This window comes from Artibeus jamaicensis, unplaced genomic scaffold, assembly GCF_021234435.1.
Source record: "Artibeus jamaicensis isolate MK-2021 breed Jamaican fruit bat unplaced genomic scaffold, CSHL_Jam_final contig_490, whole genome shotgun sequence".
Classification (NCBI taxonomy): Eukaryota; Metazoa; Chordata; class Mammalia; order Chiroptera; family Phyllostomidae; genus Artibeus; species Artibeus jamaicensis.
Window position 1 is genome coordinate 13,499,217 of NW_026521861.1, and position 69,940 is coordinate 13,569,156.

Below are 69,940 nucleotides of genomic sequence, written 5' to 3' on the forward strand. Positions count from 1 at the left end.
ATGCATTTCATAAAGCACTTGTCTAAAACATACAAATAACTCTTAACACTCCACGAGAAAAAAAACCCAGTTAAAACATTGGCAAAAGAACTAAACAGACTTCACCAAAAAGGGCAAATGAGGGGGGACCCCTAAATCCCCAGAATTATTTTCTGGAGAGCAGGCCCCTTGTGATACAGGCTTCCCCTACTAGGTGAGTGTTCTAGCAACCCATCTGTATCAGTGTACCAGCTGGTGTTGTTGTAAGAGGCTATGTTCAGCTTCAGTGAATTTTTTTTGAAGATTCTCTACCCATTTGCCCATTGCATGATGGGTGATTTCTAAGCACACCTGTGCATATTGTGCTGAGTGTTCAGCAGTTTTAGCCAAAAATGGTGTGACCCCTGTGCCCCACACTCCCTATTCACCTAATCTTGCTCTGAGTGACTGTTTTCTTTTTGCCTCCCTGGATCAAAAAAGTCATCAAAGGGAAAAATTTTGCTGATGTGGAAGAGATGAAACAAAAAATGGCAGAAGCACTAAAAGGCATCAAAATCGATGAGTTCAAAAACTGTTTGGAGCAGTGGGAAAAAGTCTCGATAGGCGTATTGCATCAAATGAAGAGTACTTTGAAGGTGACTGAAGTTTAACTGTGTAAGAATAAATACACAACTTTTTATAAATAAATTCTGGGTTTTTGGGGGGTCCCTCCTCATACAGATGGCAAGACAGCTTATGAGGCTATGCCTCACATATATGCCTTCACAGAAATGCAAATTAAGACAACGAGATACCCCTACAGCCCTATTGTAATGGCCAGAACCCAATCACTGAAAACACCAAATGCTAATGAGGATGTGGAGCAGGGGAAACTCTGACTCATCTGCTGGTGGGAATGCAAAGCGGTGCAGCCACTTTGCGAGACCGTCTGGCAGTTTCCTACAAAACTAATTATAGTCCCACCATATGATCTGGCAACCGCATGCCTCGGTATTTACCCAAATGAACTGAAAACTTCTGCCTACACAAAAACTTACACACAGATATTTATAGCGCCTGTTCACAGGTGCCGGAACTCCGGAGCTACCAGGATGTCCTCCGGTGAATGAATGAACAAACACGCTGCGGTACATCCAGACAATGGAATATCACCTGGTGCTGAAAAGAAACGAGCTCTCAAGCCCCAAAAAGACATGGAAGAAACCTAGATGCATATTAGGAAGTGAAAAAAGCCAATCTGAAAAAGGCTACGTACTGTGGGATGTCACCATATGACGTTTTAAGGAGGCAAAACTATGTAGAGAGGGAAAAGATCAGTGGTTGCCAGGGGGTGGGGGGAGGGAGGGGTAAGTAGGCAGAGCACAGAGGATTTTTAGGGCAATAAAACTCTTTTTTATGATACCACAGTGGCAAGTACATGTCATTATACATTTGTCTAAACCCACAGAATGCACGACACCAAGATTAAACTCATGTCTACCAGCTGCTCTGGGCAATCATGACCTGCCAATAACGCAGTCCCATCAGCTGTAACAAAGGTGCTGCTGGGGGGGGGGGTGTTGATAATCAGGGCAGGTTGGGGGCAAGGGGTATATGGGAATTCCCTGTACTTTCTACTCAGTTTTGCAGTGAACCCCAAACTGCTGTAAAGAATAAAGTTGAATAATAAAAATAGAAAACTACATTCCAATATCTTTTGTAGATGCATAAATGTAAATGCATGAATCCTCAACAAAACGTTCGTAAACAGAGTCAGGTATGTATTAGCAGACATTCAGGATGTCAGATGGTTTAATGAAATGAGCTCAGGCTGCAGTGCTACGTATACGGTGCTCAGTTTCAATTGTCAGCTTCCTGCTCGGGGAATCGCTCACTGAGCCTCAGTGTACTGATCTGTAATATAGGAAGAATCCACACAATTTAGGATTAGTTTTGTGTTTAGTAGATGAAATGCATTTCACAATGTTCTTTAGATGTTGTTTTGCCATATTTGCTTCAGGTTTTTTTCTTATAGAGAAATAAAATGTTATAGATACAGGTAAACATCTAGTTCCATATCCCATTCTCTCTCTCTCTCTATCCCTCTCCAGGGAACATTATCCTGAAGGTGTTAGTGTATATATACCTAGTAAATGTTTTAATAGTATTACTATCAATACACATGTTAAAAATTATGGAGCGTGATTTGCAAATAAACATAAATGGTGTTATGCAGTATCTCAGTATTCATTGACATGCTCCATTCTTTAAACACATGCATGTGTATGTATGGACACACAGACACACACACACACACACACATGCTTTTAACAGCTGGACACGTAGTGGAGATGTGCTTTTAGAAATGTGGACCCTTGCTTTGAAAGGAGGTCCTTAAACAATGCCCATTAACATGACATCCTACTAGAATATACACACACGAGAGCTCATGATCGTGCCCACGGCACCTAGGCCAGTGCCTGGCACAAAGTAGGTGCTCAGCGAGTACCAGGAGTGTGAATGACAGACCTCTTTAGTCCCTTCACCTGCTCCCCGAGATGGGTATTGACCTTCCCATTGGAGCAGAAGCTCAGAGACATCAAAGCATTGCCTCCAGTCTGAGTTAGGAAGTGGCAAACACAGGATGCAAAGCCATGCACTCGGCCTCCGGAGCTCGAAAGCCTCTTGCCTGTCTCTACACTGCACAGCTGAGTCTAGTCATGACCTTGGGGTTCCAGGAGATAGCCATCTCCTCCAGGCAGGGCTGTGGCCCATCCTACCCAACCAACGCTGCACCCTCTGCAGAAGGTTGGGTGAAGGCTCCTGTCCCAAGGAAGAGGGTGCCTAGCAGAAGTTATGGAAGAGACATCCAGGTGAATTTGCAGGACCGAGGGAAGAGGGGATAGAGCCTGCTGTATGTAAATATGCCAAGAGAACCCCATCACAGGGCCTGACACAGAGGTGGGTGGGGAGGTGGGTGGGGAGGGGGAAGTGAGAGACTCTGACAGAAGACCCCTTGTCTCGGCAAAGAGGTACTTAGAAAGCAGGCCTATGGCTCAAGTTGGATTCTTTTTGGTATTGTCATTTGGAGGGACACCAGCATTAGAGAATGAAGCATTCAATCACTTAGTGAGTGTTTGCTCAGTACCGCACACGCAGACTCACACCCTGACACACGACAAACACACCTTCATATACTCGCCCCCAGGGGCCACCCACAGCCTCCTCCCCCTCTCTTACTCATCGCCTTCGACACACGTGGTTTGACTTTATTTTCCCCATTTTGGTACATATTTGCTGAATGAAGGAAGAGAATGGAGTGTGTTTTGAGAGCATTTCCCAGATGTCTTGGCGCTGTGCAGCTGGCTAGGCTTCCTCTCCAACCCCTGGAACAGCATCTCTGAACTAAAAGCCGGTATCAGAGACTACACATCTGTGTCCCCGCTCTGCCCCCCAAATGTGTACGTTGAAGCCCTCACCCCTGCTGGGACAGCACTTGGAGACGGAGCCTTTGGGAGGGAATAGGGTTAAATTAGGTCACGAGGACGGGGCTCTCCTGCTGGAATTCGTGGCCTTGAAAGAAGACCACAGAAAGGAACTGAGGAAAGGCCGTGAGGGCCCAGCAACAAGTCAGCCCGTTACCAGCCAGGAAGTGGGCTCTGACCTGGAACTGAACGGGCTGCTGCCTTGATCTTGGACTTCTCAGGCTCCAGAACTGTGAGAAATAAACGTCTGTTGTGTCAGCTGCCCCGTCTCCAGTATTCTCTTCTGACAGCCTGAGCCAGTCACGACAGCCAAGATCCTTCAACAACAGCTCTCAGGACCTGTACCTCTCTCCCCTGCTGATCACCACTCTGGCTTCTCCTCCTTGGCTCACTTTCTCCAGCCACCCTGGGCTCCTTGGTCTCACCCGAGTGCACAGAGAGCTTCTGTCCATTCTGCCAGGTATATAGGCTTTTCCCTCCACAGTAAAGTCGTTTATGTCCCTCAAGCCTTTATTCAAAAGCCACCTTCTCAATGAGGTTGACCCTGAACACTCTTTAAAATTTAAACTCACTTCCCCCACCCAGAATTTTTCATTCCCCTTACATAGTGTACTTTAAAATTTTTTTCCCCATGCACTTATCACTCCAACACTTGGTATTCTTTATATATTAGGTTTATGGTTGATCGTCTGTTATCCCCTGCAAGAATGTAAGCTCCAGAAGAACAGAGGTATTTGTCTTTTTTGTTTGCTGGTGACTCCCAAGTGCCCAGAGCTATGCCTGGCACACAGTTCCCGCTCCATAAATATTTTTTGATTGAGGAATGACCCTCTTCACCCCTGGTGAAATAGCCTGCCTGCAGAGGAGACCATGCCATACCAGCATCACCCAGCAGATGGCAGCCGATGAACGCCAGAGACAGTTGGGAGCCTATCCTTTGAACTCAAGGTTCCTCCCAATTAAGTCTAAGATAACCCAGGAGAAAAAAAATCAAGTTCATCTTCACTCTTACTGCAGACAGACTTGTATTTGTGAGAAAGAGCTTGTATGTAGGAGGTGAGCTGCTGGGCTGATAAAGCCTTTATCTGGTACAGTAGGCTGTTTACCCACACAGTTCAGGAGGGAGAAAATGAAAACAGCTGTTACGAAGAACTGAGGTCAGAGCCTTCCCACGGTGGGGAAAGGGGGTGAAGCAGGCCCATGGCCGTGGACCTGCCTCACTCCTGCAAATGATGGAGAAGTGACATTTGACCACTATCTCTTCGGGGAAGAAGTAACACTAAGAACTAACATATCACCTGGGGGTGGAAGTTTCCCGTCTTCCTCTGAACACGCCAGAAGATGCTCTGTTACAAGAACCTTGAGTCCCCTGCTGCAAAACCGTCCTCTGGGCCCCTGCCAAACCACCTTCTTCTCAGGCGCTTCTGTTACCCGTGCAATCAGGATATTGAGTTGCAGCTGTAACCAACCCTTCAAAGCCAAGTCCAGGGAACCTGCATTAGATCAAATCTGGCATTTGAGTGTGTCAGGTTAGGGGGATGCTCCAAGGCAGATACTGCTTGAGAATCTGAGTCTACTGACCCAGAACTACCCAAGCCAGCTGGTGCACCTGGGTACTGCTCCGGTGACAACGAGAGCTAGCCTATCGGGCGCTTCCTGTGTGCTGGGCATGTGCTGAGTGAATCACCTGCGTTATCTCATTAATACCCAGAGCAACTAACTGAAGTCCCCACTGTTCTTGTCCCCATCTCACGGATCACTCAGGGAGGTGGCAATTGCCTAAGGACTCTGGAAGTTTCTCTCAAGCCACCTCTAACCACTGGGAGGGAGAAAGATGCTGAGTGCACCTTGGATCCTGATGAACCTCAGAGAACACTTAATCCAATGCTTTCTCCTCACAGATGGAGAAGCTGAGGCCCGGAGATGGGAAGAGACTGGCCCAAGTTCACACAGAGAGCTGGAGAGCCCACCCAAGCACTACGCACTCAGAATCATCCTGCCCCTTGACATTCCTGGTCAGTGTTGGGAAGTCATTCTACCCCTGAGTCACACACAGGCTTTTGTTTTGCCTTCCCAGATTCCAAATTGGCTTCGGTCCTTGCTGGCCCTACCTGCTTCTGCGTAAGACCTTGTCAAACACAACAATACATCTCTTGTTTTTGGAGTTTCACCAAACAGGACACCCTCCAGCTGCGATCACTGGCCTCTCATGATGTGAATTTGGGCTTCTGCAGCGCTTTAGCTGGTGGCCTTGGTCAAGCCACTCAACCTCTGAGCTGGTTTGTTCCTTGGTAAAATGGGGATAACAATACTCGTGGAAGGGTGTATTATAATCCAGGTCTGTGCTATCCAACACAAATAGAATGGAGCCACAAACGCAAGCCATATGTGTAATTTTAAATTTTCTAGTAGTCACACTGAAACAAAGTAAACAGGTGAGCCAGAGCACCTGCCCTGCCCACACCATTATCAGTTCCATAGTTTGTTTCACTAACCAGCATTTTCAAAATGTTACATTTTAATGTCGAATTAATATGCAACTATTCATGAACTACTTCATGTTTGGGTTTCATACACATCTTCATACTCTGGTGTGTATTTTGTACCTACAACACATCTCAGGTTGGAGGAGCCACGTTCCAGAGGCTCGATAACCACGTGCAGCCAAGTGGTTACCATCCTGCGAAGCGTGTTCTAGGCCTCGGTAAACATTCTGAGCACGTGGCTCTGGGAGTTAAGGGCCTGTGCATTGACACCTTGTCCGGGTGTGCTGTCTCCACTGTAGCCTGCAGACAATCTGTTGGGACCTGACAGGTCTGGGGGGTTTGAGTTTGGACTTGGCAGTGGGAGCTGATCTGTCCCGGGCCCTTCCTGCTCTGAGTTGGTGCCTTTGTAAACCTTTCCTCTTCACATCCATTTCCTCCAGCATTGCAATTTGGACATTTGAGTGCTAAGCAACTATATGTGTCCATTTGTCTTTGGTGTAGCAGGAGTGTTTATAACAGCCATGCAACACACTGAGATCCAAGTAGGGTGAAGACAGAGATGGGGCAAGGGGGAGATGACAGGAGAGCTGGAGGCACTGTGTCCTCCCTGCCCTGTGGGGTCCTGGGGCCCAGGGGTCTGGTCACCATGGCACCTGGGTGCTATCCCAGCTTTCCAGTAAGCTAATTATATAAATTCAAAACACAGCATTAATGTAACTTTATGCCACTAGAGAACAAACTATGACATATTTTGTTAAGTGAGAGAAGCAAAGAGCAGGACACTGGGAGCCAATGAGGACCATGAACAAATCCATGGCCTGTTCGGAAGGGTACAGAAATGGCTGGTACGGGCTGATTCGGGAGGGGAACTGGAGACAGGGGTACTGGAGAGGCTGCATGTTCATGACCAAGCCCCTTATAATGTTCTCATGGTACCAGGAGTGTGTATTACCGCTTTTCTTCTGTTCTGAGCACCCAGGACTTTTTCAATTAAAACTAACTCATTAAAGTATCCCACCCCCATTAACTATAAAGGAATACGCAGTCATTGAAGATAATTCCAAACCTTGAAGGAAGAGCATGATGATGCTGTCATTTCATTGTTGGGTGTTGGGGACCCAAGGTCCATACCTGGGGAGACGATTTGCCCTGAAATTAATTTTCCATGGATAACCACTTAAGCATCTGTTGGGATTTAATTGGGTGAGAGGAAAAGACCAAAGGCACTACTAATCCATGTGAACACACATGCGTGCAATAAACAAACACACCACACACACGCACCCTCAGCAACCAAACCACTTCGTGCCCACATACCAGCCACCAAGGGCTTTCACTCAACACTTTGCAGCCATATCCCAATGCCCCAAGTGTTTCACACCCACAAACACATGCACCCCAAGACCCAAAGCTCTTTGCACACACATGCATCCAACACCAGTGTACACACACACGTGCACATACCATAACTTTTCATTCCCTTATCAACCAAAGAGCTTTGCACACACACACCACCCACACCATGACAAAAGCACTTCACACACCCCCAAAAGTTTCACTCCCCCACCCGAAGTGCTTCCTATACTCTCCCACAGACCCCACCAAGCTCCCCCACCCACAAAAGAAACCCCCAAAGCACTTGGGTTGCTTTGCCTCAGTAGCGGATACTTGAACATGCGTCTTCCATTCCAGATTAATGAGCAGAGGAAGACTGAAGGGGGCGAGAATGGCGGGAGAGAGCAATTACACCCAAATCTTTTCTCTGTTGATTAGGGATTCCTTCTCCAGCCTGCTTTGGCTCCAGCTAAATCTTTTTCTAATGAGATGTGGCTTATCCAGATCAGAGCGCTGAGAAAAAAGTTGCAATTAACTTTAAGAAGAAAAGGAGTGAGAAAGAGAAGAAGGGGGTGGGGCAGGGAAACTGGGAGTGGGGGGCAGGGAAAGGGGCCGAGGCTGGCAGCCAGGAAGGCTGGGTGCGTGCTGGAGGGCAAAACAGCATCTGCCCCTCTTGCAGCCGAGGTCGCTGCTCCTGGGATTCCGGAGCGCAGGGACTCAGACCTCCAGCAGCTTGCCAGGCTCATGTGAAGAGTTCGGAGTGGTGGGTCTCCTGGGCTCTGGGACCTTCCCCACTCTGCACACCTGACACCTGGCGGGGGCGGGGGGAGCAGGACCCTCCCGGCTGTGTCTTTTACACCAGAGCTTTTCTGCTGCCTTACTCCAACCAAGAGGTGGCGCCCATGAGCACCTGCCAGGGACTTCCATGACCCCCAGGAGTCCAGTCAGCACTCAGTGTTTTCTCAGGACTGCTGGGCTGGGCTCCCCTTGGGCGGCTGAAGAGAAGGGCCTGGAGTGAGCCTGGTGGAGGCGCTGGTAGCCGCCTCATGGTTCCCACCTGCACTCGAGGTCCCAGGTGATTTTCGCATGAGCCAGTTAGAAGGGTGAAGAGGGTCTGCGATCGAAGGAAATGTTTCATATTGAAATAGTCAAAATGCCTGAAGTTTCTAGAAGCAACATAGCTGTACCCTCATTTGCTTCTCTATCAATATACTCAAGCTTGAATAAGCGTAAGAAATATGAGAAAAAGAAAGCCGGGGGTAGCATTGGTTCCCCAGGGGCTCTGCCAACCCTGATGCTCTGAGATCTGGCAAAAGGCAGTCTCCTGACATCCGCATTGGAGGAATGACACCTGTGCCCTGGCTGCCCCGCTCTGCTTTGTGTCCCCACAGGACACTTACTCATCCCTGCCAGTTCTTACCCACGTGGAGACCAGTTTTTACCCTGGATGGCAATAACTACCCGGCAATGCCTGAGGGCAGCCTTTACACGTCTGGAGGCTTCTGACCCAGAGCTTGTGGTGGGGTCTCAGATAATAAGTTGACATCTGCCTGCCAGCCCAGCTGGGGAGCCCAGGCGTGGATCAGATGAAATGAGGGGACAGGCGGGGTGGGTGGGAGGGTATGGGCAGGGCACAGTCTCCTTTCCCTCTGGTCGTATGCAGCTATGCACGCTCAGGGGATCCAGGCAGACCCTCCAAAACTTCCTTCCTCTTCTCTTGTCTGCAGCACTTCCCTTCCCCCTGCCATGGACCTCCCTGTGCAAACTGGGGAGGATTTTTATTGCGCTGCTGGAGCCTCCGTGGGGAAAAGTGAGTCCGGGGCCTCTGGATCTCGCCCCACCAGACGAGCCTGCTTGGTTCCCAAAGAAGGGCCACTGCGTGCTGATGGCCACCCAGAAACACGGTCCCCACAGGGGATGTTTGGTGACCCCCTTACCAAATAAACTCTGGAGATGACACCAGCCAGGGGACGGAGGAGCTAAGCCCATTTTTTTTTCTTTGTCTAAGTTTCAGGGAGGTCAGCCTAGTCCCCAACCTCAAGGCCCAGGAATTTCCTTAGCACCTGGTTCCCGGGTCCCCGGTCAGCCCTCCTCCCTGCCTCTGCCCTGGGCCGTGTTAGCCGCTACGGACAACCCCGGCTTCCTCCCATCTTTCTCCCCCTCTCTGGCTGTCACCCATCTAGCAAACATACTAGCTGGGGTGCTAAGTTAGAAATTCTTCTTAAACATATAGTAAGGTCAGATGAAGGGGGGGAAAAAAACAGAAAACAAAACACCAAACCCCTGAAACAGAAATTGGACACAGGAGGGCAGATGTAGACTGAACAGGAAGTGCTGGCCTTAGGCTAAATGAAACAGCTGTCACCATTGTTCTGGACTAAAAACTGCCTTTGCAAACTCCACGCGGGCCGGGCTCAGAAAGCAGATGTTAATAATTACAGCACATGAAACGAAGGGCACAGGATTAGGCAAGTGACGAAAAAGAAATGGTACCAGTAGATTTATAACTCGCTCAGGCAAATCTGTTTGGGCTGGTGGGGGTGGGCAGGGTGGCCTCACTGCAAGAAACTCCCCTCCCCAAATGCCCTTCCTAGTTTGGCATTTCGGCTTCCAGGGGTGTCTTAGAATTGGGGAATTGTATAGATTGCTCAAGGGTGGTGGATGGTGGAGGCCTTTCCTTGCTGCATTTCTGGGGGACCTCAGGCCCACAGAGCCACAGCCCATTGCTGTTGCCTAAAGGAAAAAGATAAATCCTCAGTCCCAGCACATGTACCAGAAGGGGGTCTCCAGGCAGGCGAATCCTGGGGTTGGGTGACTTGCTGGCAAACAGAGGCTCACAGATGCCAAGCTGGGTGGCCTTTTTTCTAAGAGCTCTGGCTTGACCAAAGGGCTCACATTTAAAATCCAGGAACTCAAGTTCTTGGTGACTGAAACTGATTCACACTTTGAGGTCGGCCAGCCCCCAGCACCTTGGACGAGGCAAGGGAGAGCTAGGAGAGTGTCGGGGCGGTCGAAGAAGGTGAGCAAAGCCAGGTTTCTTGGGCTCAGGACAGACGTGGAAGAGGCAGAGAGTCTTCACATGTCCTCCAGAGCTTCCTTGCTGCTCTTCCATGGGAGCCCAGAGTTGCGAAAAGCAAAAGCAAACAACACACGCTTACTGGCATCCAGGCCGAGCCCTCCCATCCCACCGCCCCCTGGAAAGGACGTCTCCAGGAAAGGTTAGAAAGAAGGTAAGCCATGTGTTTGCCATCTTTACGCCTGATATGGAAACCATATGCTTAAATACACTCGCAAACATACTTAATATAACACTCTTTTATTAAATGTGGTTTTATAAACGCTCTCCCCAGCCAGGGCACCTTCGCTGTGCTGGAGGCTGGAACTCAGCAAAATAATCTTCCCGCTGTTACATCTATTGATACACATTTTTTGAAAATGAGCCTCGGACCCTTGGAAAATAGACTGGTTCTGATTATTATTGCAAGCGGGAAGGGGCACACGAGGGCATCTTTTTTCCTCTGATAAATTAAAAGAACTGTAACGGGTGCTTTCTGCAACCTGTAAAAGGGCAGAGACATCTGTGATTCATTTAGCAGCTCCTTACAGAAGATTTATTTGATTAATTCGGTCAGAAGAGAGAGAATATGGATTTTCCCCTGCTCCGAAAGGCACATACGCACTCACACATGCACACACGCACCCACCCATGGGCAGACATCTCAGGAATGAAAAATGACGAATCGTGTTATTGGAACTGGCCAACCTGGGGCCTGGTGGGGAGGGAGCTGGCTCTGGCCCTGCTGATGGAAGGGCTGGTTTCAGAAGGGATTTCATCTCCGTGGGCTGATGTCACCCAGGAGGGATCCCGGAGAGCAAGACGATGGGCACAGGGTCGCTTTTATGACACTTGGAGTTCTGGGGCCAGGCCCTGTGCGGAGCGCTCTGCCATCATTACCCCACGGCGAGGTCACAGCGACCCCTCTTGGAGGGGACACGATTGTCATCTCTGCTCTACAGATGAGGAGACCTCCCCACACCCAGCAGAACTCTGCTCAAAATTCTTTTCACTTTTTTCAGATGGTGTTTGGCTTTCTCAGTCCCCCACGCCTAAACCAAGTGGACAGAGGCCACATCTTGCATTTGCCTCATCGTGGGCGACCTCGGAAGGGGGTCTCCATGTGGACTGCGCTCCGTGCCCTGAGGGTTTCGGGGCAATGTTGACAGAAGGAGATGCTCCTTGGGGCTGATTTCTGCTCTCAAGGAGAGCTGCCTGCCCTGGCCTTGGCCACCTCTGATTTGAATGGCTCGGTGCTACACGCAGTTGTTTGCGGGCTGCTGTCTGTTCCTGGTGGGTGGGGAAGAGCCCTAGAAGCAGGTCCTTGGAGAAAGCACAGAAAACAGCGGTCAAGAGGAATCATAAAATCATACGGGATCTGAACCAAAGAGGACTTTGGACATCCGTGTCAAGAGTGGCAGATATATGTCAAGGACACGAGCCACTTCTGTCCTTCGCTCGTTGCAGACATTGCTGATGGGTCCCGGCTCACTCTCTTCCACTCACCCTCCAGATGCTTCTCAAATCAGCTCCCCAGGCAGCCTCTACCAACAGATGAGAATTAGGACATGAGTTGAAAGCTGTGTGCCGTCCCCTCCATGAATGACCCCACTCGTGGCAGGAGAAACTGGCAGAGAGAGGGGCGGTCAGCTGCAAAGCCAGGAGGAAGCCAGCTTTGAGCGGCCGTTCTGTCTCTCTCCCTGGGACTCTTTGCGTCCACACCACGGGGACTGGTGGAAGCCACGGTTCAGCGGGTCACGAACCTCTGCGTTGGGCTGAGTCTCTGCTCTCACCCCCGTCCTCCATCCCCCTAGCATGTCACTGAATCTGCTCTGTGGACAAGAGGACAGGCATCCCCTGGAAAGCTGCAGAAGATTGCAATCTTTTTGTCACTTTAAAATAATTCACCCCTACACTGGGACAGAATGGGGCAGCCTGAACCCACAACAGTTGATAATCCAAGGCCTACAGTTCTAGAAAGAGGTGGAAGGTTTCACTTTGGAAATAGTAGGATCGGCAGACGCTCCTCCCTCCAGCCTTTTCTGCCAATGTCTCCCTGACTGGACCACGGGAAACGCGTAGAACCAGGACTCGGTAGTGTGGGGGTACCAAGCGCTTGTCCCAGTGGCTGTGGGCTGTCCCCTCGTCCTCCGACATTTCCACTAGGTGCTTTCTCTATGGGATAAATAACAGGTTTTGTGGAAGGAAGGGGGGGTCTCCATGTGCAGAAGCCCCTCCAGGGCCTCTTTCCTGGTGGTCCTTCCTAGGGCCTGACCTTAAATGTTTCCCAGCCTGGTGTGGCCCAAGGGGGCTTTGGGGGCTCACTACCTAGTTCTGCTGAATGTCTGTTGGGCAGCAACAAGCTCTGCCGTATAAGAAGCTGAACCAAGGACCAGGGCCAGTTCCGAGAACCGGAGAGTGAGCCCGAGACACCGCGTGTGCGCAGGAAGGCAGTCACGGTGCGCCAAGTCCCGACTCTGGTCACCACCACGTTTAGCGAGGCTGCCTGTCGGTCTTCAGGGGACTTGCTGAGGAATTGATAGGGTTTGGGTGTGACTTGCATCTCAGCTATTGGGTTGCTCCTGGGCGTTTTGGTGATTTCTGAGGTGGCTTGAAAATGCTTTGTTTGAACATACCTCCTACAATCTTGTTTACGTGACAAATTACAAAGTCACAGTGAAGAAAAGTCTGCTAACTGAATCATACTCTAGGCCAGCACGGCCTCTTGGAAAGATCACAAATATTGAATTAGTGAGGTCCCAAATAAGGAGGATTTTACAGGCCCAAATGACACCCTTCGAAGGGGTTTGTTGACCAAACATCTCTGTGGAAGTGGCTTCCGGAGTGTTCCTGACCCAGGGGATGACTGAAGGGCCTGGGGAAGGAACCCAGTGTGGGTGGCAATGGGGTGGGTCACAAGGACGGGAGGCTCTCGGCACAGCATTTTGGATTCCGCTTAGGGACAAATGAGCGGGCTAAAGTATGCTTGACTTGCCTCTGAAGACCCTGATAAAAGGAGGAATCCTGAGCCCCTGGGACTTAGAGGCAAACTCAGTGGCCAAGCAAGTGTTCACTAGCTGAGTGACCTTGGGCAAGTTTCCTTCCATGTTACGAAATAGAGGTCATACTCACAGGTACCTCATAAGGCAGGTGTGAGGATCCGCTGAGATAAGGTCCTTAAAACAGTGACTGCTTTCAGGAAGACGTTGTCTCCCACACTGATGAGTGGGAACATAAAAGGGGGTATGTCCCTGCAAGGGAATAATACTCACCCCTACAAAGACATGCGGTACTGAGGGGAGGTGGGTAGAGGCAGGTGGAGGAGGATGGGGGGGATAAAGGGTGGTGGGCGGAGACTTGACTGGGGGTGGCGCACACACCATGCAGTGCACAGATGATGTGTTGTGGAATTGTGCACCCGAAACCTGCACAATTTTGTTAACCAGCGTCACCCCAATCAATTCAATAAAAAGAGATAAAAAAAATGCTGTGCCAGTACGACTACCATGTGGATGGGCCTGGAAAGACCGTGCTAAGTGCAAGAAGCCAGACACAGCAGGCCACGCATTGTCTTGTTCCATTTATATGAAAAGTCTAGAATAAGCATATTCTACAGAGATGGAAAGTGGATGAATAACTGCTTAGGGCTGGTGGGCGGACAGAGGGGTAAAGAGGTGTGAGTTAAAAGGCTTTCTTTCTGAGGTGATGACAATGGTCTAAACTTGATGTGGCCAAGACTGTGAACGTATAGAGAACCATTGAATTGTATGATGAATTGTACGGAATGTGAATGATACCTCAGAGAAACTGCTAAAAAAGGAGAATGTCTTATGTTTTTAAGTGAGCGTGGTTGTAACAGAGGATGACGGAGTCTGTGACAACTGCACAGTCCTTGTCCCACCTAGAAAAATTCAAATGAAACACCAGACCATGCCTGGGGGCCGGACGCACCTGTCTCCCCGCCTCCTAGAAGAGATGGGAGCTGCCGCCTCCAAGGTCGGTAGAAACAACGGGGTCGTTCACACACGGCACTTAGCCCAGAACCTGGCACATCTCGGGCAAGCACTCAGGAGGCTGCAGTGGACATTGGGATGCTATGCAGGCCAGACAGTGACAAAGGTCCACATCTCACCTTCACACATTCCCTGTCTTCTCTTCTTCCATGTTAATAAATCATGCCCTTTGCTCATTTTCCCCTTAGACCGTCTTTTGTCTTGTCGATTTGTAGGTACCTTTACCTATGAGCTCCCTGGCCCAGCTCCTTCTGCCACTGGGACAGCTTGGCTTTGCGGGGATCTAGCAGGACCCTCCTCCTTCCCGTTTCCGCCCAGAAGAGTGCAGGCCTCCCCAGGATGAGTGGCTTCTGTCAGGGTGGCTGCCAGCCACGCAGTACCTCTGTGCAGAACAGAATGAGGGGCCTCTTTGCCAAGACATGTGAGCCCTGTCTGTTGGAAAAGTGTTTTAATATACTGATTTTATTAGAATAGACACTTTATTGCAATCCAGAGAAATGAAATAAATATACAAATCTATGATGTCCAGGATGTGATTGGCACTCCTTCAGTGAGGGTGCCAAGTGTATGGGGGGACTCGGTGGGAGGGACTGGGCTCCAGTCCTGGCCTCTCTGCCCCCATCTTGCTGGGTGACCTCAGACGTATCATAATTATCTTTCTTGGCCTTCATAGTATCTGCTCTGTCTTCCTTTGGAATCAGGCTTAAAGGAGGTCCCGCTCTCTGGAAACCACTGAAGCGTGAAAAGGCCTCTCCAGAGGCCCGGCTCCTGCCACGGAAGCACTCGCTCCGTGTCCTTTGCAGGCTGGCGGCTCTGTGCCCCTGCAGCCAGCCGTCAGGAGTGCTCTGTGCCTGGGCTGCAGCTGCCTGCAGGGGCGGAACCCTGAGGGGCACATCCAGTCTTTCATGGGTAATGCTCACCTCCTGCCACCTGAACCTGCTTTCGCAGTCACCCGGACATTCTGTGCCCAACATGTCTCTGTCCTGCAGACACCCAGTGGCACTCCGGAAGTTGTCCTGTTCTGGCCCCTACATGGCCTCCGTGTTGACCCTGACCTGTGGGAGTCTGCCATGGCCAGCAGTGGTGAGAGCCGCCTGGCACAAGGACCTCTAGCAAGAGAGGGGGCCCAGTCCAGGGATTCCAGGGCTCCAGGCTTGGCCAAGATCGTTCTGTGGATTCCTGAGCATGTCTGCAACTTCTAAGGGTCTGATGCAATGGTGCAGTGACTCCCAGCCAGGTCATGTGGGCTGGCTGACGCGTTCCTCTGCAGCGATCTGGGATGACGTCAGCTGGACATGGTGACGTTGCTTCTCTGGATTCTCTGGTGGTCAGAAGCTGCCCGAATGGCAGGACTCCACCTAGAACTGACTCTTTAAAATAGGAGAGCAAATTAGTACATAATAACTGCCCTTGCTCAGAAGACAGATAACTTTCCAAGTGTCGAACTACAGGGAGGGGCAGGTGTTCTCGGAGGGAGGAAAGCCCTTGCTTCACTCGATAAATACCTTTGTGTAGCACCTGTGCACCGGACCGTGCGCTTGGGGTGGGGACGGCAACACACAAGAAGACAAGGTCGCTCTTCCCAAGGAGCTGACGTGCTGCTTACTAAGACAGTAAATAGGGAAACAAAAATGACCTTCTTTAGGTACTTAATACATGGTGGTTATTAATTTACATGCCAACAATAGGGTGTTGGTTTAATATATTTTAATAGGCCCACACCTTGGACTATTATGCAGCCAATTTATCCATGGTTTTTGGAGACTATTTGGCACAGGAAGGTGCTCACGGTTCATTCATTCACACAGCAAACAGTAGCTGAGCACCTACTATGTGCCAGGCTCTATCCTGGCCTCTGGAAACCTAGCAGGGAGCTGCAGAGGCAAGCTCAGACCAGCTCCCTGCTCTTCTGGAACTTCTATCCTATTCAGGGAGACAGTTAAAAAGGAGGTGGAAAAATACCCAAACAGGACAAGGTCAGGTGGAGACAACAAACAGGGGACATGGTCAGAGATGTCTGGGAGAGGGGAGGGGGCTGCAGTAGCCTGAGTGGTCAGGGAGGGCCTCTTGGAGGAGGTGACCCAGAACTAAGAACTAACCAAGAGGGGACCAGTAGGTGGAGATAAAGAAACTTTGTGGAAACTTCAGGACTAAAGTAACCTTTCCTTAGTGCCCCAATGGGGACACTGAGGCGATACGGCTTGTTTTGGAAGTTGGTGGCAAAGCTAGTACAGAAGCCCAGACTTGGGTTCCCTGGACAGTGCTGTCCCCTGCAGGTGCCACTCTGGCTCTCAGTAAGTGTCCCTGCTGAGTGTTTTCATGGACCTAGGGCCCTGCAAAAGAGGTGCCTCTCCATTGGGCAGATCTTAAGGATTTCTGGAAGCCCTACAAGGTGCGTGGTGCTAAGCCCAGGACCACGAAGAACATAACAGACTGAGCCCTAAGTTATCCGTGAGGAGAAGGAATGTAGAACCACCAGAGAGCTGATTGGACACAGTGTCCCCAGACGCTGCATGTAGGAGGAACTGGAGGGCCCCTGGGGGAGAGGTCACTGCTGAGGAGCTGGGAGACTGAATCTCCTGTATTGATAGAGAACTTCTCAGCCCCTGGCTCCTGGCAGGGGAACCCAGGAGGAGGCGATCTTCTGTCTCACACCCCAGCCTGGGGGGGTGCCCAGACCTTCAAAGAAGCCCTGGTTTCGCATGGATGCAGCCACAGGAATGATACGAGACAAGCCTCACCCCTGCTCATTTCTGTTCCTTGTTGCTCTGCCCCCCACCCCCACCCCGCTGCCTTTGATCTCAGTCCCACTGAGCTTGGCCTGGTTTGAGGTCTCCTGCTGAGATGCCCCAGGCTGGGCCTCTCTCTCTCTCTCTCTCTCTCTCTCTCTCTCTATCATAGCCAGGATCTGGCCTCCTGCCTGCTGGGCTGAGGCAGCAGGATCCCTCAGGACCCAGCGGGAGGTAACAAAGGAACAAGGTAACTCTGGGCCAGGCCTGGGAAGGTTTTGCAGGCCGAGGGCAGCGAGGCAGGTGCATTCTGATGGGCGAGGAGAGCTGTCTCATCCCCGGCCTTCGGAGTGGCGGTGAGATCTAAGAGGGGCAGTTGTAGGTAGTGATCAGGTGTGCAGGCTCTGGGCGGGACCTGTCACATTGCATTCTAAGCCATTTTCTCCCGGGGTAGCCAGGGCCAAGTTCTGTAACCACTGTGTGCCTCGGTTTGCTCCTCTGTGAAATGGAGTTAAAAGATTAGCCACTTCCTGGGGTCGTTATGAAGATTAAATGCGGAAATATATGTGAAAGTGCCCGGCTCATTGTACTCATGCCAAACTGTCGCTGCCATGGATGCACAGGTCTCAGCCGACCTGGGGAGGAAGCAGCTGGTGCTTTGGAAGCAAGGCCACGACGGCTCTTGGAGCCTCGCTCCCTCCTCCTGCGCGGAGCAGTGTAACTCCCATTCACCCACAGCCCTGTTCTCCTTTCTCCCCTAGCTCCTGGCCCGGTTTGCACCTAAGGACCCCGAGGGACTGCCCCCCCAGCCTTCCTCCACCCAGCGTCTTCCTCCCCTGACTCCTCCTGCTCAGAGCTGTCCAGTGGATCTTCCAGCTCTGCTCGAAGCCCTCCCCGTGACTGCAGAGGAAATATCAACCTCTTCACCTTTACGTTTAAGCCCCTTGGCAGTCTGACCTTTTCTTCACTTTCAGCCTCAGGCAGGTCCGGGGAGTTTAAGCCTGAGTTTCAATCTGGGCTCCGCAGCCTCTGAGCTGTGAAACCTTGGGGAATGCATAGAACCTCTAGGCAACCTGGGTTTTCTTATCTGTGAAATGGAAATAATTATACCCGTCTTATCGACCTCACAAGGGTGTGTTTGAAGATCCCGTGCGAGAGAGGTGTTTGCTGTTTGTAGCTGGAGAATGACTCACTGTTTTTGGGCCACACAGTGGCTTCCTTTCTCTGGGCTTTTGTTCTCGTCACTCCCTCTGCCCAGAGTGCCTCGTCACCTTCATTGTCCGAATGGGCACATCATTCAGAGCCCGGGGCAAACGCCTTGTCCTCTGGGAAGCTGCTCTCCTTACCCCGCCCGAATGGTCCCTTCCTCTCGTGTTTCCTACATCACAGTGCTCACACCACTCTCAAACACCCGTGGTGGCCCCGCTGAACACTTGGCTTCATGTCCCTGCCTTATCTTCTTAGGCTGTGAGCCCCCTTGGCAGGACTGTACTCAGATCAGCTCTGGTTTTCCTATAGCACCTCCTACCACACCCACACATACATACACACAATAGGTGCCTGATGGGCACTTACTAAAAGGAGAGGCAACAGTATAATGAATGAATGAATGAGGGTAGAGTGATGGTTCACTGAAGCCAAAGAGAAGGGCCCCACCCGGGGCCTGTTACTCGGCCCTAGGCCCTAGATGACGCTGCCATTTCCCACACGTGGCCCACATTTTCACAAATATAAGGGACCCAGAATTGGCCCATGGGAAGGACTTAGGGGCAGAAATCTGATTGGAGGTTGGGGCGGGGGCTTGTCAGAAAGCCGCGTTCTGCAAAGCACACAGGAGCATGCGTGCACACGTGTGTATATCCCCCTCGTTGCAGGGGCGGGTTAGGCGTGGGGCCAGCCTCCCGACTAAGCCCAGGCGTGTGGGTGAGTCAGTGCCCTACCTTGCTCCTGTTGAGGGGGGTGGGGAAGAGTGGGGTTGCATGGGAGCTGGGGAAGTGACTCCTGGTGACTTGAATTATGTCCCCCACACAGATGCACCTGATTTATTATCAAGGACTGAATCACAGGGAAGAACAAAAGGCCCCGGGGACATTTGCGACCCAGCTGCTCCCTCCCCACACTGAGCCAAAGCGTTGCAACTCTCAGTTCTCGGAGCCCCTCCTCACAGCTCACCCCCCACCGTTGTATTCTGGGGCCACACATTCCTCCAGCAGGGCTGGATCCTGAGTATTTTAATGCCTGGTATCTATCTCCGTATGGATTTTGGTTTTATCATGAGGCCACTGGGAAGTTTTTTGGTATCTCTTTGAAACAGATGTCAGCAAAAGCTTCCAACACAGATCAAGGGCAGGTCAAGGCCTCGAGATGGGTCTGAATGTCCCTTTAACATCCTTCAATCTGATACCCAAATATACCTTGAGTCATTACCTCGTTTTTTATAAGAAGCTCTGAGCCGTATGTTCGGGAACTAATTAAGCGTACAGACCAAGTCCTAGGATCAGGTGGAGCTCTGTTTCAATATCTTAACCTTTTATGATTATCTTAATTTAGAGAAAATTTAAAACACATTCAGAAGTCCCAGAAAATGAACTAACTAGGAATTTACTGGCCGGTTTCTTTTCTTGATGTTGGGACCAGTTCTTTATAAGCTTCGCCCGGGTTGCTGGGGAAACCCTCTGTGCTCTCAACTTCCCAGGAAATGCAGACATTTGTTGGCCTGGGGGGCTCGAAGGGGCCACACCTGACCTTGCGTTTCCCCAGAGCTTCTCCCAGCTCGAAACCCCACCACTCCCAGCGGTGCAGCCCAGATGTCTCCCGAGTGCCAGAAGGAAGGGAGAGAAAAGAGTGGCCGCCGAACCTGGAAGTTTTATCTTCTTGTTTAATAATATAAATGAAGCATGAAATGAATTGCTGTGAAGTATTCTTCCGGCCCACGCGGTTTGGGGGGACACCATGGAGAGGTGTTCGGCACAGGGGCTGAGGTGTAAGAGGCGCAGGCCTGGCTCCGTGTTGGTGGCCCAGGTGGCCGAGAGATGGCGAGAGCTCGCAGGCTGCCCTCCTCTTCCGTCCCAGGTGGATTCCGGCGCTGGGGAGTGGGGAGCAAGGTCAGTGGCCCTGTGTCGTCTCATCTACTTCAGGTGGAAGAGATGTTTGATCTACAAGGCACATTTAAAGTACGTCTACCTATCAGCTCTGATGGACTCATCACGAGGTCTTAGAGCCTTTCAGCTGTCCATTCAATGCATCTTTATTGGGCACCTAGATGCCAGGTTCTATTCTGGGCAGTGGGGGTTCAGTGAGCAAGAAGGACAGAGTTTTTACCAGGATGTCAAACTGCCTCTGACACAGGGGCCCAGTGAATGTACCAAGACTGAGTGCGTCTCAAAAACGCTTTTCCTCAATGATCTTAGAACCATTAAACCTTGATAATGGGGTTTCCAGATAAAATACAGGATGCCTAGTTCAATTTTCATTTCCAATAAACCACAAATACTTGTTTACCCTAAGTATGTCCCAAAGATTGCAAGAAACATGCTTATGCTATTTGCTGTTCATCTGAAGTTCAAATGTAACTGGGAATCCTATATTTTTATTTGATAAATCTTGCAACCAACCCCACTTTAGCAAAAAGACGTAAGTGAATGGGGGTAGTGTCTCAACCTTGGATGTTAAATACTGATTTTGGAGGAAGCCTCGAACCGGACACAGCCTCGAACCAGGCCTTTCTACCTATGCTACTTTATGTAGACCTCCCCAGAAAACCCCATGAAGTAGGTTCTATTGTCGCCCCCACTTTGCTCATGAATACACAGAAACTCAGAGAGGGTAAGTGACTCGTACAAAGTGGCCCAGCCTGGGTTCTTTTCATGGTGCCCCGATGTCAAGCTGATGATTACCTTTGCAGGGTTCTTCTTTCCCTAGCTTGCTCTGGCTTCCCTCAACTTCTTCCCCCCTTTTCCACAAACGTACAAGGAGCGATTCCCTCCTGTCAGATCCACGTCCCCGCTATAATGAAAACCACCGCCCAGGCCCATGAAGGACGAGGTCTGTCGAACCCTAATAAGAATGGTTCCGATTATGCAAAGAGCAACCTCGTGGTTATTCTAATGTTACGAGTAAATATAAAACATTTAGAAATACTTGGCTTGGGCCGTTTTTTTCAAGTACAGATGTCTGACTCCCTGCCAGTTTATTATTAAAAATGCTACGGTGGTTTGGGCACAAAGATTGCTGTAAAAATAAAAGCTGATGTACCCCGAGCACTCGCTTTGACTTTGCGGAAAGAGTCGGCAACTGGGAGGCCAGAACAGATGGCGGCTCTTGGCCGCTCTGAAGTGGGTACCCCGATATTCACTGCCCTGCTCAAAAACCTGCAGGTGCTTCCCGTGGCACCTCAAATCCCTAACCGGCTCCCTTTCCCTCTCGTAGACCTCCTCAGCCGTCCACGTGTCTGCACTTGCGTCCTGCCCAGCCCTTCATCTGCCTCGCTCCCTCTAGCCTCTGTCCTTCAGGCCTTCCCAACCAGCTTTCCTGCCTCAGCTCCCCCCTCCTGCCTCCTGAGCTCTCTGTTGCCTTTATTTCCCTTAGAACTCTCTGAAGTTATCTTGTTAACTCTTTCCTCCCCACTGGAAAGTAAACCACATGAAGACAGGAACTCTAGACATTTTGTTTCTACACTTTTTTTTTTCACAGCACATATAAGGTTAAGCACAAACATAGTAGTTGCTCAATTAATCTTTGGCGAACAGACTAATGACTATTTACCAGGGCATCTGAAGTCTTACATTGTGTAGTCCCCTCTGGGTCCTTGGGCCAGAAGGAAAGTGGCAGCTTCTTCTACACATTTTAATCAACTCATGGGAAGCGCTGGAACATGGAGCATTGTCTGTGAGCAATGGTTTTGAGGCCAGCAGGAACTTCCTGGATGCTGTGCCAACCTTAGCAACGGAAACCACTTTAATTTGCCATAGCATTTGCAAATTAAAGGAGAAATGCAAAGGAGAAAAAAGATTGAGGGGGTTCAGATGCACCACTATAAACGCTATCACCCTAGTAATCTTCCTATTCCAGCCAAATGCATTGATTTGGCCAGAACGATTGGGGATGGGGGGGGAGGGGGGAGTGTGGGAGAGGAAGCAGTCCTCAGAAGCTTGGATTTTAGCTTGGCCTTCGAGGCTCTTCAGACACTTGGTTCAATTTCCTTCAATTTCCTCTTGTGCCTCTCTTTATTCAGCCGGTATTCCTCAGGTCCTGAATTATTTCTCATGCTTGCACTTCCTGCATGATTTCCCACGCCTGCCCCTTTGCTCTCTCTGTGCCCTTGACCTGGAATGCCCTTTCCCTCTATGTGCAGATCCAAAGCCTACTTATTCATTACTCAGGGCCTGCTTCAAAGATCATCATCTTCTTAATCTTTGATCACGCCTACCTCTACGTGGCAGGGACTGCTCCCTCTCTGAACTCTCTGGGCATATTTTTTTTCTTTTCCTTATCATGTTCTGCTTGATATCAAGCCTGACTTCAAGCTCCTTAAGGGCAAGAGCTGTGCCTCATTTTTCCGTGTCCATCACTGGCCTGGCACAGTTGTTTCTGTGATAAACGAGTTAATGACATTTCTTGGGCACACAGCCTTAAGTTATTGGCTGGGGGCCATAATGGGACAGTGCCAGGATGCCATGGCTGATCAGGGACCATAACTGTGCCTTCCCCTTTCCCAAGACGTGAGGGAGTAGTGATGTGACTTATGGAGGGTCTACATGACCCCACCTGTCCAGAGGAAAGGTCCAGAAAATTGACTCAACCTTCCTTTTCTCATTTAGATGTTTTCTTTTTGGGCGACCAAAAGCCTGAAACAGCTGAATTCTTGGGCACTCTGCAAACCTCTCCAATTCCTGACTTTCCCAAATGTTTCCTTCCAAAATTTCATCCAAATCAAAAAATCCATGAAGAGACTCAAGTGCCCACACTGAACACATGAGTCAGAGACCCAGAGATCGGAGTGGAAACTGATACTCTTTGGGTAAAGAGTAAATGATGGGCGGGTACATGCTGTCCAATACACAGACACACAAACAGAGCTGTCTCGGGTGGGCAGTAAGCAGAGCCTGCATTTCACACAGGGTCCAAATTTACCTTTAAAAGGATGCTAAGTGGTTTTGGAGAATCTCACTCATATTAAGCCAAGGATCCTCCCTTTCTGCATGATCCAGGAGAAGTAGAAATGTTCTGGTAGCAATGTGGTTTTAAAATGAAGCCCAGTACAAGCTTTTGATCTATATAGGGTAGTATGCTTGCATGTGCAACCCTATTGAATCGACAGGCTAAATTTAAACACTCCCCTCACGTACAGAATCTGGATTTACGATTTTGCTTTGGGACACACACACACACACACACACACACATCTTTTGCGTTTTCTACATACACAACACACGGAGAGGTGAAGGGGGAGCCCTGTGATCTTTTGAGGGCTAACACCCAAGTGTGGCCGTGGCAGCTTTGGGGCCATTGTCATATTTTCAACAACTGATCGCTGTTAAGAGAGTGAACTGGTAAAAATGTTTCCCTGGGCTCATTGTGAATTGCAACAGGAGGAAACACTCCATCACTGAAAAGTGACACTAATGTATTCTATTAGATTTTCTTATCATGTTAAAGAGCATATTAAAAGGAAATGTTTGGAAAAGGGATGCCATAACGTGGTATGATGGATTGAGAATTCCTAATTTGGAAAAAATGTGCTAAGACAACCATGATTGATGCGAGTGACCTACTTTATTTTATAAGAAAGTATGAGTTGCCTCGGGCTCATTGGTACACATATTTGGAAAAAGTTGGTTTTTTTCCACATTAAGTTTTTATTAACATTTTCAAAAGAGCAGAAACACCATAGAAGGATATAGGCTGTGACTTGTCCACGCAGATGTGTTTGTAGTCATTTGCCGCTTAGAAAAATGTACCCCCTCCCTGGAAGGGATCCTGAATTAGGAGTTTCTTGCCAGCGGAACACCTGACAGGGAGAAATATGATACCCTTTTCACCGATAAAAAAATGACAGGGAAGAGCCTTGTTTAAAAGCACAAATAGATCTTTTGCTACTAGGAGGTAGCAATCTCTCAAGAATGATGAACATTTCGTGGCGTTCCCTGGCCACCTTCTGGCTGCGGAGAGCACAGGATGGAGGCCAAGTTCACCACGTTATTTCTCTGTTGGCAGTTGTAGCCCAAAGCTGAGGCTCCCCATCTAAGGACGCAGCTGGGGCTGGAAGTCGGGAACTCTCGGGTTTACCCCCAGGAAGCCAAGCCGAAGACACAGCGGAGGCACCAAGAGAGGGTGGGTGGCTGACAACTGTCTGTTACCATTAAAATGATGTGGCCAGGGAGTTTAAGAGCTTAAGAAATGCTGATGATAATGCTTATTGAAGAAAGGAGGAGATGATGCAGAAATATTTACTAAAAGGTGGGGGTGGGAGCCTAAATCGGCAGAAGTTTTTTGGAGGGCAGTTTCTCACTTCGTCCCCAAAGACTTAGGTTTCTGCCTGCCTTTGGACCCAGGAATTCCACCTGTAGAAGTTTCTCCTGAAGAAATCCATAAATGTTCACAGATTTAGGTCATAAGATGCTCACTATAGATTTATAATAGTGAAAAGTGGGCTCAATCTAAATGTCTGAAGTTAGGGAGCGCTTGGGTGCATTCATACATTTAATACAGTTGTTAGAGTGGTAATGTAATATCATAATGTGGAAAAGATTTATAGTTTATTAAGTAAGAAAAGTAGGTGAGAAAACAGCAATGTGTCTGGTGATGCTGTTTGAACAGTTTCATGCACATATGGTCTATTTCAGCAGATACTGTTTTATGTATTTATATATATACACACTCTTTTAAGTATTTATAAGTATATGTACTAATATATACTATATGAATCTTTTTTCCAAGATGTGAAGAATGACTACTTCTGAAGCATAGATTTTGCAAATGCTATTTGTTTTCTTTTGCGTGTTTTCACTTTCTACAACAGACACACTTTAATTTGGTAATAAGTAAGCAGTTATTAAATGGAAAATCTGAGACTCAACTGATTACCTAATAGAAATAGTAAGAGAGTTTACAAAGATTCCCAGATGCAAACTGCTATTGTCATTGAATAGTAACAAATTGAAAAGACAAAATAAAAAAATTATTCCATTCAACAGAAGCTAGTATAAAGGACACATGGACAACAACTAAGGGGGGTGGAAATGGGAGGGAGGTGGGGAGCACTGGGGGGGTGGGCTGCAGATGGGAGTAAAAGGCAGAAAACTGTACTTGAACAACAATTGAATAAAAAAAGAGAAAAAATTATTCCATTCACTATAGCAAAAACAAAGGAAGCATAATCACTCACAAAACTAAAAATACAAAAAATTAAAAATATATAAAAATAAAAATACAATGACCAATTCATGCAAGAAATATCTAGGACCTACTGAGAAGCAAATATTGCAGTATATTAAAAAATCTCAAAGTAAAATCTTGCATTTCTTCTTGAGAGGACTAACTATGGTGAAGGTTTTGATTCTCCTCTAAATTAGTTTATACATTTTATGCAATTCCAAAAAAATTTCTGATTAGAAGAACTGGCAAGTTGATTCTAAATATTATCTAAGAAAATAGATACATAAGAATTGGCAATTTTTATAAAAAAGAACAATGAAAGTGCACTTGCCTTACTGGCTTTTAAAAGAGTAATTAATCATTATGATAATGTTGTAATATTATTAAATAGATGAATGAATAAAATATAATGTAAAACAATAAAATGGTTTAATGTGGAATAAGATGTATGTATGGAGACCTAGTATGTGATAAAGATTATACTTCTCATTATTGGAAAAAGGCTAGATTGTTCCATAAACAGCGTTGGAATAATTAGTTATCCATTTGGGGGAAGGGAGTAAATTTCCACTTCAGGCCACATTCACAGAGAAAAAATTCAAATGTATTAAAGACACACACATTTTAAGTATTATAAAAGTTGCAAAATAACCTAAAGAATAATAATTCCATAATCTTGAAAATGAGAAGGACCTTTCTTAAAAAGTGCGAAACCTCGGAATCCATAAAGGGAAAAACTTATCAATTTTACCTGCATAAATATTTAAATCATTGGTATTTGTCACACTCTAAACAGATGACAAACTAGGGGAAAAACGTAACTTGCATGACAAGCAATTCATCGAGGGCTTTACTATATAAAGTGCTAGATTCAGATGAGAAAAAGGCCATCATTCCGATAGGAAAATTGGGAAGATACCAGCAAGTTTTACACTGAAGAAATACGAATCGCCACTGAACACACAAAAAAGAAACACGCTTGACCTCACTAACAATCAGTTAAAATGAGAAAACAGATTCTTTTCATTCATAGCTATTAACATTTTACAAAGGAATCATAATGGTCAATGTATTGAGGATGTGAAGACATTTTTTGGATTCAGTTATTTCAAGGAACTTATTCCATGGAAAGAGTCGCAACACGCCCCAGGGGATGCTGGGACACCGGGCAGGAGGTTAAAGGAGGAGGCAGACCTATGCACAGACGCAGGGAACGTCCAAGAGACAAAGGAGCTCCGCGATCGCAATGTCTGTTTAAAAAGCGCAGGTGGCTATTGTATATTGAGAATTTTTACAGTGGACTATCAATTGTGGTAGAGTAAGGGAGGTACCTTCTCTGACTTTTTCCTCTCCTGGCACGTTTACATCTTTTATGATCACGGGTGACTTTCATAACAAGAGACAATGCACATCTGACCCATGTGCCTAGAGAAGTGGGGTGACTTGCCCGAGGCTGAGGGCACAAGAGGATTCAAGGCTCTGGGTCTCCTGACGCCAAGTCTCCTGCAGCCTTCAAGCCCATAAGTGCCCTGAAAATGCCACTTGCTGCCACCTGCCAGGTTGTGACCACCCCATCCCCAGGCGCTCTTGGTTGGGAGGGGCCCACACAGGAGGCATTGCTTTAATGGGTTTCGGGGTGGGGCCTGAACTCGCAGTAGTGATGGGGCCTCCCCAGCCCCATCTCCAGGGGCTGCTAGCCAGTACCTGCATTAGCTTGCCCCCTTGCCTCCTGAGGGAAATCTTGGGTGGGAAATCCACCCACCCACCCTCAGTCCATGGAAGCAAGTTTCCCTGGCTGGAGACGGACCTTGACCAACGGCACTGTGGCGCTTTCTGCATCGTCAGCATGACTTTGACCCCTGGCGTCTGACTCAGTGTCCAGCATACCTGGGCCTCCTCTAGCAGCTTCTGCTAAGACTGGTTGGGCTGATGCTCTGGGCGGACCCCTGGGAAGGGCACAGATCGGAGCATGCTCAGTCGGTCAAGTCCCGCCCAGGAAAGGCTTCTAACTCCCAAAGCCTTGGTCTGTGAGCCCTACGTGTGACCAGTTCTCACTGCACTCCCATAGTCTAGCTAAGTACCTGCCATATAGCAGGTGCTCCATAAAATTAGCCAAATCAGTGGATTGGCTGTGAGGACCCAGGTGCCATCTCCAGCCCTTCAAGAGCTCTCCTGACCCAGAGCTTTCCCTGTCCCCACCCTCGAGACTCTTTTCCCTACTGTAACATGATGATGTGGGTTTATCTCTAGGACCCGATGCCACCCAGCCTGGCGAGGGGCTCTACCAGCCTCATTTTCAGAACAAAGAGGCTGGAGGAACAGAGGCCAGCTTTCTCTAAGAGACTTAAGAACAAGAGGCTGCAGTGAAGTGGAGGAGGACTCCTTACTTCTGTTCCCAGGCTACCTTTCCAGCAGTTTCACCAGCTTCAACACCCCCAGGAATCCGACTCTGCTCGTTAGGCCAGGGATCTGGCTTTTCTGCGTCCCTGTCCCGGCACATACCAAGTGAGCAAATGTGGTCTCCTCTTGTAACAACTTGCTACAATAAAACCCAGAAGTTTAGGATTGGTGATGATATTATCGGTCACAAAGTCCCTCCGTTGGAGACTTCGGAGCAGCAAAGACTTGTCTAAGGTCCCAGAGAGAGACGATGGAAGAGATTCAGTTTGAATGCATGAGCTGGTTTTCAGAGGTCAGCCCAAGCTTGGCTTGGTTGAAGAACCAGAGGGTCGCTGTTGGGAGCCACCCGTCACATACCAGAACCCCATACTGGCTCCAGCCAGCGCTCAATTAACTGCTGGGAGGGGCATGGTGCTCTCATCATGAAGTCATATCTATCGCAAAGATCCTGAGGCTACTTAACTGTGAAATAATTACATGTGCCTCAGAACTGGGAGATCAAGCATTTCTATCCCACATCCCATGAGATGCTCTTTAAAAAACAAAAGGTTTCTCTATAAACTGCAGGTGGGGTGGGGAGAGGCAAGATTTCTGAGCCAGGACACCATGTTTCAATTCCACCTTTTATGTTTTGGCTTCACCTCATCTCTGTGTCTATATCTCTCTATAGACATTAAAGAAGATTAAAAGAGGAACAATTGTCATCCATACCCATACTGCTGTAACTCAACTGTACCCACACGCATGTGTCTCCTTATTTAATTACCCAGGCAATACATAAACCCACTCTCCTCCCTGAAGTAGTATATCTTTCCAAACTTTTCTCTGGTTGAGATCTAAGTATTCATATGTAACTACATATTAGTGTGTGAATAAAACACATAAACCAGTAATGTTGATTTTAAACATTTAATGGGATCATATTATAGTATTGTCCTGGAACTTGCTTTGTTCTCCTTTTAACAGGTCTTAAAGATCTTCCCAGGATACTACATACAGAATGCCACATCCCTTCATTTAGCAGATCTCCAGTTTTCTGCAGTGTGGAGGTACCCTCATTTTTTTGTATCAGTCTTCCATTAAGGCACACTTAGATCATTTCCCATTTTTCAATATTACAAATAGTCGAGATTTTATATATATACTTAAGCTTGCTTCCTCTCTCAAGCGGCTGATGGGTCTTTTTATTTATGAGAGCAGACACCCTACTCAGGAATGTCAGTTCCACGGGGCAGAGGTTTCATCTGTGTTCTTCTCTGCCATGTGCCTGCTCAGCTGAAGTGCATGATAAGTATTTGTTGAATGACTACTTGATCAGCAAGTAGTGAACATGGCTGGAAATTATTTTAACAATCACCCGTATTTCCTCGTGTATAATGCTCACCCACATTTTCTGTGTGCATTACCTGTGGTATGTAATCATCGTACTCATGTATAATGCACTTCTGTATTTTTCCCTCAGGAATTTGGGCAAAAAAAAGTGCACATTATACATGGCAAAATATGGTAATGCTTGTTTAATGCCTGCACTTTACAAAGGAGTTTTTATTCCCTGCTTGCATTCTATCCTCAGAACAACTGTGTGAGGTTACCAGATCCTGCACTGTTATTACCCCTGACTTACTGACAAGAACTGCATCAGGAGGAAAAAACCAGGAGATTTTAATGTCTGGGCACATGAAATAATAGTTTCCTAGGAGTCCTTGAAGGCAAGGACGATAATTCACTAAATTCTTTAACCCTGTTAATTGCAGGTCAATTGCAAATTTCCTTACACATGGTAAATGCACAATACAGTTTGAATGAAGAAATGATCCCTAAATACTGTCAATATGTGACTTTAAGTGGTCCTATGCTTCTGGGGACACAGGGCCTCCCAACCCCTCCGCTTTCGAGACAGCAACCCAGCTGTCCTGAACCATCTTCACCATCTGGTGCCTGGCGTGGGGCAGCCTTTTCTCTCTTCTTCCGTGTCGAGGTTTTGCTTTTTTCTCTCTCATTACTGGGCAAAGTCACCTGTGACAATCTTTTCCCTAGGTTTATATAAACCTTCAAAGTCTTCTTTCCTTTTCTCTTTGGAATTGCAAATCTTGCCCACCTCTGCTCCTCTCAAATAATGTGAAGGTCAAAAACAAACAACCCAAATCATGGCTGAGAGGTCCAACGGCAATGCTCTGAGAGCAGTGAAAAGGGAAGGAGCATATTCTGAAGTGGAATCAGATCTGGGGCCTTTGACCTTCAACACGCCCCATGATCCCTCTGCAGGTCTTAATCTAATTCCTCATCCTATCAACTCTGCTTGCTTCAAAATGTGTTTTCCTTTGCCAATATGGCATTCACTTTTTTCTTAGTTTTATTTAATTATAACAACCTCTATCACAGCACTTATGAGGGGGGACCCAAAGCCCCCCAGAACTTACTTATAAAAAATTGCATATGTATTTGTACATGTGTAAACTTCGGTCACCTTTAAAGCACTCTCCATTCCATGCAATACACCTATCAAAACTTTTTTCCACTGCTCAAGACAGTTTTTGAACTTGTTGAGTTTGCTGCCTTTTAGTGCTTCTGCTATTTTTTGTATCACCTCTTCTTCCACATCAGCAAAAACAGTTCCCTTTGAGGACTTTTCTTATCCAGAGAAACAAAAATAGTTGCTCAGATGAGATTGGGTAAGGAGTCATGCCATTTTTGGTCAAAAACTGCTGACCATTCAGTGCTGTGTGGGCAGGTGCGCTCCTAAATCACCCATCATGAAATGGGCAAACGCATTAAAAGTTTTAAAAAAAAATTCACTGAAGCTGAATGCAGCCTCTCACAGCAGTGCCAGCTGGTACACAGATCCAGATGGGCTCCTAGAACAGTCACCTTTTGGGGAAAGTGTGTACCTCAAGGGGCCCACACTCCAGCAGATAATTTCATTTTGAGGGTTCCAATTGTATAAGATTTTATTGCACATATTTATTTAAAAGGTATTCTTCTAAATGGTGAGCTGCTTGAAGGAAAATATTATGTGATTTTTTTCATTTTTAAATCCCAAATGCCAACACAGTGCCTGACAGAAAGCTGGTATTTGTGTGTGGGGGGAGTGATGTAGATTTAGCTTTTCTCCCATTTTTTCCATGGTATTCGACCGCTATAATTCAATACACTTACGTTTCTGCCAAGCTTAAAATTCTGTATCTTATGAGTAGGCATTTAATAAACCTTTGGGAGGAGAAATCTGGAACCTTGACCAGTATTTAGAGTGTTGTTTTTATGAGGTACAGAGTCTTAGACGATGGCTAAAAAAGACACTTTTGGCTCTGGCTGGTGTTGCTCAGTGGGCTGCAGTGATCATGGGCTGCAGACCAAAGGGTCGCCAGTTCAGTCCCCAATCAGGGCACAGGCCTGGGTTGCAGGCCAGGTCCCCAGTGGGGGCCATGTGAGAGGCAACCGCACATTGGTGTTTCTCTCTTTCTCCCTCCTTTCTCCTCTCTCTAAAAATAAATAAATAAACTTTAAAAAGAGGAACTTTGGGAATATCATCTATTGAAAATTAAGACCTTTGATCTTCCTTCCTGACTCAAGTTCAGATCCTTGTTAGGCTCCAATGGACTCCCACCCCATCAGAAAACGCAGTCCATCAAAGGAAAGAGTCTGGTAGATGGGGGGCCTCTGCAGGGACTTAAGATTGCATTGCCCTTTGAAGGCCCCAGCCCCCTTGAATTTAACTGAAAAAGGGAGAGGCTGGTGTATGAGGATGGAGAAACCTGGGGTCCCTCTCTGTAAAGTTCTAGGTATTGTATGTGGCTTGTCTATTTTTCCTTCTCCTCCATCTCCCCAGTTAGGTCTTTCGCTATGATATTTTTAAAAGATTTTAGTTATTTATTTTTAGAGAGGGGAAGGGAGGAAGAAAGAGAGGGAGAAAAACATCAATGTGTAGTTGCCTCAAGAGCGCCCCTACTGGGGACCTAGCCTGCAACCCCAGGCATGTGCTCTGACTGGGAATTGAACTGGCTACCCCTTGGTTCTCAGTCTGGCACTCAATCCACTGAGCCACAGCAGCCAGGGCCTGTTGCTACAATATTTATCCAAGATTCTTTCTCTTTATTAAGATACAAAATTTTATAGTAAACTACGTAGGTAGGTCTTAAGTTCGATGAGTTTCGGCAATTGTATACATTTGTGTTACCAGCACCCAAATCGGGAAATAGAGCATTTTTAGCTCCACACAGAGTTCCCCAGTTCCTCTTTCCGGTCAACCCTCTCCCAGAGGCAACCACTGTTCTGAATTCTACATCCAGTTCCAAACTTCATGGAAACAGAATCACAACAGCATGCTTCTTCCCTTCATTGGCTAGAGCAACAATAAGCAAAATATGTAGACATAATCTGTTTTCTAAGGTGTCCAAAGTTAACATCCCCCAGTGTTTGACCGTGGTGGCCCCTGGCTAGTGGGGATTTAAATAATTGTTACCTTGTTCTTTTACAATTGGGTCTGATATAAAACCACATACACATAATTTTATAACCATGAGAAAAATAAAGCTTTTTCATGGAATGAGGTGACATGGCTCTAGTGGAGAGTGAACAAGTGAGGTTCAGAGGGGTGTGGGATGGAGCCCTGCCAAGGCGCTGGCTAGGGGCAAGGTCCTTGGCCCATCATCTCAAGGGCAAAGACGCCTTGAGGCATCTTCTGTCTGGGTTCTTGGTTATCCTTTTGGATATGGAAGCATTTGACCAAGGGGTTACTCCAACCTCCAGCTCTTCCCCTTGGACCTTAGCAAAGAAGAAACAGTGTCTAAAGCAAGCATTAAAATTCTATTAAGATCATGACAAAGTACATACACATATAATTGTAAACTCTTAGTCACACGTTTGAGTTTTCATGAGGTGTATTAGGCAAATGGTTATAGAGCAAACTATACAATTGCAGATAAAAAATACATATACTCTGTGACCTCTGAACATCATCTGAACACTGATGAGGGACAACTCCATCTACGCACCTTGCAACCCAGGTGGGTGCTTACATGGAGAAAGAATAAGTGTAAGTGAGGCAGAAATAAAGAGAAAGTTTTGACTCGTGTAGTAATATTTGCAGGAACACTTAAAACAAAGAGAAAACAACCTAGCAATTTCACAACAGAAGGCAAGGCCCAACTCGGTTGGTTAAATGGTCCCATATGTGGCGTCTGCAGAGCATGGAGGCTTCGAATGGGCCAGCCCGGGGCTGGTGCCAGGGCTCTGGGTGAGCTGGCTGGGCAGGGAGCAAGTTGTTTAACCTCACCGAGCCCGTTCTGTCTCTCTGAATTGGGGTAATGATGGCAACCCTCCCCTCACCGGGTTGGTGGCAGAGGTGACTGAAGTGAGGGGTGAGCTAGGCCTTTGAAAGCCACTCACACTACTTGTTTGCCGGTGGTTTACCATCCCTTCTGGGCCTGGAATGGATGTTCTGGAAGAAGGTGGCATCCAGACTCTATATCCCATGATTGTTGACTTTTGGGGACGGCTGTTATATCCCACGCTGTTGACTATTAACAGCAAAGTATTGTCTCTTTCTTTACCCTATGGGCCTCAACTTCTTCACTGGGGAAAAGGGGTGTTTTGATAGAAAATAAGAGATGGGGTGGGCCTGGGTGTTAGTGTCAGACAGACCTGGGTTGAATCCAGATCCCCACATTTACCAGCTGCGTGTGACCTTAGGTGAACCCCTTAACTTTGCAGAACCTCAGTTTTCTCATCTGGAAAAAGGACGTAGATGTACCTCAGTGAATTGCTGGGAAGAAAGAACTGAGACAGATCCTGAAATGGGTAATGAGCCCAGTCCCTGGGACAGGTGCCATCAGTGATAGAAATGGACCGTCTCATGCCAGATCAGGGGCACATGAACATCTTGTTCTCAAGACACCCAAGCAGTTCCTCCTTAAAACCAGGATCATAGGGGCTCGGAGCAGGGGGAAGAAGCATGGAACTCTGATGTTAGCACAGTAAGAACAAAGTTTTCCATCACACTGGGCCTGGGCAAGATGAATCACCTGGATGGAGACAGGCCAGATGTGCCAAAGTCGATTTGGGGGAGACGCACATCCCCACGGCTGGCACTGCGGTCCACTCTTCATCTGGAGGCCTCGGAGTCCTGTGTGTGCGGTTGCCTCCCCGTGCAGCCAGGACAGTAGACTGCGGCCACTGGGGAGGGAGAGGGGCGGGTTGTTTTACACTGAACAGTGTGAGCATGAGGGCAGTCTCCCACTTCGCCACCCCTGGCTCATCCTAGCAGACAGCGTGGGAGCCCCATCGGTGGGCAGGGCAGGGAGGGCACAGCCTGCTCTCTTCTTCCAAGTCCACCAAAACCTTTCCTCAAGGCTGAGGAAAGATCCCAGGCAGCCTTGGGGTCTCACTGAACCTGGGATTTCGCTGAAAGTGGGGAGCCCCAGTCTCTTCTCAAGTCTTTAGCAGAGGTTCACTGTTTTGTTTCACCCACGTTCCCCAGGGAGCCACTGCGGGAGGGGGGTGGGGGGGACATGGAGGTGGAGTGCTTTAAAGAAAGAAACAGCTCCCCCTCCCCCGAACCCGGGAGGGCTCTGCACCCTGGCGGTCTCTGTGCTCTCCTTGTCTTTGGCTGGTTGTCTCTGACCCCCCACCCCAATTTCCCTTCTGACTCCCCTGCCTCAGGGGAGATGAACGGCCACCTTCTGTTCATCTGGTTGTAAAGTCAGGTCATTTCTCATTTCTGATCCTTTATGGGCCGTACCTGACTTCTGATATTTTTTTCCCTCCCTTTTTTCCTCCATGAACTAACTACATGGTTCTCTGGTGCGGTTCTTGACTTTTAAAGCAGCGATAACGTGCGGATATCCGAGATCCCGATTGTATTTTCCTTGGCCCTCCCGGCCTCTGCTCTTAATGGGTGTTAGAAGCGGGCCGTGGCTGGGACCACCTGATCTGCAAGCACTCCAAGCCTCGCACTGCTTTCCCCCAGCGCGGGGTCGGAAGGGCGGCGGCCGGCTGCAGCAGGAAGCCGCCAGAGCCCGGAGCGCTGCGGCGCGCCCGGGTGGAGCGGAGGCCGGAGCCGGTCAGGGCGGCGTCTGGAGCTCAGAACCCGGGGTGAAAGGCCTCCGCTGCCTTCCCAGACGCCTCAGCGGAGCATATGCTGCACTCCTCAAATTCATTTTTAATTCATGACATCAGTTTAGGGACCGTCGGAGGCTCGAAACTGACTCTCTTCAAAACCAAAACAAGCAGCAAAGCGCCGGAGAGGCGAGGAGGAGGCGCCCGGTCCAGAACGTTGCCCCCTCTGTCCCCGGGGAACGGGCGTTTGGAAATCCACTTTCCAGAGGGGACCCGAGGTCCCTGACGCCCGAGTTGACATCGCCCCACCTTTCTCTGGTGCCGAAGTTGGACTCCAGGGTGTTTGTTATAAAGACGTCGCCGGATGTCAAAGTGCTTTCGATTAGGGCTTTATTTATAACGTTGCGTTAAAACGATCGAGTGTGTACTTGCAGGGAGATTAAAGGCCACCCAAATATTTTTCCAAACACATATAAAAGAAATATATGAACATATATACATATAACCAGAACTATATACAACTTAAAATACATTAAGTAATATAATAATATACTATAGGAATTAGATGTTAAATACATGTTAAGTAGTATATGACATGATGAAACCATATTATACATATTGTGTGTTAAATAATGGAGACTGGAATGAATATATATATATGTGTGTGTATATATATATATATATATATATATATATATATATATATTTAATGTATTATAGGTCACGCGTGCTGTAGGTCAGGATGGCCGAGTCTCAGCCCCGTCCTGGGCGCCTGGGAGGAAGCAGGGAGAGACACAACGGTTCCCCCCACCCCGCTGCTGCAGCAGCCCAGTCCTTGCCCCTTCCTAGGTCCCCACAGGCCCACGTGTCTTTGGGTGGATGTAAAGAGTGCAAAAGACCAGCTCTGAATGGGCGTTACCAGACGATCTGTTACAGAGGTCACACTCCAGTGGGGAGTGGGCACAAAATTCGTACATGACACCGGAGGGCATGTACGAATGCCCTCTTTCATTACAAACCCCAAGCATTTGGCGTTTGCTCCAGGAGCTTAAATCAAGCGTCTGTCTCAGACACGTAAGACAAGGAACCAACTTGAAGTGCCGTTTTCCAATACAGGCATTTAGAGGCACTTTGGAAATTGAAATGAATCTTTACATGCAAGACTGGAACGTTGCGGTGGCCCTTTAAAGCTGCGGTTAGAAAGGCAATTAAGAAACCCGAGGATGGGCTGCAAAGCAGCGATTCAAAGCAAAGCAACACGCACAGTTAGAAATTTTTTATTAACCGCGCGCACGCACGTAATGATAACTGCCGCGTGCTTTTACTCTTCTCTTGCTGGGGAAACAGGAAAAAAGACTGCACAGAGGAGTTACCCTAACGAATTACACGGTTTCAAGGGGGAAAACAGCTCAGGGGCCAACGTTGGCTTCACTGGCCACCTAAAGCAGTGTGTATGGGAATTGCTTTTTCTCCAGAGTTACCTAGGAGCAGAGCTGCAAACCAACCGTCTGGAAGACCGGGGTGCGCGTTAGCCGGCTCTTTTCCCTGTGAACGCGCGGAATTCCTCCGCAGAGCGGCTTCCGGACCCCAGACCTTCCTCCGGACCCCAGACCTTCCTCCGACCCCCAGTTTTCCGGTGGGAGTCCGCGCGCCGGCGGCGGGAAGCGCCTGGCTGCCAGGGCCCGCAGTCCGCGGCCCAGAGGCGTGCCGCCGCGCGAGCTGCTTTTATTTGCAGTCTCTTTAACTCCCCGTTTCGGCTTCTCTTCCCTTCCAGCGCCCTGCCGCGGAGTGTTAGACAAGCCCTGTCGTCTGTGGGCTCTCACCTCAGAGTCAATATTATCTCAGATGGGCACAATAGACTGGAATGAAAAGCTAATATTGAACCAATGAGGTCCCTGCCCGCGCTGCCGCGATGCCACCCTTTGTGGCGCAGCCCCGGCGAGCCGCCGACGGCCGGCTAAGCGGGGGGAGGCTGAGGTCCGGCCTCCAAGGGCCCCGCCAGGGGTGAGGGGGACACCGCGCGCAGCCTCGGAGGCCCAACCTGGCTTCGATCGCCTACAAGCTCCCGGAGGTCCCTTCGGGCCTCAGTCTCGGGCTCTCCTCCAGCCTCCAGAGGCTGGCCGAGAAGCCCAGGGCTCCGAGGGGCCGTGGGGGCAGCAGGGAGTGCGGCGTGTCCCACACGCAGATAAGGGAGCGGGGCCCGGCGTGTCCAAACCTCTGGGCCAGAGGCCCGGAATAGGAGTGTGGCGGGGGAGGGAGGGCAGCTGTGGACCCAGAACTGGAGGACTTTTTGCTGCTCGCCCTGGGAGGCAGCCTGGCCACCTTGGGATCCTCCATAATTAAAGGCCTCCAGGGCCGCAGTCGGCTTGCGGCTTGCGAGGGGGTCTCCGCGGGAGGGGCGGTCTGGGAACCCCTTCGAGAGCTCCCAGCACCTGTCCATGCCTCTGTCTCCCTAGCTCGTGGAAGGGTGGACGGTGCTAGGGATGTAGAGGTCGCCGGACGGAGGCCTTTGGGGCTGCGGCGCTCGCTTGGAGGGGAGCTCAGGCCACACCCCCGCTTTTTCGTCCGCTGACGCAGGCACTCTGTGGGCACCCCCGGAGGTTTCAGGGCCGCCGTGAGTCACCCACGAGAGAGACGCGAGGGTGTGGAGCGCACGGAGGCCGGGTCGCGATCGTCCAGCGCGGGGTTACCCGGCGCTGCCCTGTCTGTTCTTCAGCTCTCTGGCCGCCAAGAGGCCACTGGCGGCCCTCTAGCCCTGTACCCGGGCCGGAGTCCGAGAAAGGTTGCTGGAAAAGGAGAAAGGGGGCACGCGGGCAAGGCCTGAGTTCAGGAAAATGTGCTTGGAGGACAATGGTGGGCATGTGGGCTGGAAGCAAGCTGTAGTTAAACTGTAGGGACTCCTGCCTGGGCCTTGCCACGTCAGACGGTCTGGGTGTCCCGTCCACCTGCCAGGGCTCTTCGCCCTGTTTCCTCATTGACTTGAATGCAGGAGAACCAAGCAACCAAGGTGGGGGGTGGGCAGAGGGGAAGAGAGCGGGAGGAGGCAGAGGCAAGGCAGGGCTGTCCCAGGGGCCCTGGGGGAGTGACCACTGCATGCACCGCCCGGAAGTGAGAGTATTTGTGTAACCCGAGCCTCAGTGTTCTCATCTGGAGAATGGGTATCATAACCCTCTCCACACCAAATTATGAGGTTCCCTGCAACCATGGGTGTGAGCAAACATGCTTTTAAACACTGAAACTCGACGCGGGTGAGTGGAATTGTCTTCTCCATACCCTCCCCAGGTTTCATGGAGAGCTTCTTGTCCAAGATTAAAAAAAGCCTGTAGTTTCCTTCTTTCCTCACAAGGCCACAACCCCCTTTGTAAGCCCTGGCCCAGGCCCCCAGACTCCAGAAAATGGGGAGGTTCTAAAAGAAGTGACAATTTCCTGGAAGAGGGGCTGTTGGAACGCCAGCCTTTCAGCAGCCACTCCTGGCTTCCAAGGCAGGTTGCTGCTTATTCCCCAAGAAGCTCCTTAAGGGACTGGATCCCAAGTTACAAAGCCGGAGACTGGTAGCAGAGCAGTTTCAAACAAAAAGACTCGGGAGGAGGCAGCGGAGGTGCCCCCCCCCCCCCGCCCCGTGCAGGTCCTGCAGCCTGCTGGAGGCCACTGCCTCTGGGAGCACCCAGCAACAGTCTACGACGCCTGTGTGGCCCAAGGGAACTGCAGCTTCTGGGACTTTGCAGGGGAACGTGACGACCCGTACCAGGTGGGGGAGAGAGCAGGGGACACGGGAGTCTCCACCTTGCCCAGGCGGCTGCCAGAGCGAGAGCACCCATGTTTCTTAATTCCTGTGTCCCTGTCCACGTCCTGTCAGTCGGTCCGTTGTCCATCCTTGCTTGGCCTTAGACTTTTACTCGAAATCAGATGAGGGAGAAAGAGACGGGACCTCCTGGCTTTCAACAGTGAAGGAGGACATGCATTAAGGCAGCAGTCCCCAACCTTTTGGGCACCAGGAACTGGTTTCAGTTCTGAAAGACAATTTTTCCATGGACCAGGGGTCGGCAAGGTGGCGGGGATGGTTTCAGGATGATTCAAGTGCATGACATTCAAGCTCACCTCCTGCTGTGCAGCCCAGTTCCTAACTGCCCTGGAACCAGCACGGTCGGAGGCCTGGAGGTTGGGGACCCCTGCATTAAGGGACTGGCGACTTTCAACGTGATGAAGAAGGTAAAGCTCCGCGGTGGTATCCTGAGAGCGGCTCCAGGCCTCAGTGAGGAGTTCCTGGCTCTGGAACGCTGGGTCTCAAAACGCACAGACCTCGGGAGATCCAGACATTCAGAGAAGGACAGTGCCTGTTGACCGCAGCTGGGGCAGCAGAGGCGGGGACCAGGGTCCAGGCTCTCCTGCTAGGGCTCAGCCCCCTAGGGGGACACGAACAACTGTGCGGTTGCTGGCGCACTGGTTTCCCCAGCCTCAGCTCACTGGACAAGCCAGACTGTCCCGAAACTGACGGTGTTCCTGCGCTACAGGAGAAAGGGGCCGATGGTCTGGGCCCCCCTTGCGGCCCTCCAGTCGGGCGATCAAAGGCCACTTCTGCAATAACCCCGGTCTCGCGGCCACGAGGGGGCGCGACGCGGGGAGAGTCGCACTCCGAGACCCTCACTCTTCCGAGTCTATCCCAGGTGGGGCTAAGGCAGGCCATTACGGGCCCATTTTCTGAGCCACCGTGGTCAGGCCGTGGGACCTGGGGCCTCGGGCATGGAGTTGCGGCCGCATTGCGCGGTAGCTCAGCCATCAATCTCCCTGGCGTGGACGATCATTACCGCTTCGTCCTTTCTCAAGCAGAACCTGTCCCCTCTGTTTTGCGTCTTTCGGAAGGAAGCCCGACTCCTAGCGGAGCTAGAATTCGAGTGTGGATGGCGAACACTGCAGCACAGAGCTGGAGCTACTGGAGGGAGCAGGGACACATTTCCAAGTCGTCTCTCCTCTGTGACCAGAAAGCCTCCTCAGACTTCCTCTCCTGGCTCGCGGATGGAGGTCACGCCAAGAGTTTGGCAGTGGGGTGCAGCCCCAGCACTTCTCTGTGTGCACTGGACTCAGAAGCTCCGCGGGCATCTCGCTCGCGCCCGGTCCTAGCCACTAGGCGCCGCTGCGCACACGCGGATCCGGGTCCCTGGCCCCCACTCCCACCTAGCAAGCGGCCTCTAGGGAGGAGGCCAGGGAGGGATTTCATATAATAAATTTTTAAATTAATTTATTAATTATTCTTTCCGTTTTCTCTTCGCCACCCTACCCGTTTGGAGAGGCTGAGCGACCGAATGACAGAGGGCAGAAGGAGTTCTTAGCTGGTTTGGAAGCATCCCCATCCACGAACACCTTTTGCATGCCGAGGGCCAGGGAAAGGGCTCACCCCTCACAGGTGTCCGGGCCATCCGCAGTCTGGCCGGCGCACAGTGAGGGCTCCAGGTACTGGCTGGCGGAGAGGGTCTCAGCCTCCGAGAGGTTGAGACAGGTCTCAAAAACTGTTAAACGGTTGATATTTCCTTCTCACAGATGAGAGAATGGCGGCTCAAGAAGACTAAGGTCACAGAGGTAGTGAGTGACCCCAGGCAACACCTGGACACGCACTCACCTTAGGTATTGCACAGGCTAAGCAGGGAGGAGCACAGCTCTGTGCTCTTCCTAAGACAGGGGCCTGGCAGGGAAACTCAGAGCCGAAGATTTTGGGCGATCCCCAGAAATCTCTGCCCCTGATGCCTCCCACTAACCAGCAATCCAGGCCCTTTTCACCCCAGCGCCTCCCTAGGGAAGTCCTGGGCTTTCACGGAGCTGGGAGAAGCTCCTGCCAAGAGCCTGAGACCCACAATGCGGCGTGTTTCTACAGCTTGATTGTTTGGTCCCGAAGCCCAGCAACAAGCCCTGGAGGTAGGGGGGCAACAGGAATACCAGCAATGTCAAGGGCAGGAGCTAACTTTATCGCAGCCCCTTAGGGCTAGATAGACACTGCCTGATAGATACTCTTCTTCATTCCCATTTCACAGAAGAGCTAACAGAGGCACACATAGGTTAAGTAACTTGCCCCAGGTTACCCTGGCCTGACTTATTGTGCGGGGGGGGGGGGGCAGGATAATAAGGTATAACTTAGAGTGCAATTCACCTTTTGTAGTGTATGGATCTATGAGCTTGGAAAAACGTGTACAGACGTGTCCTTGCCATCAGGAAGTAGAGGGGTTCGATCACTTCCCCAGACAGGCCTAACCCCTGCCCTTCACTGCCTGGCTGGCTGCAGGGGCCGTATTTTCACAGATGACAAAATGGAGGTTGGGAGGGATTGCCTTGCTGCCCGAGATCAGTCAGCCAGTAAGTATCAGATCCGAGATTAGAACCTTCATTAAGTGTCTGCTAGTCTGGCTGCCTGCAGACTGTAGATCCCTGAATCTATACAGCCCAACCCTTGGCTTGGAGAGAGGGAGCCCCCTGCCCTAACATAACACGGAGGCTCAGAAACGTCCTATTCCCACTGCGCGAGCTGCCTGGACAAACACCCACCCTCGCAGAGTAGCTGAGGAACAAAGACGGGCAGGGATCTGTCAGGCCAAAGCCACGAGTAAAGTGAACACAGCCACCCAGTCCGAGGACTGGAGGCTGGAGGAGTCCAGACTGGTGAGCCCAGGACCTGGGCTCACTTCCCCCCCGCCAGCCTGGTTGGTTAATGAGTTACTCTCCTAGTTAATTCCTGCACATTTCCTCTACTCCCCCTCCTGCTGCCCCCTGCAACCACCACCCTAGAAGCCTGGCCTGCAAAAAACCTTCTCAAACTCCTCAAGTCTGGGCCCATGAATTAGCATAGATTACCCAGCTTCCAGAGCTTCCCCGGCCCCTGACTCCCTGGAAACCTGCTCTTCCCTCCATGAGGGTGTGGGGGGGGGGTTGGGGAGCAGACGAGGCTTGGGGCCAGTGGTTGGGAGGCAGAGGGTCTGGCATGGCAAGTCCTGGTCCCGCCGGGAGGGCAGGCAATGGAGGCCACAGCTTCCACACCCTTGCCCACCTGCCCCATAACTAGAGACCCTGGGGCAAAGCTGACCTTCTCAGGCAGGTTTGGCAGGCTATGAAGCAGGCGGTCACCAGGGCTGGTCAGCAGAGGATGTTAGGGAGGGGACCTGGCAGTGAGCTGCCTAGGCCCTCTGCCCCTGGAGGGGGAGCCGAGGGGTCTGGGCTCCAAACTGTCACTCACTCTTCTGGGACACTCCAGACACATCCTGGCCAAAGAGGGCGAAGGGTTTAAGGCGGGTGCTGATGGCACCTTAGAGCTCTGCCTGAAAGTTCTGAAAGAGGGGAACCCCCTTAGGTGTCACACACTGGAGACACTGACTGGACTCCCTTTGCCCTCAAGGTCAACTGCTCTTACACCCTCAGCCAAAATCACTTACTCTAACTGTGTGATACGTGCTCACTGCCAGCCCTGCAGCCAGGGTGCGGCATTCAGTGCGCCCGATTTTCCACGTAGAGTCTAAGGCCCAGGGTGGAGGCCTGACCTTCGGTGAGCCTGACCCTCCAGCGCTCCTGGAGAGCCTTCCACGGAGAAGGGGGCTCTCTCCTCTTCACTCCAGCATCCTGGATCGACGGCCTGCCTAAGCTGCGTGTTTCTCTCTGGCTTGGAGGGCTGGCCTCTACTCCAACCCAGGCTCACTGGCTGGCAGAACTCAAAGACTTCTACCTTCCCAGGTGGCTTGGGATCCCCACCAACCTGGGCCTAGAGGGGCTGCAGCCCCTACCACCTAATAGAAGGAGGGATTTCTGAACTGAAAACAATATTTTTGGAGGCTGGTGGTGCAGGCCCCAGGAAGGTGCATCTTGGAATGCACCTCACCCGCAAGAGGCTGGATAGAACATGGGGCAGCCCTTGGGTTTGGGTAAAAGGGTGGGGGGGGGGTGGAGAGAGCCACAAAGCAAGGCCATGAAAACCCTATAAGGATGAAGCCCAGCCACAGCCCCTGTGCAGAGCTGGAGTCAGTCGGCAGCCTGAGGTGGGGGGCAGGTTTTTCTGCGTGAGGGCAAAGCGGAGGCCCACACCTGTCTGGTGTGTGTGTGTGTGTGTGTGTGTATGTGTGTGTGTGTGCAGGGGCCTTGCTCTGGGAAGGCTGGAGCAGGGAGGGCGGGCAGCACCCAAGACCTCTGTTGGCCCCCCATTACAGTCTGGCGCCTAGACAACCCCAGCAAGCTACCTCTCCTCGAGCCTGAAGAGTTTTCCGGAAGGGTGTTCTGGATCCCACACCCTCACGCAAACCGTGTCCCGCATAAAAAAGAGGAAAATTTGACATGAACAAAAGCACACAGCAGGTAAAACCAGAGAGGGTCCAGAGGGACCCCAGGGCAGGGAGGGAGGTCGCTGGGGACTCAGGGGACAGGTCCGAAGAACGGGGACCCTCCACTGATAAAGCTAGTGGTGGTTCAGCCTCGATCTCAGGACTTCGCTCTTGTCCGCCTCCTCTCAAATCCACATTTTCCAGGTCTCACGGCAACCTAGCCTCAGAACAGGCATTTCTTCATCCTTAAGAGAAATGACATGGGCTTCCAAGGAAAGATTTAAAGGACGCCAGATTTCTTTTTATCATTAATTGTAAACGTGCAAAATACCTGCTGGTACTTCACTTTAGAAGAATGTAATTGGCAAAAAAGAATGGAAAAAGAGGAAAAAAGAGACGGCTGATGAATAGATAATAGATCTTTAACCACCAATAAACAGAGAGCAGCGCCAGCAGCCTGGGGGACGTGATCATAATTATGCCGCCGCGTGAGCCAATGGGGACGAGGGAACTCGGCCCTAAAATCATCCCAAAACCGAAGGCGAGCTAGAAAATGCGGACACGGCCTGGAACCGGAGACGCGATCTGCAATCCCTAGATGTGAGCCCTAGGTTTGCACAGCAACCCGCCCCTGGGACGACAGATGGCAAAATAATAATAGAAATAATAATAACAGCAATAATAATAATAATAACAACGATAATAACACCGAGCCAACAATAATAGTAGCACCACACAAACTCTCCCTTGACCGTGAAACCTCGGTCCCAGATATTGCAGAAGGAATGCTTTCGGGAAGGAGGGGAGCACTCCCCCGCAGACAGCCCACGGGGGGAGTCGGAAGCCCACTCCCCCCGCAGAGTCTGGGGCTCGGGGCTTAACCTGCAACGGAACAAGCCCGGTCAAGGATCGCGAAAGCCGCGACCCTGGGACCTCGAGGCTACGCGCGGTGGGAGGACCTCCAATCCCAGGTTCCCTCCTCACTTCGGGAGACGCCCGGGGATGTCGCCGCGGGTGCGGACTGGACCGGCCGAACGGTTTCGTTAGCCCTCGCCCGGACCCAGCCCCTGCTCGCTTACCCTCGCGGTGCTCCCCGGGCGATTCCCAACTTCCCCGACGCGGGGCCGCGGGGCGCAACGGCAGCATCCGGAACGCTGCGAGCGAGCCAGCCGCGCGCTTGCCTGTCCGTCGGTCCGTCCTACCAGCTCGGGCTCAGCAGGCTCGGGATCCAGGGGGGACGCAGCGGAGGCTGAGCCGGCCGGGGACTCTGCAGGGACCAGGGTGCCCGGAGGGAGTGTTGCTGGTGGAGGAGGAGGAGGCGGTGGCTGACAGGGGAGGAGGTGGGGAAAGAGGAGGAGGAAGAAGAGGAGGAGGAGGAGAAGGAAGAGGAGAAGGAGGAGGAGGAGGAAGAGAAGAAGCCGAGGGAAGAGGAGGAGGCGAAGGAGGAGGAGGCGAAGCCGCAGCGGGCGCCGCGGGAGCGAGTGAGCCGGGAGCGCGGGGCGAGGGCGCGGCGCGGCGGCCGGGCGGGCGGGCGCAGGAGGCATGGCTGAGGCGGCGGCGCCGACTCCGTTCCACTCTCGGCCGGGATCCAGGCCTCCGGGTTCCCAGGCGCTCGCCTCCCTCTGACGCACTTTAAAGAGTCTCCCCCCTTCCACCTCAGGGCGAGTAATAGCGACCAATCATCAAGCCATTTACCAGGCTTCGGAGGAAGCTGTTTATGTGATCCCCGCACTAATTAGGCTCATGAACTAACAAATCGTTTGCACAACTTGTGAAGAAGCGAACACTTCCATGGATTGTCCTTGGACTTAGGGCGCCCTGCCCGCCTTCTGCAGAGGAGAGAAAACTTTTTTTGCCTCCCCCAAGAAACTCCCCCCTCCTCCCTGTCTCTAACTCCGACCCCCCCCCACGCCATCTCGCCAAAAAAAAAAAAAAAAAAAATTACCCCAATCCACGCCTGCAAATTCTTCTGGAAGGATTTTTCCCCCTCTCTCCAGGTTGGGCGCGTTTGGTGCAAGATTCTCGGGATCCTCGGCTTTGCCTCTCCCTCCCCCACCCCCTCCTTTCCTTTTTCCTTTCCTTTCTTTCTTCCTTTCCTCCCCCCACCCCCACCCCAAACAAACAAGTCCCCAATTCTGGTCCGTCCTCGCCGCGGGCAGCGAGCGGCGGAGGCAGCGCGCCGCGGTCGCCGGGAGCCGGGAGCCCCGGGCGCCAGCTCCTCGGCGCAGCATGTTCCAGCCGGCGCCCAAGCGCTGTTTCACCATCGAGTCGCTGGTGGCCAAGGACAGTCCCCTGCCCGCCTCGCGCTCTGAGGACCCCATTCGTCCCGCGGCGCTCAGCTACGCTAACTCCAGCCCCATAAACCCGTTCCTCAACGGCTTCCACTCGGCGGCCGCCGCCGCCGCGGCCGGCAGGGGCGTCTACTCCAACCCGGACTTGGTGTTCGCCGAGGCGGTCTCTCACCCGCCCAACCCCGCGGTGCCCGTGCACCCGGTGCCGCCACCGCACGCCCTGGCCGCCCACCCCCTGCCCTCCTCGCACTCGCCACACCCCCTCTTCGCCTCGCAGCAGCGGGACCCGTCTACCTTCTACCCCTGGCTCATCCATCGTTACCGATATCTGGGCCATCGCTTCCAAGGTACGTGCCACGTCGCGGGGCTGGCAGCACGCCGCATCCCGCGTGCCCTGGGCCTGCTCGGGGTGGGCGCTTGGCAAGCCTGGCCGGAGGTTCCTCCCGCTGGCAGGCCGCGCACTCTATTCGTAAATCGGGCGGCAAGGGGCCGGGCGTGCTGTTGGTCCCCAGCTTCCGAAGCTGCGGCCAGTTTGGGGGCTGGCCTGCGGCGGAAAGTTGTCCCCGAGTGCTCTCGGGTTGCGGACAGGGCAGCGTAGGAGTCCCGGAGCCCGCGGGGTCCCCAGTCTCTACCTCTTCTCCGCGGCGCCCTGGGCGCCTTGGCTCCGAGGGTAGAAGACCCGGCCCAGCCGCCAAGTTTACCTTCAGCTGCGTTCGACACCGTTCGCCGCCCACTCCGCGCCCCTTTAGCGGAGACCCGTGACTTCTCCGGGTACGACATTCTTCCCGCGGCGATAGTCTCGCGCGCCCGGGGCAAAACCGGGGGGGTTGGTTTTTTTCCCCCTGATTTTTGGAGGCTCGGGAGAGGCGGGAACCCACGCGGGTTGAAACCTCGGAGGCTCGGCAAACTCGATTTGGGGCGCGCAGCGGCAGAGCCGGGAAGACAGGTTCAGTCTGGTTTGGTTTTGTATTTATTTTTCTTTTGAGAGAAATGAACCGAATCGGGAGAAAGGCTGGAGAAGATTCTGTTTGGGTATTTTCCTTTCTTCTATTTTTTTGGTTTGTTTGTTTTTTCTCTGTGTGGGGGTGGGAAGAAAGTTAAAACTCCAGAAAAAGAGGCGAGTAATTAATTGAGCGATCGGAGCCGGGAGAAGACTTACCTCCCGCGGCAGCCGATCAATACTCAGCGGCTTGGCCATTCATTAACCCTTTGCGTTCCCTCTAGAGCCTAGAATCGGGTAGATGCCAACCCGCCTCTAATTTGAAAAACAAACAAAAAAGCAAAACAAAACAAAAACTAACGTTCGTCTGTATTCCCTGAGCAGATTTGCCTCCATTCCCGCCTGAACTGTAGGTTAGTTTTTCTTTGTTTGGGCTTTGAGTGAATCTGTTTCCCAACCTGATGAGTGTACCCGGAACTCTCTGGCTTTGCTCGCAAAGTTTCGGGCTCTCTTTCCTTATTCTCTGCTAGCCACGCTCTTGTTCCCCTCACCAGGCCCGGAGCAGTCCGGGTCTTCCCAGGCCGCGGGTAGCCGGAGCAGGCGCCGGTAGCTCGGTAACCTACGGGTTTCGATCCCTTCGCTCGCGCCTCCCAGTTCTCTGGAGCCGGACGGCGGGGGAACCGGGTCCGCGTGAGGCAGAGGCAGCAGAAGCCAGGCACGCCCGCCGGCAAGGTTTAGGTCCCAGCCAGGCTGCGGAGACACTCCCGTCCCCTGCAGTTTCCAGAGGGGAAACGCTTGAATACGTAATTTAAAAATAAGTCCTCGAGAAAACCCTGGATGTCGGTGCGCCGCCTTTCCACCCCGATCAAAGTGTCCCGAGAGGTCCAAAAGAGAAAGCCATTTCTGCGGGTCGTGGGCCCCAATTCCCGGGCCTGTCCCTGCCTCGCCCTTCTCTGCCCAGGGAGCCCCGCATGGAGGTGGGGAGGCCTGCGCACTAGGGCGGCTGACAAGTCCGCGGGGGTCAGGAGCCTGGGGACCGGCCCCGCAGCGGCGGGTTCGGGTTCTGGTCTGCACAGCTAGCGCCCCGCGGTCCGGGCTGGGCGGCTGGCCCGGTATCCTCTTCGAGCGACTCCGGTGGGTCCCCGGCCCCACAGGCCGAGGCAGAGAGGCTAAGCAAAGGCCCTGAGCACGATGTCCCGCCAGCCCGGCTCCTAAGAAGCGCGCGGCCCCCGCCAGGGCTGTCCCCTCTAACGGGACTTCTGCTGTGTCCCCCGCAGGGAATGACACAAGCCCCGAGAGCTTCCTTTTGCACAACGCGCTGGCCCGAAAGCCGAAGCGGATCCGAACCGCCTTTTCCCCGTCCCAGCTTCTGAGGCTGGAACACGCCTTCGAGAAAAACCACTACGTAGTGGGCGCCGAGAGAAAGCAGCTGGCTCACAGCCTCAGCCTCACGGAAACTCAGGTGAGCCGGGCCCAGGCGCAGCGACCCCATCCCAAACTTCTGGACCCAAGCAGCGGGCCTGCGAGTGCGGAGCTCTGAGAGGGCCTTCGGCGGCAAAGGGCCCGGGAGCTGGTTCCACGCCCCCTCGCTCAGGATGTGTGTTTCGAGGCTCCAGGCTCACTTGGTCTCCAGAAGGAACCGCAGGAGGCTGTCCGCCCCAGGCTTTGGGTGGGGGCGAGGGGACGGGCTGGGTCCTTCCTTCCGTCGGCCGGGCATGCCTTGCAGCTCCTGGCTAAGTCACGTTTGCACTTTTGGTGAAACTTTTGGTGAGAGTGTAGGGACTCGGCTGGAGTCCAGGAAGAGGAGGAGAGCAGTGGGGTGTTGGCATGTCGGGTGTCTAAGCTGGAGAAGTCCGCGAATTAGTTAAAGGCAAGTTTTGTGCGACCACAGGCCCATGCTCACACCACTTACTCCTTCGGAAGGGGTCTCGGAGTCAGAAGGCGGAAGCCATGAGTCCTGGGTGCGTCCCTAAATCAGAGAAACGGAGTTGGAAGGTCACTAAGTAGGGCTGCTTCTGGGAACAGACCCTTCCTTCGCCCTGAATTCCTGAGGCGGGCCTGGCTCTCGCCTGCCCCGGGGCCTGGAGGGGGTTTAGGGCTACAGTAGGCGCTACTGTATGCGGAGCGGCAGGGCGGGGTCAGAGTTCCCAGCAAACAGTAACGTTTTCGTGAAGATTAAGTTGTAACACTTTTTCTGGGAGGCGCAGAGAGGTCGAGGCTTTGTTTTAAAAGGTCCCCCCCGACAAAACCGAGGAGGGCCCCGCGGGTTGGTGCGCGGCCGGCACAAGGCACGGCCCCGGCTGATTTCTCTCGGAGAGTCGAGGCGGCGGTGGTCTTTGTCCGCCTCGCTGCCCACGCTGCCTGCCGTCTTTGTGTGCGTGTCAAGCCCCCAGCGCAGGGACGCGCGCCTTGGGCGAGCGCCGGGGAGAAATGAACCGTCCTCCCCCTCAATTAGCAAACTCAAAGCAAATTAAACTCAGCCTTGTTCCAGCTCTGCTTTTTCATGGGGCACTTGGGGGGATTGGGCGTGCGGGGAGAGCAATCTGGGACCTGGGCTGGACTCTCACAGGAGGGAGTGGAGGGGACCTCCGCGGCCTGTGGTGGTGCTGTCAGGATAGAACAGGTCTGCGGGCGCGAGAGGTGCAGCCACCACCGTTTAATTCCCTCACCTGCACCTCGCTGGTGGAAAGCTTGGACAGTGCCACTGTCTGGTCTGCTCAGGGGCTGGGGACCCTCCACCCAGCTTCCCCAGAGGGCCGTGGGGATTGCAGCTGACTGAGCCCCTTGCCTCATTGATCCCCAGACCTCTAGCAACCGCTCTGCAGGGGCCAGGCTGCCAGAAGGAGCCCTGGTAGGAAGTGATGTGGCCAGGGTAGGAGCTTGGCCCTGTCCCGCCCTGCAGCTGGTCAGTGGGGAGCAAGGAGTCTCTTCCTCTATTTTCTCCCTTTCCTCAGTTCCTTTCTCCCCCCCCCCCCAGAGGTCTTTCAGAAGCTTTCACTTTTGAGCCTCTTTTCCTAACTGCAGTGGAAGAGCGGGGTTGGTCCCTAGGCTTCCTCCGACACCCCCTACCAACCACTCTTGCTCACCTGCAAGAGTCCTGGGCAAGGAGAAGGAAGCTCCTGCAAATCCGGACTGCCTGCCCAGGGCCCAGGCCTCGGAGAGGAGGCGCTATATTTAGGCAGTGCTGCTGAAACCGACAGAAAATAGAAAGCACATTGGGCCCGGCAGGAAGCAGCAGCAGCTGCGGCGAGGTCTTCGCTGCACTGGCTAAGTCGAGGAGGAGTCGGGGACATGCCTCTTTTTATTTTTCTTTACTTATTATTTTTGTAGGGGTGTTTCTCATGCTTTGCAAGGCTTTTGTTCTCAGTGGAATGTGGGTGTCCCGTGCAGGGCCAGGTGAGAAGGGCTGCCTGTGTACTCTGGGCCCTGGCCGGGGAAAGTGACTCGGGAGGGCCAGGGCAGGGAGCCAGGCTTCCCACCCGCCCTGCTCCCTGCAGGGAGGCCACGCAGAGGCCGGCCTGAGGACAGGCGCTGGGGGACCGGACCTTCCGTTTCAGACGGAGTCTGAGCCGGGCAAAGGCAGAAGAGACAGGAGGGCGCTGTGGAGGAACTAACGCGCCCCTTCTGCCTTTGGCCCGCAGGTAAAAGTATGGTTTCAGAACCGAAGGACCAAGTTCAAAAGACAGAAGCTGGAGGAAGAAGGTTCAGATTCCCAACAAAAGAAAAAAGGGACGCATCATATTAACCGGTGGAGAATCGCCACCAAGCAGGCGAGTCCCGAGGAAATAGATGTAACCTCAGACGATTAAAAACACAAACCGAACCCCACAGAAACGGACTACACGGAGCAAAACAGACAGGGAGAGGAGGGGGAGAAGGGAAAAAAACCCCTGCAAAACAAAAACAAACCGCACACACACATTCACCGAGAATGGGAGAGGGAATCAGAGAGACGGCAGCGGAGCGACGCAGACTTTGGGCAGCGAGCGCGCAGGGTCCGGATGGAGATCGGAGGGCGCGCCAGGACAGCAGAGGACACGGGCTCCTTGATCGACATGCAACCCTTGTCTAAAGAGGCAGTTGAGTGAGACAGAGAGACAGACAGACAGACAGACAGACAGACAGAGAGGGAGAGGAAGGAGATCCAAAAGTGGCCAAGCGGAAGGCACTCTGACAAGGGGAGCTGTCAGTCAGACGCCAAGCCAGCGCGACAAGATGATTGGCAGGTATTCCGTTTATCGCAGTCCGATTTTTTTTTTAAAAAAAACGATGATAATGATGATGACAAAAGAAAAACCCAAACAGACACGGGACTTTATATTTTGCACTTCGCAGTGTTGTTCCCCAATCTTAAAAAAATAATTAGTATAATAACGATCGAAATTTCATATCCAGCCCCATCGCACACCTGTTCAAAACCTCGAATTGCATGTAGCAGTTGTTGGGCGAATGGTGTCTAAAGACAGAAAAATGAATCGTATTCTCTTTTCCTTTTAAAGACAGGTTCTGTGTGCTTTTCATTTGGATTTTTTTCGAGAAATGTGCAGTCTGTAAACACTTTTTGATACCTTCTGACGTCAAAGTGATCGTGAAAGCGAAATGAAGTAGACACAGCGATAGTGGTCCTCTTACAGAGAAATGGGGACCAGATGGGGGGCTGGGGGAGGCTGGGGAGGGGGCCCACCAGAGTCAGTAATTGTGTTGGAGAAAAAAAACCCACCCAAATTAATTGTATTTCTTGGACATTCCCTTTCCTAACATCCCAAGGCTTAAAACCATGAAGCAAACTCCTTTTAGTGGTTGGAGATATTGGCCGAGTTCAACCATTTACTGTGAAGGCCATTCCAAACTTTCAATCTGTCTATTGCAAAAACGGAAGGACTGTAGTAAGCGGGAATGACGTTAAGTGTGGCCAAAGACATGGCGGCAAGTTTTCAAGCACTGAGTTTCTATTCCAAGATCATAGACTTACTAAAGAGAGTGACAAATGCTTCCTTAATGTCTTCTATACCAGAATGTAAATATTTTTGTGTTTTGTGTTAATTTGTTAGAATTCTAACACACTATATACTTCCAAGAAGTATGTCAATGTCAATATTTTGTCAATAAAGATTTATCAATATGCCCTCAGAGTAGTCGTCTTGGGAAACTGAAGGAAACTTTTTTTTTCTTAAAAAAGTATGTCCAGTGATTTGAGTGTGGTCCTTCCCCAATGAGGCACAAGAAACCCAGCTTCCCCACCCACAAAAGGGCCAGACTGATGGATTTTGGGGCATTTTAAAGAGAGATGAGGGTGGAAAGGGGAGAGGATTAAGAAAACCTAAGTCCTTCAGAAAAGGGATGGGAGAAAAGTTTTTCCAACCAGATCTATGCCCATTGCAAGGCCGACTGAGGGAGCTCAGTTTCAATTGCAGGTTAAAAAGACCTGCTTCTTTTAACCTCTAGTTATCTTTTTAAAAATCTAGATATATAGTTATGTATTGAAGGAAATTCTTCCAGGATTGGGAGTAGCACCTGGAAGAATCAGAATGTGGGGATTTTTAAACTGTTTCTGACTTTAAACCCCAAAGCACAAGTCTCTCTCTCTCTCTATCTCCGTATATCTCTCCGTCTCCTTTCTTTCCTCTCTCTGTCCCCAATCTGCCCAAGGTGGTGAGGCAGGCCCGAGGGCCTCAGCAGCCTTATAAGGCAAGCTTTCTGAGAAACGTCCAACTCTTGATTTTCACATTAAAGAAAAAGTTGCAACCAGTCTTGGAGGAAACTTTGCTCCCCCCCTTCTTCCCCCTTCTGGGGGGACGAGGTTGTTTTTGCATGCTTCATTTGCTTCTTATCCTGATAGGCTGCATTAATCAGTTTTATTTCCATTGATAGAGAAACCTCGTCTGTTCTGTTCGAGCTACAAAGCGTCCTGCGAGCTTTTGTGAAAGTGCAAATCAGTTTAAGCAATTATCATACCAGGAATATGAAGGGGGAAGAGGAGGCCTTGCCCAGTGGTCTCCTTTAATCTCTTAATCCATGGATCCAGGGGGGCTGCCTGGACATAATTTAGGACAATCTCCCCACCCTTTACACTGTGATAAGGCCAAGTTACAATGCAGGGCAAAAATACAAGCTTTGTTAACATCCTGCCTTGAAAAGTTAAGATTAGACATTCTGTGCACGTGTGGGGACTAGAGGGCACTATGGAAATTTTCCTTTCTTTTTTTCCTCATTCCCTTCCCTCTTCTAAAGTGGAATTCATTCTTGGTCTTTCTCCCTCTTTTATTATTATTTTTTTGACGATATCTCTGCCTCTCTCTTCTCTTTTTTCCCCTCTGTGTCTGTTCCTCTCGAGAACCCTGGCTGTTCGAGGTGCGTTTTCACGCAGACTCCTCTGGGAAGGTGTGTGTCTTGTGGGGAGACTTGAATGCAGGAGGTCGCTGGGGGTGAACAGGGACCTGCCTCAGGAGACCCTGCTTGTCCCTCCCTGGAAGGAACTGGTGCTGCTCCGACCATCCTGGAAACTCAAGTGGGGTTTCCAGCCGCATTGTCATCAAGACCTCGGTGACCGATGGCTGTCCCGAGGGCTCTGCAGTCAGTGCTACAGCACCGCACCCCTTTGTCTGAATAAGTTACCTTTTCCTTCCACCCACTTTTCGGAGCCCAGAGTACCGCAAACATGGAGCACACACAGGTCTGCTAAAATTCAGACGGACTTTTCAGAAGAAAATTTCTCAGTTGGATAACAGGTTTATTTCTGCAGAACCATATACTTTTTTAAGGAAAGGAAAAGGGGGAGAGTGACAAAGATTTTTTTTTTTTTGGTAAACGTCCTATGTAGTGTAACAGCAATAAAATCATCAGAGAATACCATTAGCTTTGAAAAAAACCCTAAAAGCTTTATTACAAACCAAGCTTTGAAAATAGGGGGGATTAGGCGGCTGAAAGGGTCCCACAATGGTAAGAAGAAAAGGTTTCATGCTAATGAGGTTAATGCCCTTTGTATCTCAGGCCTCCACATCTTCATTACCCGCTATCTCCGGCTGCACGGAGCGGCTCAGAGGGCCGCCATCCACTCCAACGCCCCCCTTCCCGGCCCAAAGAAGGATTTGATAGCAGCTCTGTTCAAACTAGATAATTATATCTTTTCAAGTCGGAATTAAGATAAAGAAAGTGAAGCGGAGGCGGCTCGCCTTGATCCACTGCAAACAAATTTGGCGCACTTTCGAGTCCTTCCCCCACCTCAAAAAGGCAGGACAGTCAGCTTATTAGCCGCTCGTTTGCTTTATTAATTCATCTATTTAAAGTGGCAGGATTAGAGCGTCTAATGTGGACGCGGGCTGCAGTGACGCCGAGGAATATAAATATTTGCGAGATGCCATCCCACGATGGCTATCCGGGGCTCTGGGCGCGGGGCAGGATGCGGGGCGCACTCGCGAGCCTTCTGACTGGGTCCCCTTGGCAAGTGCCCCAAACACGGGCTGGGCTGCAGCCTTTGGGACCCGGGGTGCGTGAAAGCTCTGTGCCCCAGGTCTGGGTCCTCTCTCGTGTTTCATGAGTGTCAGGCCCGGACGCCCCTGGCAGGGCTCTGTGGGCATCGGCGGTCAGGTTCTGTGTTTCTCCCTGAACATGTCGGACCGTATGCATGTTGCCTCGTGTCCTGCCTGTTACCCTGAACTGGGATGCATCTTACACATTTGATTCCCATCCTGCCCCCTTGTTAATTGCTTGTGGGCCTTCCCTGTGCGTTCCCCAGTGCCTAGTGGATTTGGGGAGAGGAGAGGTGTGGGCTCTCGGTTTGCATTTCCCTGCAAGAGTCAGACCGAGTGTATACGGCCTGTGTGCCCGGCTACATTCTCCTTCCGGTGAGGTACACGTGAGTTCAGCCAGCGTTTGGAGTTTGGGATCCTGTTCCTCCCCGCGGCCAGGAACCTGAGAGTCAGGGGCGGGGGTTCAAGGCAGCAGCAACTCCCGCGGTGGGAGAAACCTTGGATCCCCATCTCCGGGCAGTTACCCTTTTCTGCTTCTCTTCTGGATGTCCGGTGCCCCCAGCTCCCTCCGACACTGTTCCTGGCAGACGAGCCGAGCCGAAGCGGGAGCGTTGGCGACAGCCGGGAACCTGCCGAGCCACTTTTGTGCTGGGGGCGGATCGTGGTAGGCAGAGAGCCGGGCCAAGCGGGCCAGGCAGAAAGGGGGCTCGGGCCTGCGCGCGGCCTTGGGAACCTCGGCTCCTCCCCGTCCCCGCCTCGAGTAGCAGGAAAACAAAGTCTCGGGCTCTCGGGCGGCGTGGGGAGGGAGTCTGGCAGCCGGGAGGCCTGGCCCGGGGCCCCGCTGCGCAGTGGAGGCGTCTGGGCTGCGCTGCCGGCGTGCGCGCGTGCAGTTGCCAGTCGAAATCAGGGAGTGGGTGTGAGTGAGGGTGAAAGGCTGTCCTTGTGTGTTCGCACAGGTCGAGGGTCCGAGTCAGGTCTGTGAAAAAGCTGTTTGTGCGGAGAGGTAATGATGTGTCCGGGCCAGGACTTAAGTCAGGACGTGGAGGTGCTGACTGTGCGTGCCACCTGCGTGAGTTTGAGGGTGGAGAGACCAGCGCTTCGGGTGTCGATTGTGCCCGTCGGGCCTCCCGGCTCTCCCAGCGCATCTGCGTTGCGTTGATTTAGGACGAGGACGTGCAGCTGATTGTGCCGCTGTCCTCACAGCGCCTAAAAGGGGGTAGAAATGCACCGTTGTAAAGAATTGGTAGCGCAGTGCGCTCCGTGAGCCTGGCTGTAGTTGTAGATCTCAGACGGTGGGACTGGCGTGTGTGTGTGTGTGTGTGTCACTAGCGATGACATTTCTCTGTGTTTGGGTGGGGGTCCCGGCGTGATGGCGCCCATGCCCGCGCCCCGGCAGCATTTGGATGCTTCAGGAGCTAAGCGCGTGCGTGTGTCTAGTGAGGAGGCCTGGGTTCTGGTATTGTTCCCACGGCAGAGCACCCTGGCTCCGAAGTTTGGCAAAGAAAGGTAGTTTTTCGTGACTACATTTTTCTAGGCCGTCATTTATTATTCCGGCGATCAGCGTTTGATTTACTTGTTGCCTCTTCAGAGCGGTGGCGGGCCCGGCGGAAGGAGAGACGGGCCTAAAGGGCTGGGCCGCGGGACCGGGAGGCTGAACTGCGGGCCACAGGCGCGCCCCGTCCGCGGCTCGGCTCCCGCGCCGTCCAATTTACTTCCCCCAACCAGCCCCGTAGCTTGGGGGAAGTGGGAGTTTTGAGAACTCGCTGACCCCAGCCGTGACCCCGCTCGGGGAGGCTGCTTCTCCCGGCGAGACCCTGTACACCAGGAAACCCGAAGCGAAGCGATGCCACACTTGAAAGCGAAAGGTCCATTCATCAGCCGCGCCCCAGCGTCTAATTGGCCTTTTGTTCATTAGTGCCTGTTGCCCGACGTGGAACGGGGACTTGGGAGGGGGGGCCCGGGGGGCTGCAAGTAGGAATGCCAGGCGCCATGGGCTGGGGTCCGGGTAGGGCAAAGGCGCATCGCACTCTTCAGAGGGGGCGCCAGAGCGCGCCAAAGATCGCACCCACGTGCAAGGGTGCTGGGCGGGAGGCTGGTCTCCAAGTGCCTGGGCCGGGTCCCTGTAACCGCGGAGGCTCACGGCCGGCCTCCTCTTTGCCCCCATCGCCGCCTGCAGCCTGAGCCCACTTCTTTCCTCCGCACCCTGGGGATTTCATATCTGCCTTCTGGCCTCTCCCAAGTTCCCAGCTCAGGCACTCGCCTTGGGGCTGGGTCGGGCTCACGTCCCACCTTTCTTCCTGCTTCGAGTTCAGTCGTCCTTGTCCCTCCATCAACCCCGCAGAGACTCTGACCTCCTCCTCCCTAGGCATTAACCAGGCACTGCCGTTAGGCCAGCACCCCGCTTCGCTGCGTGGGGGGACTGGGAGAATTTCGTTGGGAGTTGCCCGACTCCTCCGGGATCGGATGGGGGAGCAAGCCCAGGTCTCCACCACTGTAATTTCCGTCTTTCCGTCCAAGTCAAACCTCACCTTCCTGCTCCCCTGCTCCCTCTCTATCCCACAGCTACTGACCCGCCACACAGGGTCGGAGAAGCTGGATAGCGCAGGGTTTTCTCCCAGAGGCCAAGATGCACCTGAAGGGCCTGGGGGTGCCTGGGATGAGGAGAGGGTCCTTTTAAAAATGGCCTGGAGCCCCCAGTCCTCCACCTGTCCTCTCTCTTTCTGGGAGGACCAGCTTTGCCTGGCTGTCCCGTACCTCCAGACTCTGGGCTCAGTCCAGCCCCAAGCTGCCCCTGTCCGCAGTGGGCTCCGGGCCGTATGTATATATATCGTGGGTCTCCCTAGCCCTCAGCTGGACCCTGACGTCAGGAAGAACTTGATCTTGCCCGCTTTGCTCCTGCTTCTGAAATTGATCCTTGAAATGAGAGAACAGACTCTACACAATTCCCATGGCCTTGACATAAGGTACAGCGATAAATATACACCACTAATGAGCAATTACCATATAATCACCTTCCAATTAGCTCGCATAATGATGAATTAAACATTCTAGCAGGCGGGATTAGGTTTCTTACTTTGTATTTTATTTACGAAGGCTATAGCTTCTGCAAAGAACCAAATATCAAATGAGATGGGGAATTTTCACTTGGGGGTAATTATGCATTCAGGCCAGCGGCTGTGTTCTGGTCACTTGTCAAATGAGGCCTTCGGCAAGGTGCTGACCAGTTCATTGGGGTGTTTATTTGCCCTGCTCCTCCTCTCTCTTTAGGTTGCAATTGCCCTTCCTTGTCCCTTTTACCACCCTGGCCCGCTGGGTGAGAGGCTGGTAAAGCCGGTGGGGGGAGGAGGGAGGTGAGGGGAAATCCTGGCGTTTGGGGAGGGGCCTCAGTCTGGCCGCCAGGATGCGGTGCAGGCTTTGAGGCCCTCACTGTGCGGGTCCCTGGGGTCCTGCCCGCTCTAGCCAAGAGCTTCTTTCCTCTGGAAGCTGAGAAGGCCGCCCTGGGCACACCCTGGGGGCCTGGGAGCCATCGGAGCATTCAGATAAGAGCCGCCCTCCCAAGCGCTACTGCAGAGTCCGACGGGACTGAGCCTGCCCTCGCATGCCACCCGAGCTCCCCTAGGCCTCCTCTGGGCCTCAGTGCCGTCTATTCCAATTTTAACCCCCACTCCCACTCCAGTCACTGGGAAAAAGTGAGGGGGGGTTTGTTAATACTGCAACAAACCATAAACCTCCACCCCACCCACACCCACCTCTTTTGTTCCGAAATGAATTTTGGCAAGAGATTAGTTCCTAATCTGATCTAACGCTGCTGACATTTGGGAAGAAGATGAAAATGGCAGCTCAATTTCATTCAGAAACGGGGTCACTTTCTCGGGCTTCGCTCTGCTCCCCAGAGTATGTGTATCCCCCTCCTCTTCTCCCCTGAACCAGAGGAGCTGGGCTGGAGCTGGGGTGGGGAAGGCAGGGAGGCACCAAAGACTGCTCATCTCAAACCCAGGTCAGCGGGTGTTCGGGGGGCTAGGCCTTGCCTGTGTGTGTGTTAAGGGTGGGGACAACTAGAAGGAAGATGTGGGCTGGCGCGTCCTTGTCCATCCTCTCCCAGACCTTCTGGGGCAGGGTGCTGGGACACAGCTGGGTGCTCCCCGGCCCCGATCCAGGACTCTTTAGGCTGGAGAGCCTTTCTCGTCGAGAGGCTCACAGAAGATAAGAAAGTTTCAGGAGTTGTCATTAAAGCTACGTATCCTAAGGCCCGGCTTGTGGCCTTTTCCTCCTGTTCCCTGGACAGGTGAAATTTCACCTGGGGGTTGGGTTGTTGGGCCCCGCAGCCTTAGTTAGAGGGTCTGGCCTACGTAGAAATCATGCCTGTGAACGTGGACTCTCCCCTGTTTGCCTCCCAGGGGCTGTGATGTCCTGACAGGTGGGAGCCAGGACTTCCTGGGGACAGAGCTTCACTGTCCCCCCAGACGCCCCCACACCCACTGCAGACACAAGAGGTGGGTGGGCCATGTTTTGGCTACTTAATGGGCCCTGCAGTGCCTGGCCTCTCACCCCAGCGGGGACTGTGTGGGTGGTGGTCTCGTTGTGGTGCCAGGCCAGAGGGGGCAGGTGGAGTCATTTAGGGGAGACCTGCCCACTCAGTGCATCCTGTTCTTAAGACAGGATTCCTTGGGGTTCAGGGCCCAGACCAAGGACGGGCCAAGAGAATCATCTGTGCCTAGGTTCTCGAGAGTGAGTATGATACGGACGAGAGCTTTGTGCCTGATTTTTGCCATGTGCTTTGCATGCTGGTGACCACAGAGGCATGAGTGGTGGCTTGCATAGCATGTAACTTCAGGCACATGGACCACATACATGGGAGTGTAGGTGTGCACACTGTCCATACAGGGATGGGCCTGCTGTAGCCCATACTGTCTGCAAAGCTTCGGAAAAGGCATCTTTTCTTCCTGGTGGATGGTTGCCCTGTGACCTAGGGCGTGAAATGTGAGTGGAATTTGAGTGAACCCCACACCCTCACGCCCCTTAGGCATTGCACAGTCTGTACCCCGCCCACCTCCAGGGCTGTGGCGGGGATTCTCTGTGTTGGGTGTGATATTATTGAAGGTGCCTTTATTATGAAGAATCAGTTTTGTTCTGAGCAGTCCCTTCTTGCCCCGAGGGTACCTAGCCGGGGACTGCCCCTGCCCCTTTCCCAGCATGGAGGCTGTGGCTGCAGTAGCCACCACTGTCTGCTACCACAAAGTGCCAGAACATCAGGCAAAAGGCTGGTAACCACGGGTGAGCGAGGCTGAGTAGCTGAGAATGCTACTCATGTGCGTGTGTGTGTACAGATGCTTGAGAGTGAGTGATTGTGAACATTTGTTTGTGTTTGTGGGGGAGAACCTGAAAGTGCATGTGTGAGTGTGTGTGGGTGAGCCCAGGTGTGACCATGGCAAGGGGGCATGGCAGAGTGTGTTGGTGGGGGCCGTGAAGGGAGTGTGGGGCGCAGCTGGCTTCTCCGTCCTGGCCCCCCAGCCTCACAGCACCCCCTTTGCCCAAGCCGTCAGCCTCCTGGAAGGCTTGCCCTGCCTTCTCCCTCCCTGCTGTCCTTGTCCCTCACTCTAAATGACGGCAATTATGTCTTCCATGAAAAACAGAAGTGGTGTCTAATACTGCAGATCACTTCGAGTGGAAGGCCGCCGCTTCATTAAGTAAATGATGCCATATTGATTCAGATGTCACTTTCCCTACTTGTCATCTAGGGGCAGCACAGAGGGGACTTGTTCAGCGCCAGAGGCCCTGGCGAGCGTGCAGTCACTGCTAAAGCTCATGGAGCGCCAGAGCACTTTCAAGGCTCCGCTTCTTTGCCCACATGCCCTGCCTCCCACACAGCCGCTGCCCTGTTAAGCTTGAGTTTTCCCAGCTGGAAAGGAGGTTTGACTTAGACGGTGCTACAGCCCTCAGGAAGGGAGAGAAAGACCAGTGGTTAGATCAGTGTGCTCGAATGTACCGTGTGTGTGGACCGACGACACAGGTCCTCAGTTACTCATGGCCTGTCAGCTTTCTCGATGGATTTCGTTTGGGCAAATGCAGACTTGGAAGAAGAGTCCAGGGGGTCCCTTGAGTCGTGGCTCTGGGGGAGGGCACAGGTAGGGCCAGGAGCCCCTGGAAATCCGCATCCCGCCTGATGCTCATATCTGAAGCTTCCTCCCTCCCCTGTGCCTGTGCTAGATTGTGGGCCAACCTGTGGGCAGGGGGTGAGTAGCTGTTGCTTCTGCTTCACACACCTACTATGTGCCAGCACTTTACAAGCACTATATCAGTTTGGACCCTCCCTCCGCCTTAGGTGAGGTCTACATTTCTGCCCTCCTGCCCACTGCCCTCTCTGGTCTCTCTTTCTGGTGCAGACTCACAGGGCAATGGAGAGGGAGAGGCCTGCTTTCTCTCCTTCCCAGGCAGCTGGTGTGATCTCTTCTACCAGCCACCTGGATGAAGCTTGGGTGGGAGGAGGGTCACAGTAAAAAGAAAGGAACCGACAGAGCCCCACCCCAACTTGTGCCCTTTATGCTGCCCTACTGTGGTTTTCCCCCGGGGTCTCATTTCCATGTTTGTGTCCAGGAAGCCATTTCCCTGAGCCTACCCCTTCTCTGGGCATCAGTTGCTTCTCTCCCTCCCTCCCTTCCTCTCCTCTCTCTCTGTCTCCCCCCTCCCTTCTCTTCCTTTTCTTTTCCTCCCTCCCTCCCTTTTACTTGTAGGAAATTTGTTGCACAGATATTCTCATTTATGGGAAGTGACATACGCACAAAGCTAATAATCACTGTTGTAGGCTGTAGGGAAATATTTGAAGCAATCTAAATGTCCATTGGTAAGGGATTAGTAAAATAAATACCCCGGAGTAGGATGTTATGCAGCAGTTAAAAAGAATGAAGCACAATTTATGTTCTAAAATGGGATCTTTAACATATGTAAATGTTCATTGATAAAAGCAAAGAGAGCGTGTGAACTATCATTCACCTAATATGAGTGCATAAAAAGATGTGTATAATTTGTTCAAAGTAGCTTATAACCTTTCTAGGAGGAGGCAAAAGGAACTTTCTTAAATACTGTGCATGGTTTCCAGCTCCTTCAGCACCTGGCTGCTCCCCTCCAGATGTAGCCCTGTAGTTCTTAAATGCTTAATGTCCCCTTTGCAATCAGGCGCCCAGAACGGAGCACCTGGACCCAGGTGGGTCCCTTCAGTTCCAAGTAGAACATTCCATCTATGTTCTGGCAGCTATACTTCTGGTAATGCGGTCCAAGACAGCATCGGCATTTTTGGCAACGCAACCAAGTATTGGGCAAAGCCATAGACATTTGCCAGGCCAGCTTCCTCCCCCCCTGCCCCCCCAGGGAAAGAGTCCTGCAGAAGGCCCCACTGGTGCTCAGGCAGCCTGGGCTTGGATATTTTCAGAGCTGGGAAGCTCACTACCTCACAAAGTTGCCTTCTGGTTTCTTCTGAAACAGGCCTGAGTTTCAGATCCCTTCACTTCACTTCACTTCACTTTTCGAGTTCCAGGATTTTCTTTGTGCCCTGGAGAACAAGTCTCATCTCCTTGGAATTGAACTCTTTGAAGCTTTTCCTCCCCTCATTTTCTCCCATTATTATGAGAAAAAATGCAGATTCATACAACCGTAGCAATAATAGTGTAATCTGTATGTCACCACCTCCAACAATTATGGTGTAAGTTGAGTTGTGTGCCCCCATTAATATGTTGAAGCCCTGACCCCGTTACCTCCCTACCCCAATGTGGCCCTGTTTGGAGGTAGGGCCATTGAGTTAAAATAACATCATTTGCATGAGCCACGATCCATTATGACTGGTGTTGTTATAAAAAGGAAATTCGGACCAGACAGACAGAGGGAAGATGATGTTATGATGGACAGGGGCAGGGGCCAGCCATCTACAGTCAAGGAGAAAGACCTGGAACGGGTCCTTCCTTCAGGACCCTCAGCAGGAACCATCCCTTGACACCTTGCACTTGGACTTCTAGTCTCCAGAACTGTGAGAAAATAAATTTCTGCTGTTTAAACCACCCGGAGTGTGCTATGTTGTTACAGCAGCCATGGCAAACTAATACAAGTTATTGATTGACTAATTCTTGTCCCATCTGTCTTTTCCAGGCACGCCCCAATCCTGTCACTAATCTGAAGCAAATTGCAGGCATTGCATCTTTTCACTAGTGACAGATTTGGGATGTATCCCTAACAGGATTCCTTTAAAAGCTTAACCACAGTACCACAATTCCATGGTAATGCTCCTTTCCTCGAGGTGGTGGCGGGTCCACCTGCAAACACGTGTCCTCCTTCCGTCTGTGTGTTTGAGGCTGATGTGGGTCCCTACCCCTCCTTTGTGTGAACCAGGGGTCTTGATGCTGGCAGACTGGCCATAACGCATGTGTTAGCAGGGCTCGAGGGGGCTCAGTAGGGGGTTTGCTCCCTTACCTGAGGCTGTGGGGCCCGTGATCATGTGTCTGTCCCCCTTGGATGCCAGCACCTCTAGCCACCATTTCCCCAGCTGTGTGTCTCAGCATGGAATTCCCATGGGAGCCAGGCCCCAGGGGAGTAGCCGGATAGCTGAGGCAGAGCCTGGGCAGAGTCACTGTCCCACTCCAGAACCTTCTCCCTGTGGGGGCGGCTGAGGAGAGACCCACGGAGGGAGGGGGGTAGGGGAGGTCAGCCCAGGAGAGTCCACCCAGCTGCTCTCTGTATACCTCCAGATGGACATTTCTGAGCTTGTTGGAACCTGGGTTGCTTCCAGAGAGCAGCCGGGCCGGGACTACCTTCCTTTACTCTGGTCTGCCAGGGTCCAGGCCTTGGGAACCCCAGCCATGGGGCCACGGCCTCTCTGAGCAGAGCTGAGCATGGCTCCCAGCTCCCCCAGGTTGTGGCTGCATTGTTAAGTAGTGTCCGTGGCAAGTAATTACACCCACGGCAGCTCAGTTGCACCCTCAGCAAATGAGGTGCTGATCCGAAGGTGTAATTAAGCAACACCGAGTGCAGTTTAGTAATTGCGAGCGCCTTGCGTCACTGGTGCAGCATTCCGGTCCAGGGGACCTGTCGGAGGACCTCGCTCCGAGACCCTCCCTGTTCTAAGTCTAGGTGAAGAGATCCCTTGCAGCCAACTTCTGTTTGATTTCTAAATATTGGGGAAGAACCTTTGGATGTGTCAGGCTGCTAAACATAATTAGCATTCTTGAGGAACAAAATACACAACGAGCCTTCTATTGTTTCCTTAATTATATGTCTTCTGATATGCAACAATCCCTTGGTGCTGGTGATGTGTTGATTAATTATCCCAAACTGTTCCTTTTGAAAGTCGGGAAATGTTTCTCTCGACCTCCTTCTCCATTTCAAGGCGCAACCTCTCGAGTTTCCTCAAGAGCATCGTGGTTACCTGTGCTGGAGAGGTGGATGGGGAACTGGATCACTCTGGCCGTGGTGGGGCCAAGCTGGCCCCGGGGCTTTGGGGGGCCTTAGGCCTCCGTTGAGCAGGGCTGGATGGCATTCTAGGCTGACCTCTGGGAGTCTGATCTGCAACTCTTCTGGGTGCCCCAGGCGGGCCCCGTGAAGGAGGGACACCTTCGGGGACGGATGGAACAGTTGTGGCGTGCATCTGGAGTTTTCTGGACCCTCCAGTCAGGATGTCCTGGTGACTCACTGGGCAGTCCCTCCCGACAGTCGCCCCCGTGCACCACCCCTCACTTTCTTCCACCCTTGTTTGTGTTTTGAGCTCTCCCAGTGGCCTCTGAGAAGCGTTCATGGTCTGGCAGTGGTGGGTACAAAAGCCTGGCCTGAGAGTGTCCCCATGGCCTCAGTCAGGGAAGGGTCCAGGACTTTGTCAGGTGTTGTGTGGGTGACATTATGGGTGCCCAGAGGAGGGGGAGCTCCCTCAGAGAGCCATAGGTGTGTGTGAGTGTGTGTATAGGTGTTCGTGGCTGTGGGTATATGTTATATGGGTGTGTGGGGGGGTGTGTGAGTGTATACAGGTATGAGTGTGTGTGAATGTGTGTATGCATGGGTATGCATATGTGCGTATGGTTGTGTGTATTTGGGTGTGTATGGGTGTGTGAGTGAGTGTGTAGGCGATTGTGTGTATGGGTATCCATGGGTGTATGATGTATATACATGGGTGTGTGTGTGTTGGGAAAATGGAACAAGGTCGGGGAGTTTTTCTGCGGGTTTTCCTTTTAAGTTCCTGGTCTCAGTCTTTGCTCACATGGTCCTAAAATGCCTCCCTCTGTCCTCTTACTGTCCATCACACCTTTCTTGCCCTTTTAGGGCTATCTTCAGGCCCTCTACCTTTAGGAAGCCTACCCAGATTTCCCAGCGAGCACTCTTTCCATACAGAGCCTGCCATCATTTCCTTATCCTGTTGCCCGAATAGCTACATTTCTCTAAGCAGGTGAATCCAATGGGCTGTAAGAATGCACGTGGGAGTGACCCATCCCGGTCACTCCTTGGTGCCCAGTTCTGGCCAGAGCTGCTTGATCTTTCCTCACTTACCTCTCCCGCTCTTGCCTCCTTGTCCCCTCTCTCCACCTGGCCTTTTTGTGTCTCCCCTTTCCTGTCATTTCCACTCATCTTTGGGTGTCTCCGTAGGTCTGTCTTTCCTGCCTCGTGACAAAAAATATTTGAGGTGGCCCACAGGGAATACAATTAAACTTAATTAATGATATATGGGAAGTATAAACAAATTGTGATGTAAAAATGAAGCAGTAAAAACTCAGTCCCAGGGCAACTACGAGAGTCAAGATGGCTGGGAGAGGGTCCCTCCAGATGTGGGTCCGTCACAAGATCCTGTGAGACGGCCACTGATGCACTTTGCTCAGGGCCCTGAACTTCACACACATGATTTCATTTCATCTGCTCCACTGTAGCCCCAGTGGTGGGGCCTCTTGGACTTCCATTGTATAGATGAAAATACGGGGCTCAGAGAGGCTGAGTTTTGCTCATGGCCACACAGCCAGTGCACGATAAAGCCGGGCTTTGAGCTGAGATGCTGTCGGGCCTTGGACAAGCCCATCTGCAGCCGACTCCCAGGACTGACAGGCTCAGCCTAGGGAGGAGGAGAGCTCAAGGGGTTGGGGGGTGGGCACAGCAGTCAGGGGAGGTTTTGGGGAGCAGGATGTGTGGAAGAAGGAAGAGGTAAGTAACAGGAGAGTCACCCCGGCTGACCTAGGAATGTCAGGTGCAAGGTGGGGAGTGAAGGTCAGGCAGCAAGGCCAGACCGCAGATCTAGGTTCTCAGAGGAGAGAGTGGGGAGAGCAAGCAGACCCAACCAGAGGGTCTGCGGTGAGATCCCACCTGGCGGAGCAGCCATGGCAGCCCAGACTGCAGAAAACTGAGCCCCTTAGCCACGCCCCCTGCCCTCCAGTGAGGGGGGTAGGGGGTCGGAGGTGGGGAGGTGCTGTGGGGGAGTGAGGCCCCCTCCAGGAGAGGTAAAGCAGCCTTGTCTGGGGCACACCTGGCTGCCCCACCGGGCCTGGCATTGGGTTTCAGGAGCACTCGATAACATGCCCAGGGCAGTTCCCTGGGGAGGGGCTCTGTACCCCTCTCTGCCGTATCCAGTCCCCTTTGCTGGCCGCCCACCAAAAAACTACTTACTCTCCTGAAAGCAAGTGAGTACACAGTACACCTGTGTGGTGTCGGGGCCACCGGGGCCAAGGCTGCAGAATTAAGTGGCTGGACTGAGCTGAGGGTGGTGGGAGGACAGGGGTGGACGGTGTTTGGGAGGGGCGAGCAACCAGGCAGAGGGGAGAGAAGGGGTCCTGTCTCAAGGGGCGGGCTGGAAGGCAGGGTGTACAGGGTGGGAACAGGTCACTTCACTCCTTGTCTGGGGCGTCAGTCTTGGAAAATCTCTCAGCCAGGCGGGTTTAGAAACCGTAACTGAAATGAATGGCTTGGGCCAGAGGAGACGTGGCTAGGTGAGGTGGGTACCCTTGGTTTGGAGAGAAAGGGTTCGGACCCTGGTGATGAAACTGTGGTCCATCTTAACGGACCCTCACTCATACCGGCCATGCAGACCCCTGAAGGACCCCGTTTATTCAGCGGGAGGAATCCAGTTCCCTACCACGGTCCCAGGAGCATGTCTGCCTGAAGCGGCTGCTCGCTTAGCAGCTGTGAGACTTAGGCAAGTGTCTTGGCTTCTGCTTCTTCCTTCTTAAATGAAGGCAATAATCAGACCGACAACATGGAGTTGCCATGGGCGTTACACCAGCCTAGCATGCAGTAAGAGCTCAAAACGCTGGCCACTATACCAATTATGCTGTCGGTTTGGGGAGCAAATGGCTGCCACTGAATTCCCCAGAGTTCAGCTTTCTCTCGACGGTGCCCTGCTGTTACAAAGAGTCCATTTGTGCAGTGGGACTAGCGCCAGGAGACCCTGATCCCAGTTCCAGCTCCGTCTCTGATGACTGTGTCGACCTGGTGAGTCCCTTGCCCTCTCTGGGCTTCAGCTTTCTCATCCGGCCAGTGAAGGGGTTGGACCAGAGGACCTTCTCAGCCCGATAGGTCTGTGATGTCCCTTGAACATCATCTACAGAGTGGCCCCAGTAGGGGCCTCTGTCCGGCCCTGAGAGGGTGGCCTGTCAGGAGGGACCCTAAGCTACAGGAATGATTTCAGTGGGAAAGGCGACTGGAAAATCTTTTTTCCTAGCTTAACTCCCCCAGACTGCTGAGGAGTCTCCCCCCACCCGGCGGGCTTTGCTAGGGCCTCATTGCCTTGCCCCGGCCAGGCCCGCCCTGTGCACGAACATACTTCCAGGGAGCACGGGGACGTGCACATGCTCATCCACACACATTGCGCACACACACAGCTGCTCCCGTGGTCCAGGCAGAGGCCACACCCCACCCCCACCCAGGTGTGGCATGGTGGGTAGTTTCAGAACACCCGGACGCTGGAGTGTAGCATTGCCAGGTACCGCAAACATAAATACAGGATGCCCAGGTAAATTAGAAAAAGAGCTCTCGGGCTGAACTTTTGCAACTTATTGACAAAAGCTGAATATCGGGCATTTAGGACAGCCTGCCAGACCATACAGGATGCCAGACATACTCAGCAAACACAGGGTGGGTCTTGTGTGTGCAGGGTGCTGGCGGCCCTGGGCCAGAGGCCCCCGAGTCTCAGAGGAACTGGACCGACAACTGGAAAGCTTTCTGGCCCGGAAACAAGCAGTTCATCTGGAACGCTCTCAGGTCTGGGCTTTGGGGGAAAGGGAGGAAATAAAGGAAAAGGTCCAGGGCTAGGCTTAGGGCTTTGCTGGGGGCGGGGGCGCTGGCTGAACTGCCTCCCAGCGAGCCGATCTCCCTTCCTTTCTCACTGACTAGTGCCCAGTGCCCTGCTCACCACCCCATCGGCCTGCTGTTTCAGGGGCAGCTGCCAGGGTGCTCTTGTTATTCCAGGGCAGCACTGACTTAGGAAGATACCACTTTTGGGGAAGAAGGAGAGGGGAGGACCCAGCTCAGACACCATCCCAACCCTACAGGTGCCCAGGTCAGGAACAGCCCTCTTCTTAATTCTTCGTTCATCAGCTGTCTGAGTGGGCAGGGACCTTCCCCACCCTGCGGATGAGCAAACTGAGGCCAAGGAAGATTCTGCCTGGGCCTCTAGGATGTTTGCTGTGGTACTAGAAAGAGGCTACCAGTCCCTCGCTGAGCCCAAAGCTGGACCGGGCTCTGCTGGATTGTGGGCCTTCGGCCTGCCCAGACGGGTGGAAGGTGCAGTTAGTGGGTACCACTGTACGCATGGGACCTACCAAGCTGTGCGGTAAAGCGGAGGCTAGGGGAGAGAGCATTAGCCAACCTACTTCTCTACTCTCTGCTTCCCCCTCTCAGATCCGAACAGAGAGGGGCGGTCCTCATCACAGGCACCTCAGAGGTACGACCTGTCTCTAGTCTCGACAGAGGGAGCGATGACGGTTGTGGCTCTGGGGCCTGCAGGCTCGTGTGCCGGTTCGGCTTTGTCTCTTTCCTTGGCCAAGGCGGGCTCTCGGCTCTTCATCTGTAAAGTGGGAGCAGCAGCCCCTGGTTGCTGTGGGACTGAGTTAACACAAGTAAAATGCTTTGCCCAGAGCATAGCATATAGTAGGGGGCGGGAGATCATTATTATTGCTTTACTAATGTTTATCAGAGTGATGCAGTAACCGCGTTTCTTTCATGTACATTCATAGGGCATCTTCAGTAAACCAGGCACTGTGCTAGGGACCAAGGGGGCCTTCGGAGCAAGCACGGAGTGCTTCCGTAGGAGTTCCTGACAGCCTAGCCAAGGATTTAAACAAGCCATATGCAGCAAAATTAGCGAGCAAGGCAAGCTGGTGGCACATGGAAGTCATGTGGCTTCGTCTTCAAGCATGTGATGACTTTAAAGAAGAAGGGGTGGTGGTCAGGGAAGGCTTTCTGGAGGAGGTGAGGTTTAGGTTTTGGTTCTGGCTTGCTCCTGGCCCAGGGTGTCCTGTCCAGCAAGGATGCTTGAGGGCAGGCCTCACAGGAGTGTGGTCTTAGAGAGTGACCCTGGCCATGAGCTCAGGGGCTAAACAGAGGCTCTGGGGTGGAAGAAGAAGTGAGTGTCCATTGCCGGACTATGGAAGAGCTGGGAAAATTTCAGCTCTTCACCGGCTCTAGACCTCCTCGGCCCAGCAGGGAGGAGACAGGTAAGATGCTGGGGTTTGCCATCCTGTGGCCCTGGCTGGGAGGCAGCTCCCCTGAGAAGCAGAGAACCAGCCCTTTCCTGTCCACAGTCATTCTAGGTGCCCTGTATGGGCTTAGTCTTATTGCACAGGGCTGGAGAAGACCCTCTCCTTGTCGCAAGGATTCCATCTGGTCTTTATACTCATGGGTAGCAGTGATGAACGTTACTGAACAAAGATCAGAAAAAGGCAAGGGAACCCTGCCTCCTCCCCAAGTACACGTTTCATCACTTTGGGCCCAGGCTTCCGCATGGATGGAACTTGATCTTCTAGTGAGCACCTCGTACAGGGAGGTCCCAGAGGGGCTTTTATTTCAGCATCAATGAGAAATTTGGCTTCCAGTGAGAAGCCGTTTGGCAGGGCTGACCCCCCACTCTGGGCCCCCCCTTCTATTCACTAGAGGCCCAGCTGGGCTCTGTGTCCCTTCTCCAGGGAGGAAGTCCTTCCAGGGTCCTTCCAGCATCAGCCATGGGCCACCTGCCCACTTCCATCTCCCAGGTCAAGACCCTGGATGGTCAGACTTGGAAGAGATCAGAGCCAGTTCTTCTCTGACGTGTGGGGAAACGGAGGCCCAGGGGTGGAGGGGTTTTCTCAAAGTCACCCAGTAAGTCGGGAACTGAGTGGTCATAGAAAACTGTGTGGGCTCCAAGGGCAGAAAGAGGAGGCTCTGCTCCTCAATGGCTGGGTGACCCTGGACAGCAGATGCCCTTGTCTCGTGAGACCACCAAGGGAACTGAGACAAGAGAGCTAAGGGGCCTAGCACAGTGCCCAGTACAGACTGGCACAGGCTGGCACAGGCCGAGGACCCAACATAGTGATTGCTGTTCTTCTCATCACAAAGCCCAGGCCTCCTGATTTGCAGTGCAGCCCATTCGTTCATGGCGAGGCACCGGTAGTTGCCCAGCAGCTCTACTCCGACTTTGTTGTGACCTGGAACTAAATGTGGGGGGCCTCTGGGGACCAGACCACAGGGAGGCAGAGCTTCTGCAGAAGGGGACATGCCCCCTGTGGGCAGCAGCAGGTCAGTGCTGTCACCACCGAGTGTACATGAGCTCAGAGCCCTTTACTGAATGAATGAGTGATAGGACGTTTGCCCAGAGCTCGGCCCCCTCTGACCCAACCTCGAGGGCTGAAAGAGCATGCATTTTGGAGCCAGCTGGCCTGTTTTTTCATCTATAAAAGGGAGGAGCTGCCACTGAGCCTCATCCCACCTCCACCTGCACAGACACGCAGCTCTTCCCATCAGGCTCCTGCAACCCTTTAAACAGGTAGGAGGCATGTAACTGCTCCCGTGGTGTAGGTGAGGACGTTCAGGCCCCGAGAAGGTGACTTGCCCAAGTGGTCATCAGCAAAGCCAGGGCCT

At 52.1% G+C, this 69,940-nt stretch overlaps 2 protein-coding genes across 3 annotated transcripts; one reads left to right on the forward strand and one right to left on the reverse strand.

The window, feature by feature from the left end:
- Positions 1-31,972: 31,972 nt before the first annotated feature.
- Positions 31,973-44,794, reverse strand: LOC119040090 (uncharacterized). Its single transcript, XM_053668657.1, has 3 exons — positions 44,258-44,794; positions 33,858-34,008; positions 31,973-32,598 (listed from the first exon to the last, which is right to left on the reverse strand). Exons 1-3 carry the CDS (start codon positions 44,720-44,722, stop codon positions 32,459-32,461), a joined length of 756 nt encoding a protein of 251 aa, XP_053524632.1. The 5' UTR covers positions 44,723-44,794; the 3' UTR covers positions 31,973-32,458.
- Positions 44,795-45,088: 294 nt separating this feature from the next.
- Positions 45,089-51,546, forward strand: EMX2 (empty spiracles homeobox 2). 2 transcript variants are annotated; one of them, XM_037132900.2, is made up of 3 exons: positions 45,089-45,816; positions 47,687-47,871; positions 50,051-51,546. In XM_037132900.2, exons 1-3 carry the CDS (start codon positions 45,408-45,410, stop codon positions 50,216-50,218), a joined length of 762 nt encoding a protein of 253 aa, XP_036988795.2. In that variant the 5' UTR covers positions 45,089-45,407; the 3' UTR covers positions 50,219-51,546. The 2 variants fall into 2 exon arrangements, with proteins under 2 accessions (XP_036988795.2, XP_036988796.2); XM_037132901.2 differs by lacking the exon at positions 47,687-47,871 and having other exon boundaries at positions 50,051-50,154.
- Positions 51,547-69,940: the final 18,394 nt, after the last annotated feature.

Excerpts from the sequence above, each read along its gene's own strand:
- LOC119040090 (XM_053668657.1), bottom strand. The coding sequence starts at position 44,722 with ATGCCTCCTGCGCCCGCCCGCCCGGCCGCCGCGCCGCGCCCTCGCCCC. Across the intron at positions 34,009-44,257 it reads GCCCGGGGAGCACCGCGAGG|TGGCCGCAGTCTACTGTCCT; the intron begins GTAAGCGAGCAG and ends CTCCCTCCCCAG. Across the intron at positions 32,599-33,857 it reads TCTGGCCTGTCTCCATCCAG|GTCCAAGGGGAAGAGCTGGA; the intron begins GTGATTCATCTT and ends TTCTTTGCTAAG.
- EMX2 (XM_037132900.2), top strand. The coding sequence starts at position 45,408 with ATGTTCCAGCCGGCGCCCAAGCGCTGTTTCACCATCGAGTCGCTGGTG. Across the intron at positions 45,817-47,686 it reads TCTGGGCCATCGCTTCCAAG|GGAATGACACAAGCCCCGAG; the intron begins GTACGTGCCACG and ends TGTCCCCCGCAG. Across the intron at positions 47,872-50,050 it reads TCAGCCTCACGGAAACTCAG|GTAAAAGTATGGTTTCAGAA; the intron begins GTGAGCCGGGCC and ends TTTGGCCCGCAG.